A 72,089-nucleotide genomic window follows, 5' to 3' on the forward strand; every position below is an offset into this window, starting at 1 on the left:
GACATGAATGAGCATGAACCCGCAAGCAGGTCAGTTTAGGTAACGGGTCAGAACGGGTCGCTTAAAAACATATTCAATATGGTTTGGGTGAAAATGGGGTTTTAATCAAAACAGGCTCGGTCAAAACGGGTTCTAGTCAAAATAATTTCAAGTCAAAACATGTTTATTTGGAGAGAAAAATAAATAAATGATTGAAATCATAAAATATCAAAGATAAAAACAGCGATGTTTCAAAAACCTGATGATGAGCTCATTCAATGTTTCTCCGGGCAGGCATGTCTAATTTTTCTTTATTAGAATAAATAGCTAGTTCATGAATGGAAAATATTTAACAAACAATATTAAGAACCAACCAACATAAGTTGCACTATAATATAATATAATATAATATAATATAATATAATATAATATAATATAATATAATATAATATAATATAATATAATATAATATAATATAATATAATATAATATAATATAATATAATATAATATAATATAATATAATATAATATAATATAATATAATATAATATAATATAATATAATATAATATAATATAATATAATATAATATAATATAATATAATATAATATAATATAATATAATATAATATAATATAATATAATATAATATGGTTGTAGTATTATTGATTTCATTTTATTCATGGATGGAAAACTACAGATGCAAACATAATCTCAACCTATCATTAAATAGAACTAAAACCTAAAACACAACTACTTATCAGCAAACAAACTACACGAACCAGAATTTGTTAACTGACATGAGATTTGGTCGGTAACTTCCTTTGCCTCGATCAATAGGTAGCTTACATACATGTACAGCAACCAGAAAAAAATAAGAAATTATTGAAAATAACATGAGAAAGAGAATCATGATAATATAAGAAAAGAAATTATGGCAGTACCACTGTGAGAAGCTCCTATGCCCATCTGATGGCTTCTTTATAATAATCACCAAATGACCAGATATCAAGCATCTCAAAGAAGGTGTGATGATAGGTGTCTTCGCCAACATCACCTAGATCATTATTCTTACGGCCAGCTCGGATGCATATTGTGTATCATGCCTCAACATCGACCGCCTGCGCTTGGCGCCAGCTTAATCGCCTATCGCCGCCTTGATTACTGACTATCACCCCTAACGGTTTGCGATTTCGCCCTAAATCACCGCCGGTAGAGCCCATCGTACATTGATCATCATCTAGAAACATATTTGATCTCAAATTAGTTTTGCATGTTGAATTAAAGCACGAAGAGCATCAAAATAAAGACACATCATAATAATTTCAACAAACCTATCGAATATGCGTATTGGTATCATAATCCACAACATATTGCTTGAAAATCGCATAACACGAACTTTCTGAAATAAAATTCGTAATTAATACATGAAAATTAGGCAGACTTACGGTACTACTTTGAACCTTTTACCTGCCCAAATTTCTACGTTATATTTCACAACGCAGTGACTAAGTTATGTTAATTAATCATCATCTATAAACAAATCTGATCTCAACCAACATAAAAAAAACACATCACCAAAATTCCAACAATCACCTACCAAAAACAAAAACACATAACCAAAATAGCCCTAATTTTGTAACTAAAAGAAAAAGATTGTCAATATCTAATATGATTGTCAGCTAATCAAGAAAAGTGAATCCTAGCAAAATAAGAAATTACCATTATTTCTAATATGACTGGCCAACAAACTCCATTTTACTACTCAAAGTGGCTAACCAATATATTTTGACTGGCCAACAAACTCCATTTTACTACTCAAAGTGGCTAACCATTAGCCACACCACAAACGTACAGTACACCAAATGGAGAAAAAAATAAAAAGATATGAGTCTACACAGTAGCCCACATCCAGATTACAAAATCAAACCATTTACTTCATTTTTCCTCCACTGTCCCAAGACACTAGTGGTGAGACAACTGAAAAGGAGTAGAATTATGTCAACAAAAACCGAGAAGACCAAACCAACACAAAACATACATTTAGAACACACAAATAACACAATCAAATGAAAAAATATAATACCTGAGCTTCATACAGTTTCAAACAATGAAAATAAGGATGACATGAGTTTGGTTGTCTAATACAGTTTCAAGCCAAGCTTGAATCTTCTTGGACAAACTCAAGCCCGCATCATAAAGGTTCAGTTGATATTTCTAGTCGGTTCAATTTTATCGTAAAGTTCCCAGCTGAGCAAGCTCGGCTCAGCTGTCATCTTTTGCAACCCGACTTACAAGGCCCGGTTCTGGATCTAGCATTAGCGAAATCATAATTACATATGTACAATTATTCTAAGTTTGAAAAGAAAACTATGAAAAGCAACCAACTGATTAATAATTATTCGTTCATTATGTAACTATGTATGAAAGGATATGAAATGAAATAACCTTTTTTTGGAACGGCCAAATTCATCAAAATGTAATCCTTCACAAGATTAACCGAATTAATAGTGACCTTCGTTTCATCCAAAATGTAATCATTCGCAAGATTAACTGAAATACCCGAGCCCAAAGATAACTGAGAAGACGTTAATCCTTCACAAGATTAACCGAATTAATAGTGACCTTCGTTTCATCCAAAACAAACAATCAAGAAGCCTCACGACAGTTCTATATCTAATCAAATCCCGAATTCCCTATAACCATTCACTTGACAAATTCTAATTCAAAACTTACACTAACAACACACTAATAACACATACTCACAATCTAACAAAACATTCAATATTCTGCCAACGAAAATCAAACCGTCACATGTGTAATAAGAATTCAATAACATCATATGACACCAATTGATATGTATCAAATCGTACCGTAGGTAAACAACAAACATTACAATATACGATTATATGAACCCTAGATCGAATTCAATGAAATGAAAGGTACCTCTTATCAGAGGAGCCTCCTTTCTGGCTAAGAAAGGAACGGAACAACGGAGAGTTGACGCGTAGATCATTGTCGCCTACAACGATGAAAATTGGTAGCAGCCTCTTGATAAACGAGTAGAAGGGGAATGGTGGCTAGGGTTTTGATTGAGCAAATGATAGTAAGGCAGTGTTGGTAGAATGGGTTTAAGTTTGTTTTTTTCAAAGATAATTGTTAGAATGAGTATATAAGACGGTGTTCAAAAACACCATCTAAAGGGTGTATATATAAGCATAAGACAGTGTTTAAAGGGAACACCGTCTAGACGGTTTTGGCGAAGTTCCTTGAGCTAATGGACCAAGGCCTGTATCGAGATATCGACTCGGTGTCATCAAAGTGACGAAAAATGAACGGGTTCGTCAATAAGTTTTGCGAAGAATATATAATAAAATATATACAAGTGGGCGACGTAGCGGCATGAGCGACGAGGATGTGTTTAAAAAGGCGTTGGAGAAGTACAAGAAGAACAATGGTAATACCTCGTCCGCACACGTTCGCGCTTGAGAAGTTTTGCGAACGCACCAAAAGTGGGCGCCGATTCCCAACGAGGTGGAGATGGCGAAGCGGTAAAGGACATTGGAATCGGGTAGTTTTAGCGCCGGTGGATCGGACGCGAGGTGTAACATAAACTTAAACGATGACGTCGAGTTCGACGAAGAAGAATACGCCGTACATGAAGCGGAGCGTCCACCGGGCCGGGACAAATCAAAGAAGGAGCGGGCGAAGGGGAAAGAAAAGGAAAAGGTGGACCCAAAGATGGACGAGTTTATGGAACACTTTAAAACATACACGGACGTCTTGGCCCAAAAGGCGAAGGCGAAGGAGCGGGCCATCGAAGAAAAGACTCGTGTGGCGGAAGAAAAGTTACGCGAAAAGGTCCGATTGTCCAATGAAAAAAATCCGAATATCCGATGAAAAGATTCGGCTCTAGGAATGGGAAATAATAACGATGGATGTCGATGACTATCCCAAGCCTAAACGTTCGATGTTGAAAAAACTACAAACCGACATCATGAAGAAGCATCAAATTATTTAAGTCTATGTTTTTTTAAGTTTATGTTTTTTTAAGTCTATCTTTTTTTTTTAATTTTTAAGTTTATGTTTTCTTTTTTAAGTTTATGTAATGTGTTTTTAATATTAATGAAAATATTTAGTTAATTTATTTGTTAAATGTTAAAAAAGTAGAAGATTAAAAAAAATATAAAAGTGGTGGGGTAGGATCATCTGGGACAATCCTCCCATACCCTCTAGTTTTGTGGGATGAACCATCCTTGGGAGGACTACAATGTGGCGCCTATGTGGCGGATATGGGCACCATACCCACTAGCCTTAGAGCATTCACATCCATTCCACTATATTTTCACCCTAAATTACACTAAAAAACACTACATTTTCTCTCTCTTTTTCAACTAAATAATATTTTTTATACCTTTATCATTACCTTTTCTCTCTCCTTTACTCACAACCACTTTCAAAATATATTAAAAAATTATAGGGGGTGAACAGTGTCCCCCAAATATACAGATGAACAGTAACATTTTCTCTCTCCTTCACTCACAACCACTTTTTATACTGTTTACATTATAAAAACTTCACACTCATAATTTGATAGAATGGATGTGAATGCTCTTAGATGTCTAGCAAAGGAGCAGTGCATCATAGTATGGTCCGTTTTGCTCTCAACTCTAAAATTGTGACATATTCCCATTAGGGATGGCGTGTCGATCGGTTTATGATTCGTTGTTTGTCCTAATCATCCAAGTAATATATTATCAAATATGGATAGAGACAAATCCAATACTAGGCTAGAATCATGGCATCCCTTGCAACCTTATTTAGTGCACTTTGCTTTAACGTTGCAAAAAGGCTTTTGGACCATGGTCCTTCATCGTATATAGATACTGACAACCGACATTCATTTTGGACTTTCTAACAGGTAGAGTCATATTTTATAACTTCTTCAAGGGTAAGGTTATTGTAAAAAAGGTTAAAAGTGTGAGAAAGGTGAGAAATATTGTGGAGATGACATGTGTCCTAAATTTAAATTAATTCAAAAGGGTAAACAAGTAATTTTATCATTAATTCAATTAATTAAAAACTTCCCATAACCGCCACCTTAATTATAGGAACTGGAATTTTTTTAAAAGATCTTTATAAACACCATTCAGCAAGTATATAACACCATTCAACAAGTATATAACACCATTCAGCAAGTATATAACACCATTCAGTAAGTATATAACACCATTCAGCAAGTATATAACACCATTCAGTAAGTATATAACACCATTCAACAAGTATATAACACCATTCAGTAAGTATATAACACCATTTATCAAGTATATAACATCAATCAGTAAGTATATAACACCATTCAGCAAGTATATAACATCATTCAGTAAGTATATAACACCATTCAGTAAGTATATAACACTATTCAGTAAGTATATAACACTATTCAGTATCACTATTCAACAAGTATATAACACCATTCAGTAAGTATATAACACTATTCAGTAAGTATATAACACTATTGATGGACTAAACATCTGATCCAAAACATATTTTTTTCTCTATATAAGTATAGCAATATGGTACTCATATTAAAGATAAAAAAACGCTCGTTGTTATAGAACATGTTAGAAGCGATGTTATGCTAATATATCTATAAGTAATGATCATGCATGGCGTGTACACAAGCGTAAAACTGAAATTGTCAAAATTCCAGAGAAACAGTTATCATGCAACATCAATTGGAAGGGATTGTTGGTCTTAAAAGGATAGTATTAGTCGACTTAAAAAGATTTCTATCCATCTAGCATTAGTTTTAACTTTTTTTTTTCTTTCAATTAAAGTCGAAAACATATTATTACAATAAATGAAGAATTATAATTATATTACAAATATAATAAAAGAATTGAAGAAGTAGTAGAGGTTCCTGTAAAAAAAAAGGTTTTTTATGAGAAAGGTAAGAAAGAATCTACACCAATTTTTATACTCTTTACATTATGAGTGTAAAGTTTTTATAATGTAAAGAGTATAAAAAGTGTTGTAGATTCTTTCTTATCTTTCTCATAAAGAACTTTTTTTTACAGGAACCTCTACCACTTCTTCAATTCTTTTATTATATTTGTAATATAATTTTAATTCTTCATTTATTGTAATAATATGTTTTCGACTTTTATTGAAAGACAAAAAAAGTTAAAACTAATGCTAGCTGGATAGAAATCTTTTTAAGTCGACTAATACTATCCTTTTAAGACCAACAATCCCTTCCAATTGATGTTGCATGATAACTGTTTCTTTGGAATTTTGACAATTTCAGTTTTACGCTTGTGTACACGCCATGCATGATCATTACTTATAGATATATTAGCATAACATCGCTTCTGACATGTTCTATAATAACAAGCGTTTTTTTATCTTTAATATGAGTACCAAATTGCTATACTTATATAGAGAAAAAAATATGTTTCGATCAGATGTTCAGTCCATCAATGGTGTTATATACTTACTGAATAGTGTTATATACTTACTGAATGGTGTTATATACTTACTGAATGGTGATACTGAAAAGTGTTATATACTTACTGAATGATGTTATATACTTACTGAATGATGTTATATACTTGCTGAATGGTGTTACATACTTACTGAATGATGGTATATACTTGCTGAATGGTGTTATATACTTACTGAATGGTGTTATATACTTGCTGAATGATGTTATATACTTACTGAATGGTGTTATATACTTGCTGAATGATGTTATATACTTACTGAATGGTGTTATATACTTGCTGAATGGTGTTATATACTTACTGAATGGTGTTATATACTTGCTGAATGGTGTTATATACTTGCTGAATAGTGTTTATAAAGATCTTTTAAAAAAATCCAGTTCCTTAAGGTGGCGGTTATGAGAAGCTTTTAATTAATTGAATTAGTGATAAAATTACTTGTTTACCCTTTTGAATTAATTTAAATTTAGGACACATGTCATCTCTACAATATTTCTCACCTTTCTCACACTTTTAACCTTTTTTACAATAACCTTACCCTTGAAGAAGTTATAAAATATGACTCTACCTATTAGAAAGTCCAAAATGAATGTCGGCTGTCTGTATCTATATACGATGAAGGACCATGGTCCAAAAGCCTTTTTGCAACGTTAAAGCAAAGTGCACTAAATGAGGTTGCAAGGGATGCCATGATTCTAACCTAGTATTGGGTTTGTCTCTATCCATATTTGATAATATATTACTTGGATGATTAGGACAAACAACGAATCATAAACCGATCGACACGCCATCCCTAATAGGAGTATGTCACAATTTTAGCGTTGAGAGCAAAACGGACCATACTATGATGCACTGCTTCTTTGCTAGACATCTAAGAGCATTCACATCCATTCTATCAAATTATGAGTGTGAAGTTTTTATAATGTAAAGAGTATAAAAAGTGGTTGTGAGTGAAGGAGAGAGAAAATGTTACTGTTCATCTGTATATTTGGGGGGACACTGTTCACCCCCTATAATTTTTTAATATATTTTGAAAGTGGTTGTGAGTAAAGGAGAGAGAAAAGGTAATGATAAAGGTATAAAAAATATTATTTAATTGAAAAGGAGAGAGAAAATGTAGTGTTTTTAGTGTAATTTAGGGTGAAAATATAGTGGAATGGATGTGGATGCTCTAAGGATAGAGGGTATGGTGCCCATCCTCCCTTGGAGGATGATCCGCCACATAGGCGCCACATCATAGTCCTCCCAAGGATGGTTCATCCCACAAAATTAGAGGGTATGGGAGGATTGTCCTAGATGATCCTACCCCACCATTTTTATATTTTTCTTAATCTTCTACTTTTTTTAACATTTAACAAATAAATTAACTAAATATTTTCATTAATATTAAAAACACATTACATAAACTTAAAAAAGAAAACATAAACTTAAAAAAAAAAGATAGACTTAAAAAAAACATAAACTTAATAAAAAAAACATAAACTTAAAAAAACATAGACTTAAATAATTTGATGCTTCTTCATGATGTCGGTTTGTAGTTTTTTCAACATCGAACGTTTAGGCTCGGGATAATCATCGACATCCATCGTTATTATTTCCCATTCCTAGAGCCGAATCTTTTCATCGGATATTCGGATTTTTTCATTGTACAATCGGACCTTTTCGCGTAACTTTTCTTCCGCCACACGAGTCTTTTCTTCGATGGCCCGCTCCTTCGCCTTCGCCTTTTGGGCCAAGACGTCCGTGTATGTTTTAAAGTGTTCCATAAACTCGTCCATCTTCGGGTCCACCTTTTCCTTTTCTTTCCCCTTCGTCCGCTCCTTCTTTGATTTGTCCCGGCCCGGTGGACGCTCCGCTTCATGTACGGCGTATTCTTCTTCGTCGAACTCGGCGTCATCGTTTAAGTTTATGTTACACCTCGCGTCCGATCCATCGGCGCTAAAACTACCTGATTCCAATGTCCTTTGCCGCTTCGCCATCTCCACCTCGTTGGGAATCGGCACCCATTTTTGGTGCGTTCGCAAAACTTCTCAGGCGCGAACGTGTGCGAACGAGGTATTACCGTTGGTATTCTTGTACTTCTCCAACGCCTTTTTAAACACATCCTCGTCGCTCATGCCGCTACGTCATCCACTTGTATATATTTTATTATATTCTTCGCAAAACTTATTGACGAACCCGTTCATTTTTCGCCACTTTGATGACACTGAGTAGATATTTCGATACGGGCCTTGGTCCATTAGCTCAAGGAACTTCGCCAAAACCTTGGTCCAAAACCCGTCACCCGTTTGATTATTACCTATAAAATATGTTACAAAAAATAAAAAAACTAATTCTAAAAAATATAAACTTAAAAAAAAAGCTTCTTCTTCGATTGGCGTCCACGGTTTCGCCTTTGGTTTGGACGGTTGCTCACCCACCACTTGCTTGGCTTTTCTTCGTTTTCCTTTTTTTTGCGGTTGGGTTTCGGGAACAACTTCCACATCGTCTTCGGGTTCGGAATGTTGAACGGGTTGCGTTGGGATCGGTTGGGGTTGAACGGGTGGCGTCGGGTTCGGTTGGAGATTAAAAGCACCCCGCCTCATCATTTGTTGAAGGGCTTGATTTTAAGAGAATTGAGCGAATTGGTTCGGTGAGTGTTGGAATGCGGCAAAGGCGTTTGACGAATACTGAGAGAATTGGTTCGGTTCGATCGTCGGATAATATCCCAGAACCGAATAAACATTCGGTTGCGTCCGGTTGTTGGGATTGTTCGGGTTGTTTGGGACGTTCGGGTTGTTGAAGGAATCCATGGTAGAATATAACTTTATAAAAGTGGATGATGATTTATAAAAAATAAAGGGAGAAAGATGAAAAAAAAGAGGTTAAAATGGTGCATGGAGGTGAAAATGGGTTTGAAATTTATATAAAATGGTGAATGGACCGTTGGTTTTTAAATTGAAATTGCTGATTTTTTTTTATTTAACGGTAACTTTTTAGAGGGGCCCACATGTTTTTGGATCGTCGCCAACGTCTTGAGCAAGCCGGTGAGGAGGGGGGCGGGGCGGGATGGTGTTGTGCCGTCGTCGATCCAAGACTTAGATGGGGACGGACCCCAAGCGCAAACGTTTTCCACTTTGAATAATTGAATCTGACTAGAAGTATCACTGATGATTGGGTTAATAAATGACCCAGAGTATGTTACGTTTGAGCAAGTTTTGACCGCTAAACAGTTAAAAGACAGTAATAAAAGGCTAGTATTGATTTAGTAAAAGGCTTTGATTTCAAATTTCTTTCCAGTTTCCAGTATACGGATCACGAATTTTTCATTCAAATTCATATCATATTGATTAATAACAAATATACAACAGTCAAATTCAATTCATTTGTGTCATACTAATGCTTTTTAAGTTCCTAATATAATATCTAAAAGCATAAAGATCATTATGTGGTTCTCCAACGTGCAAGAAAAAAATATGAAAAGATACTGAAAATCTATACAGATAATGTATTGTTTACTCCTTGATTCGCCTATATTTCACACAACTGAAATGACAACAAAATTGAAACCACAGGGACCCAGATTCAAAAGGTTTGAGTTTTTGATTAATGTGATAAAAGTGACCAAATCCTTAATTGCGACGCGTTTGTGACAAATGTTGATTATCAGATAGTGTTATTTTTAACTATTGTGACCAGTAAATATGATGGATGCGTAGCATATACTTGTAAAAAATCGTTGTTAATATATATATTGTGGTTATTGATGATCATTTCTTTTTGAACGACAAATTTGAATCACTGACGGAACACTGGAGGATCATCGTGCCACCAGTGAAACCATCCAATCATATCCATCTCCACTAGGCATAATGTCTCTATATACCAATTTAGGGGAAAACCCAATAAATATGGGAAAAGCCCCTTGTGGGAATAGAACCCAGAACCTATTGGTCCCAAAGTCTTATCCCACCCCTTGGATTATTTGGGTTTGTTTACGAGTCACTAGTCGGTGTGTTATCAGGTCGCGGTTTAACGGGTCATTGAACGGATCATTATTTAGTTGTTCAAGGGATTGAATATGGTTGAAGAAGTGGTCTTGGTTGACCGGAAAAGTAGGAACTGAACCTGGATAACATGTGTGTGTGGATGGTTGTTATACATAAATCCGGATGCTACTTTTATTAATTTGCATGTGTTTTTTTCTATTAGTATATATATATATATATATATATATATATATATATATATATATATATATATATATATATATATATATATATATATATATATATATCTTATCAACGTCCATGAATGATAAACATAGATCGAAACGCCGAATCGGAAAAATTGGGTGCTATCATATATATAGGGATCGCTAAAATGAAAACCACATCTACTTGTAAGAACCATGGGAACCACTTTCTGGCCCTTAGATCAACTAGATGGATGGATGTGATTAAAAGTAGTAAATATTAATATTAAAAGCTTTTTGTCTTATTATGTCTTTAATATTATAATCCAAAAGGGTATTTAAGTAAGAGTGGGGATCCTACGGAAAGTGTGTTTTTCCTAGAAAGTCTAGGAAGCGATCTGGGCCATCCAATGGTTGTGTTTAATGGTTGAGATCATCTTGGTGGAATTTTGGAAATATGTGTTTCTTAAAAATAGGATTATTTAATTAATCAGGGGTAGATATGTCATTTACCTTGTTTTAAATATGGAAATAATTGTCATTCCATAACCACCCGACATTTCTTGCGATTTTTTTTTCTCTCTCTCTCTCTCTCGCTTTCTCTCTCTCTCTCTCTTCCTTCTATCCTTCATGAAGAAACACACTAAGAAAACACATCGTATTAATCTGCTTGCTAATCTGCTTGCTGTTAAAACACAGCGTCAAGAAATCCTCCAGCGTTACCAGCATGGATGGTAAAACACAGCGTATGAATCTGCTTGCTGTTAAAACACAACTGTATGAATCTGAATGCTAAAACACAACTGTATGAATCTGCTTGCTGTTAAAACACAACTGTATGAATCTGAATGCTAAAACACAACTGTATGAATCTGAATGCTAAAACACAACTGTATGAATCTGCTTGCTGTTAAAACACAACTGTATGAATCTGCTTGCTGTTAAAACACAACTGTATGAATCTGAATGCTAAAACACAACTGTATGAATCTGCTTGCTATTAAAACACAAATGTATGAATCTGCTGGCTGTTAAAACACAACTATATGAATCTGAATGCTAAAACACAACTGTATGAATCTGCTTGCTATTAAAACACAACTGTATGAATCTGAATAATAAAACACAACTGTATGAATCTTCTTGCTGTTAAAACACATCACCAAGAACAAACTGTTAAAACACAGTACCAAGAGCATGTTGATAGATTCCAAATGTCATGATTTTTCTCTCTGTATAAAAATATGATCAACGATGAATCTTGTGAGCAAGAAAACGAAGGAATGATTAATCTTAAGTTAGATCAGAAATCGAAAACAAAAAATTCTGAAATTTATGGAGCAAATCGGTTTCATTATGGATAGTTAGTTATTGAAGATAATTTCCTAAAATAAAAATAGATTGTGAAAGTACATAATTGCCCTTCTAATTAAAATTCTTCAATGACACGTGTCGCATTCTGATTGCTTCCTAGACTTTCTAGGAAAAATCCACTTTCTACCCAACTCCTCCTCTTTAAGTAAAATCACTCTATTTTGTATTTTTATATATATTAATTTTAAATTACCTTTTTGTCCTATTCATTAATTAGTTTTTTGACTTAATTATTTTTTATTTATAAACAGTTTTTTTTGTAAAACAATTTTTTGAAATCAAAATTTTATTATAATTTTTTTTTAATTTTTAAGATTTTTACGCCCGGCCTTTTCACGCCTCGTTTTTTGACGCGCCGTTTTTTCGCCCGGCTTTTTCACGCGTCGTTTCTTCAACGCGCCGTTTTTACGTTTTATGCCCCGGTTTTTTACTTTAACGTTATTTGCGTTTTACGCGCCGGTTTTTTGCGTTTTACGTCCCGGTTTTTTACGTAACGTTATTTACGTTTTACGCGCCGGTTTTTTGCGTTTTACGTCCCGGTTTTTTACGTCAACGTTTTTTTGCGTTTTACGCGACGGTTTTTTACGTTAACGTTTTTTTACGTTTTACGCGCCGGTTTTTTACGTTAACATTATTTCCGTTTTACGCGCCGGTTTTTTGCGTTTTACGTCTCGGTTTTTTACGTCAACATTTTTTTACGTTTTACGCGCCGGTTTTTTACGTTAACGTTCTTTTACGTTTTACGCGCCGGTTTTTTACGTTAACGTTATTTACGTTTTACGCGCCGGTTTTTTGCGTTTAACGCCCCGGTTTTTTACGTTTTACGTAAAAGTTTACGTTACATTTTTACGTTAAACTTTTTACGTTTTTACGCTAAAAAATTTACGTTTTACGTTAAAAAGTTTACGGTTTACGTTAAAAAGCACCCAGAAATCGCAACTCTCGGGAGGTGTCTCAGATATATTGTTATCATCATCGACTAGGGGAGAAAAAATAAAAAAAAACCAACATCAAAACAAAGTGTATCTAAAAAAACAGGGTTTGGCTCAGATTATCCGATAACCAAAAGGCTGCAAAAGTGGGGTTGCAGGTTCCAAAAACCTACCCTCCGCCGTCCTTCCCGCGCCATCGTCATCAAAATCTACGTTTTTTTTCATCATCGCCAACCCAATAGATCACCAACAGATCAATACCAACAGATCTAAAACAACAGATCAATACCAACAGATCTAAAACAACAGATCAATACCAACAGATCTAAACCAACAGATCAATACCAACATATTAAACCCACAATCCACTGATAAAAATCACTAGAAAATCAAGAAACATAGTTCACTGATCAAACAAAAATCACCAGAAAATCAAAAATCGTTGATAAAAAATCAACAAGAACAAACCCATAGAGTTCATTAGACAAAAATCTAGAAACCCCATCAAACAAAAATGAAACCCCGTCAAACAAAATAAAGAAACCCCATCAAAAATCATGAAACCCCCAACTCAAACCTGGATACGGCTTCACCGGCTCAGCCACCGCCGCCGACCCTCTCCACCTACCCACCATCCCCAACGCCACCCGCCGCCGCCTCCAACCCCCCAAAACCCCCACTGGTCTCCCCACAAAAACCACCACCGGTGGCCGCCGGTGACGAACAGTTGCAGGTGGTGTTCGTCGTCGATGTGTTGTGGAAAAGATGAAGATGGAGTGGAGTTGCAGGTTGGTCGGAGACGGTGCCGGAGAAGATATCAGCAGAGGAAAGGAGGTTGTTAGAAGGTGGAGTTGCAGGTAGGGGTAATATGCGATGAAGGTGGAGTTGCAGGTTGTTCGTCCTCCATGAGGGTGACACAATTTCTCATTTTTTTCAAAGTAAATTGATTTTTGAATTGGGTTTTCTATGTGCAGTGAGATTTTAAAACAAAAAAGAGGAGAGAGGAGATGTATATTAAATGAAGAGAGAGGGAAGATATGACACTTGGGGTAAAAGACCAAAATACCCTTTATGTTGGCATAATTTGATTGGCTTAGAGTGGTTCTCGCGGTTCTTACAACTGGAGGTGGTTCTTATTTTAGCGGCTCCCTATATTATATATATAGGATAAGGATCATGTGAGAAGTGATAGGCTAGTTGAGAAACTTGAGAAGCATTCTGGACCACACATTTTTCTAAGCCTTTCGTAATATACACATATGTATAGTTTAAAATTGACTATATACATATATGTATATTGAGTTATACACATATGTATATAGTCAATTTTAAACTATACATATGTGTATATTACGAAAGGCTTAGAAAAATGTGTGGTCCAGAATGCTTCTCAAGTTTCTCATATAGGGTGGACTTCTCTTAGGATCCCTACCCCCTAGGGTAGGGATCCTAAGATAAGTCCATCCTATTTGAGAAATTTGAGAAGTGTTCTGGACCACAAATTTTCCTAAGCTTTTCGTAATATACACATATGTATAGTTTAAAATCAACTATATACATATATGTATATTGTCAAATCTTGAATTATACACATGTGTATATAGTCAATTTTGAACTATACATATGTGTATATTACGAAAAGCTTAAGAAAAATGTGTGGTCCAGAATGCTTCTCAAGTTTCTCAATTAGCCTAGTACTTGGATAAGGATCATGTGAGAAGTGATAGGCTAGTTGAGAAACTTGAGAAGCATTCTGGACCACACATTTTTCTAAGCCTTTCGTAATATACACATATGTATAGTTTAAAATTGACTATATATATATGTATATTGAGTTATACACATATGTATATAGTCAATTTTAAACTATACATATGTGTATATTACGAAAGGCTTAGAAAAATGTGTGGTCCAGAATGCTTCTCAAGTTTCTCATATAGGGTAGACTTCTCTTAGGATCCCTACCCTATATATATATATATATATATATATATATATAGCCATGTTTTGTTCAATATAATGTACACCCTTTTTTGATAACAATCGATACTACAGTTTGCATTCTCTTACATATTTACACATACAAACAAATAGAGAGTGTTGAGTGTGGAGTGGGGACTATAACCAACATTAAATGTCACTAGGCTATAAAGCCACAGGCGTTGATTATCATATTATTTTGTTATTTCTATATGTTTAGTTGTTGTTATTTTTAGGGTTATTGGATTTTATCACCCTTAACTACTGGCCATTGGCCGTTGTCACCCCCCAACTATCACTTTGACATCCACCACCCCCAACTTAACACTTAGTGTGTTCTGTCACCAGATTACTAACTTTTAATCATGTTACTATACTTTTGGGGGTGTCCTAAGATCCCTAAAACCTTCTCAAGATCCATATGACACCCTAAAAAGTGTAGTAACATGATCAAAAGTTAGTGATCAGTTAACGGCGTGGTGACATAACACACTAAGTGTTAAGTTGGGGGTGACGGACGTCAAAGTGATAGTTGGAAGTGACAGCAGCCAATAGCCAATAGTTGGGGGTGATAAAATCTAATAATCCTTATTTTTAACTATTGCGACCAATAAATATGATGGACGCGTAGCATATACTCATAAAAAACCTTGCTATTATATATTGGTATTTATTTTTATAACCTAATTATTGCGAATAACAAACTAAAAAAATTAACTGATTAATTTTTATGGATAAAATTAATAATGATGTATATGTACAATAACAATAACAAATAATAATAATAATAATAATAATAATAATAATACGTAACATAAATAATTAAATAATAGTAATAGTAAGAGTAATGCGTATGATAGTAAAGTTCATGTACGTGCGTGTATGTGATTCCTATATGTGTTAACGTGTGTATGTGTTAGTAAGTACGTGTATTTGTGTGTATGTGTGTTTATGTGTTTGTGTAGATGGGTTGTAAAATCACATGAATATATATCATCTGAGCTTTTTTTTTACCGTGACATGTCATTAGTTTTCCATCGAGCTAGGATTGTAAAAGAGCCCAGCTCAGGTTTGCTCATTTATCTTAACAATCTATAGTTTTAAACTTGAGCTTGGCTAATAAAAACCTGATACCTGGTTTTTCGTATATATAATAGTAAAAATGGGCAAGCCACGCTTCTTTTTTTATTTTTTTAAATGAGTTCATTAGCGAAGCTTTTAAGAGGCGGGAGGGGGCGGCCGACCCCCCGAACATTTTGCTCAGTAGTAGAGAGTATGTAGTTTTTGTATAGAAATTTTTTGGTATATACGTTTTCAACCCCCAGTTTTATAGAAATTTTTAGGTCCGGTGACTTCCGCACCCCCGGTTGAAAATCTCAAGCTTCGCCACTGAATGAGTTTAATCCTAATATACTCCTATATATTAACCATTTAAACTCGTACCTTGCAGTATTTAAATCATTTACCTGCGATAGTTAAAAGGGGAAACACCATACCACTAAAAACACCCTTCGAATCACATTTCCTTTAAATAGAGTATATCATATGTGCAAATGAGTGACATACGACCTACAACATCTTATAGTTCCCAACGCCCATAATGCTCTCCACCGTTGCTTCCTATCCTAGCCCACTCACTAAAGAAGATGAAGAAAAGGCTCGTAAAATAAAAATGGCGTCCATTATTGAGAAGTATAAAGATAGAGTCTCAACACTCCCAAAGCACACAAGTTGGATAAAACATCCTCTATATAAATACGAGGGTTTTTGGTTCCACCAAGGTTTTTGGTTTCATTCTGAGGCGAGCTTCTCAGTTGAAGTAGTTATGGCCTTGCAAGAAGAATTTGTAGCACAACCCACAAATGTTTTCTTAGCAACTTATCCGAAATCTGGCACGACATGGCTTAAGGCCCTCGCCTTTGCCATTGCGAACCGAACCATGTGTAAAGGTTCAAACCCAACACACCCATTGCTCACCACTAATCCACATTATTGTGTCCCTTTCATTGAAACCGAGCCTTTTTTAACCAACCCTTGCTACAACAACGACCTCCTCGCCACTCATCTTCCTTACACGTTGTTGCCTAAATCTGTCATTAGTTCTAATTGTCGGATTGTTTACGTATGTAGAAACCCTAAAGATGTATTCATTTCTTTTTGGCATTTCGTTAACAAGTTATTGAGCGACGATATGTCCCCTGAAATGAAGTTGGAAGATGCATTTGAGTTGTTTAGCAAAGGTGTCAGTCCAAATGGATCTTGTTGGGATCATGTTATAGGGTACCGCAAAGCGAGTATTGAACGGCCAGACAAGGTTTTGTTCTTATCCTATGAGGAAATGAAGAAGGATCCAAAGAGTGAGGTTAAGAAATTAGCCACCTTCTTAGGTTACCCTTTTGAAGAAGGTGATGGAGAAATAGAAGAGATAATAAAGTTATGCAGTTTCAAGAAATTAAGAGAGGTGAGCAAAGCAAATAAGGATGGACATAAGGCTATACCTAATGATGCCTTCTTTCGAAAAGGCGAGGTTGGTGATTCAGTCAATTATCTAACACCGGAAATGATTGAGGTTTTGGACAAGATCACCTTAGAAAAGTTTAATGGTTTGGATATCTCGTTTTAAGTATCGACGAACTACTTCTGGTCGTCTTGGAACGAACAGATTTATCGAATTTGTTTCGTTTCGTTTGTTATGATAAAAAATTTCCATGAATTGTCATTTGAATTGATATTTATAATTTAATCTCTTTCTCCATGATTTTTAAGTTTTGATTATAAGCTATTACAAATGTGATGCTGTAGCTAGGGCAACTTAATCAATATCTATTAGTTTGTAGCATATCAAAATCAATATTTTAAATCTTCTGAGCTTGAAGTAATCGTCCGTGTTTTAATTGTGAAAACTTTTGGTTGTTCTTTATAGGGGAGGGGTGGGGGGGGGGGGCAACCCCCTGAACTTTTCGCTCAGTAGTGTTATATATGTAGTTTTCGTATAGAAATTTTTAAGTATATACGTTTTCGACCCCCTCGATTCTATAGAAATTTTTGGGTATATACGTTTTCAACCCCACGTCATTCGGGTCAAGGTTCGCCACTGGATGGATCTGAAACTTAACTGGAAAAAATATAAATTTGGCATTCTGGAAGTGATCTCAAAGTCAAGAGTCTGTGTTATTTGTTCTTTAGTGGAGGGTTTCTATCTGCTCTTTATTTCGCACTCATTTGTTATGTTTGTTTTCTTAAAATCTACCGATTGCACTTAAAAGCTGAAAAGAATTATTTGTATAAAATAGTCTTTTACAATTTAATTCCCAAAAATGAATTTTGGTATGTATGCTAGCTATGTTGCATACGGATCTTAACAAAATAATACGGATCTTAAAAAATGTGTGATTTTGATTTTCATCGTCTATAAAAACGATGCTTGATGCTCCTTTACTAATCACACCAATAGAAACAAAAACTCCATATGTATTTTTATTAGTCACAATTAGTTTAATTAAAATGGATTTATTATTCAAACCAAAACTTTCAAATTCAATTCTTAACGAGTTGAAACAACAGTGTGAAGATTCCGCTGATGATGTAATCACTGGAAATAGAGTAGAGGAAACTGGAAACTGTGAAGATTCCATTGATGCATCATTAGTAGAAACCTCACTCAACCCTTGTAAACCCGCAACCGCACCCATCAGCAGAAGTTGAACGAGTTGAGCAAATCTTAAAAACATATAAAGGCAGCTTGTGGCCATACGAAATGCCAAGTACGCACATCGCTCACTCCACACACGCACTTACACGAGTTACGATGCTTTGCACTCTTAGGGTCCTCTCTAGTGTTTGCTTTAGAGGAAATAAAAGAAGTGCCTCTCCTTATAAACCACTTCAGCTTCAAGTTTTGTTCTCTCACTTATGTGGAACAGTTCTTTCAATTTCTTCCAAATTTTCACAGCTTTGATAGTTCTAACCATCCGATTATGACTATCGATATCTTATTCATCTTAGCTCTGTTTTGGACACAATTTTTTTTCTTTACGAAGATATTTATTTTATATCCATTCAGATTCCTTTTTGTGTTCTATTTTTCATTTGTTATCACACACGAGATCAAAGATTGATTATGGAATCCATTTCCATTCCCTGCAAATCTGCTACTAATATCCCCAATCTTCCAACAAGTGGTATCAGAGCCACGGTTAAGAAAGATGGTATTATGCAATCAACTTATCAACATCAACGATAATGCCTTGTGAACACTACACCGATGAGAAGATAGATAAGCAAAGGAAGGAGTCAATCTATAAGCGTTGTTACTACTGTCATGAACCCGTTTCGTGCAAAGTGAAGGAAAATGATGAAGCAACGGAATTAATCCGACAAACCATCAACATCGGAATTCAGCAACACAAGGCAGAAGATGATTTCCCACTGGAATTGATTGTCACCGGTACTGAAGGCGGATTATGGGCTGATATATGGTATGTAAGTACAGTGTTTAAACATCATTATGCCGGAAATCTGATCGTTTTCAAACGAATTAAACACATGGTTGGGGTAGAAACTAAAACAGGGGAAGATAACTTTCTATTCATCAAGGGTGTAGGGGCCGTAGAAGTTAAGTCTGGGAATGAGTCATTACGTATCCAAAGTGTATTTTATACTCCTGAATTGGATCGTAATGTTTTAAGTATGGATCGGTTAGTGTTCCAAGGATACACGATTAAGATGAATGGGGAAAAGTGTAAGATATATCCTATGTTTAGTGCCCCTGTTTCTAACACTAAGAATGAAATCACCGGATTAACAAAGGAAGAAGAATTAGGAATGAAAGAAAAACAAAAGGTGATTAGTCATAGTTCCATAAATGAAGAATACAAAGCAGATTATTTAAACTCATATCGAAAACCTACACTTATCATCACTAGAACCGGATTGGAATGTCATGATCATCCAAGCAATGGAATTTCATGATTTCCCAAACTGCAATTCACTGTTAGATATGTTAGAAGATGTGGAATTCGTTTTTAAGTATAAACATGAGTTAGAGATAAGTTCAAAGAGATGTTAGAATGATTTATAAGGATCAAACTGGGAATCTCTACTAGACCAATTCCACCCTACTTGACGGATAACAGGAAGATCGATTTAATTTGCTTGATTTATACATGGTTGTCAAATATGATGGTGGGTATAAGAATGTGACGTCCAACAATCTCTGGGCGGTGTTAGCTAAGGATATGGGTTATGACTACAGTGATGGTGAGTTAATGAGAATCATGTTTGCTATGTATCTGGATGTTTTGGTGTATTACTACAAATTCAAATCAACACAAGAGAAGGTTATGGAAAAGGAAGTGATAAGAAGTGATGAAGGTCCATCAACTAACCGGCGAGAAAGAAGTAGAAGCGATGGCAATGCTCTAGAAGAAGAAGAGACAATCCACCATTATGCTTTGTTTGTAGGAAACGAATGGCATGGAATGAAGAAACTGCAGAAAAGGCGACGTTTTGATTTCAAACAAGTAGCGAAAGCAGTGGACGATGCTAATAAAAGTGTTCTTATGCACTCTCAAACATAATCAAGTTTAGGGGAGTGTATTGGTTTATTAAACTTAATTATGTATGTTTATTATGTAATTAGAATAATTATACTTATTATATGTGTATATATTGTTACCGGCAAAAGAATAACCACCAAAATCAACCGTCACCTTCATATGTATAAATGGATAGTTACCGGCAACTATTCTGGTACCAAGATGTTTATTTTATATCCATTCAGATTCCTTTTTGTGTTCTATTTTTCATTTGTTATCACACACGAGATCAAAGATTGATTATGGAATCCACTTCCATTCCCTGCAAATCTCCTGCTACTACTGATATCCCCAATCTTCCAACACATATAAATACAATTATCTATGTACAAAGTTAATGAAAAATCATTTTCGCTAAAAATTTTCCAAGACTGACACTCAAAATGTAATTATCTTGGTTTTACAGGTTCAAAATGCAATATTGACATATAATATCTGATTTTGCAGAATCGATGAATACGCACGTTATCTGAAGATAGATCGAGCTGTTGCAGTCAAGTTGTCTCCTCAAGAATAGTCTATTGTTGGAAACTGGGAGCGACCGATAAAATACAAAGGGTATGCATATCTTTTCTTTTATTGCTCTTCGGTATGTATTTGAAGGTAGAAGTTAGACGCGTTCATTTATAAATGGATGGTTCGAAATATTTTTTAATCTCTAACAAAACAAACAGATATAGAAAAATAAGTTTCGCTTGAATGGAAACTGGTTGAATAGGTCGGAAGACTCCAAAAAAATTAGATTGTTACAGACAATAATTTTTTTTTTGTAATAATATGTATGGGTTGAGATGTTTTGATAAAAAATGTGTTGGGTCAACTAAACCCGATCCATCCGAACCATACAAAATTTTACCCAACCACCCAGTTGCCACCTCTATGCGTCTTCTATTTTTTAAACATGTTTCTAGCTAAGCATTGGCAGATGACCTTAATTGGGACAATGTGCTTGTACAAAGGTAAAGACATAATGAGCAAAATACTTGGTACTAAGGGAAAAACATAATGAGCTCTTATGAAATTATATAGCGAGGATGGTGCAAAAGTTTTAAGCGAGGTTAAATCCTTGGCAGATATCAATAAGTTTGAATTTTTATTAGGAATAGTTATTTGGTATGAAATTATGTGTGCTATTAATTGTGTTAGCAAGAGCTTACAAGAAAAAGATATGTGTATTGATTGTGCTATAAAAAAATAGATGGGCGTTTGTGTTATTTTGAAAATTATAGAGAAAATGGATTTGAAAATGCTATTATTGATGCAAAAGAAATCGCTTTAGAGATGAATGTAGAACCTACGTTTAGTGGAAAGCGTTTCATTCATAGAAATAGACGATTTGATGAAAATGTTGCTAATCAAAACTACTAAAACTCCTATTGAATCTGATTACTTTTTATATATTGTAGATCAAGCTATTTTTTCAATCAAGACTAGATTTGATCAAATTAAAATGTTTGAAAGTATTTTTGGTTTTCTATTTTTTTGGTATTTTTTTAGAAAACTAGAAAAACACTAAACGCACTAATTCCCTGGCAACAGCGCCATTTTGTTGTAGCTTTCGTGGGCTTAATGGTTTAAAGGGTGGGCCAAGTCATCGACTTTGTGATTGGGTGGTCAAAATTTAAATGGAGGTGGGCAAATGAACCAACGTTGGATGCGTTAAATTATGACGCAATACAGGAGGCAAATAGAGACAACGCTAGCTAGCGGCTTGACAACGCAACCTGGCAACTAAATACTTTTTTAAACGATAAAAACAAAAACATCATAGAACTAGTTATAATTACGTGGCCTCTATTGAAAGCTAGATGTAAAGTGGGGCATGTATGTTTTCTTGAGAGCTATGGGCAAACCTCTAGTATCTCCATCATCGTGTCTAATTACATATGCATAATAGATAAGTTTAGTATGTGAATTAAATCTTCATGGCCTTGTTCTATAAATTATTATACATGGTTTATTTTTAAATATGTAACATGGATGCATATATAATATTTAGACGTCAAATTTGTCAGACTAAAGCTTAACGGGTAAGGCCTATAATGTATGTGTAAGGCCTATAATGTATGTGCACAGAAAGTCCAAGTCCCATAAAGCAAGATGTCTAACATGTGAACCCCCATAAAAGATAAGGGTTAGAGCCTAAGAGGTATATAAGCCTTGAGTCCAAAAAAAACATAAGGCCTATATCCTCAAGCTAGAAGCATAATACATAAGGGATAACACGTGAGGCCCATAAAGACTCCCCTTACATCATAATACATGAGGGGCAGCACGAGGCCCATAAAGCATGAGGCCTGGATCCTAAGAGACCTAAAAACACAAGAGGACTTGAGGCCTAGAAAATCTATGGCCTGCAACATAAAGCTATAAAGCCTAAAGGTAACTACAATGTAAACCCTAAAGCATAAAGCCTAAAGAAGAAACGCTATAACCTTAATAGTGAGGCCTAAAGCATGAGACCCGTAAAGCATGAGAACTTTAAAGCATGGGTCCAATAAAGTCTCAGGCTAATAATCCTAAGGCCCATAAATCCTAAAGCTTATTATTCGTGAGGCATAAAGCCTATAAAGTCTAAGGCCTAAGACACAAAATCCATGTTGAATGAGGATACAACCTAAAGCCTAAATTTGAAAGCCTAACCCGTGAGTTTGAACACCTGAGGCTCATTAAGCGTGAAGCCCATGAAGAAGGAGGACTTGTTTCTAAAAGGGCTAAAAGTCTGCCAGCAACATAAAGCCAAAGTCCTAATGTGTGATGTGTTGGATTATTCGGGTTTGTTTTACGGGTCACATGGGTAGGCACGTTATCGGGTCACGGTTAAAATGGCTAATTGGTTCAGTTCACGGGTTACTCAGGTCGCGGGCTTCAGTTCGTGTTCAAGACAAAATGAGTGCATGGGAATAAAAGTGTCACGTGAATCAGATGTTGCATGCAACCTTAAACTACGTGTTTGAAGTTGTATATTTTGTTTTATTTAATTAGCTAATTGGTAAAAGGGTTTGACCGAAATTGATGGAAGTGTACGTTCACTACAAGAACAGGGCACCTTTAGCGGCGACAGGTGTCGCCGGTATTGACCACTTTTGTCGCCGCTATTGACTATTAGCGGTGACATGTCGCCGGTAAAGCATCGCCGGTATTGCTGGGCCGCTATTGACCGGCTGTCGCCGGTATTGCTTCTGGAATCCCCAACCGTTAGATCAGAATACTGATCAATGGCTGGGGAATAGGTTTGACGCGGATCGACCAATAGCGGCGACAGCTGGCCTGTCGCCGCTAAAGGTGTCGCCGCTAAATGTGGGATGTTCTTGTAGTGGTTTAGGAGTGGTGCAAGTTGGGTGAAGAAGTGGTCATGCCGTGTACCGGATCCTTTGGAGGAATTAGTATTTTATTGAGTATATTCTGCATTTTCACATGTTTTTGTAAGGCTATTTAAAGCCTCATGTTTGTTCAATAAAAACCAAGCTTTCTTCTTCGTATATTCTCAGCAAATTATCTTTCACTACATACATACGTGAGTGTTAGTGTGTGTGGAGAGGGGCCTGTAACCAACATGATGCTCATAAAGCATCGGGCTTATAAAGCTTGAGGCTTATAAAGCATAAAGCCTAAAGCTTAAGAAGGCTAAAAGCCTAACTATCTTTAAAGTCTAAAGTTTAAAGCCTAAGGTGCAAAAGCTCACAAAGACTAAAGAGTCTATAATTTGAAGTCTAACTCCTGAAGCTTAGTGTATGAGGTATATAAAGCTTTAGGTTGATGATGTTTGAGGATCATAAAGCATAAGGCCCCTAAAGCACGAAGTCTTAAGTATGAAGCCTAAAAAACGAAGGTTGTAGCATGCAGCATAACATGTGAAGCACATAAATCCTAAGAGGCATAAAATTATGAAGGATGCAACAACCTACAGCCTTAAGCGTGAGGCCAGCAAAGCATGAGGTCTTTAAGCGCAAGGCCCATAAAGCTTGAGGCGCATAAAGCATGAGCCCCATGAAGTTTGAAGCCCTGAGTATCCAACCTCGAACCTAGATCCATGAAATGACTATATGTTTTTACATTTAGCAATTATATATTATATTTCATACAAAGTTTTTGCTTTTTGGCATCTTCAAGGTCAACAACGAGCACCCTAGCACCCTTGTAAATCTTTATGTGACCACCATTCACCACCTCCCGCTCACCACCTCCAAACTACAGTTGCTAGGTTACCTCAACAACTTCATTCACTAACTCTTAAACATAAGCACATACAACACTCAAAAGTAGATCGAATCCCAAATAAAAACAAATTAAACCCAAGATTAAGATGGACAAACGGTGGAACTAAACATAGTCTTACACAAAATCATCACTATTTCAATCTTTTGAAACCTTGGGACAAATTTCAAAGTGTGTATTGCAAAAAAGATGGGCATCAAGAAAGAATGATGCTATAGACAAAGGGTTCAGAATGCAATGATAAATGGAGTATAAGGACAATGTGTTCCATTACGTTGGTTTAAACACACAATATTTGATGTAGATCAAAATTAGATATAAATAAAGAGAATGTTAAATTATCTTCCTAAATAAATGTGCAAATTGTTCAAATAAAAGGTTACCAAAATAGGGGTAAATCATTGACTTCAAATTAGAGCTCCAGATGATTGAATTTGGGTCGAGGGTTGGGGCAAACTGTTTATGGATGGTTGTCAAATACATTTCTATCTTTTAAGTTTTAACTATGGAACCATAACTCTAGATGTAATGCAAGTTATATGTTGGGACATTTTATAGCTCATTTGTAACTGACTAGCAAGTTATAAGAGTCTGTTAACACATGGAGCAATTGCGTATCAATATATATATTTGCGCCATGCGTCACATGAGGCAGCTCATGTGATTTATTAAGAACCCAATAGGTGTTTTAGAGGTTATGGATGGCAAGGGAAATAGGGAGCAAGATATGGATCTTCTCCTTTGTAGAAGAAACCCGCTAATTAGGATACTGGAAACAACCGTTGGTCAATTTAAAAGCCCGGTGCTGACTAAGATGATATTGTTTGGCTGGTGATGATTGTTGTAGTGAGGCTTCCTTGGTTTTGTGGTAAAGCTAACCCTTTGTGAGCGAGGGTAAAAACATATAACACAAACTAGTTAATCTTGTTAAACTACTCCTATGGTACATAGAGAAATGATTTGCATTTTTCTTGATGGTTCAATACAAATGATCACTTATTTATACCAAGTAGAACATTAGCTACTACTAACAAAACCAGCTGATTAACCAATAACCAAATACAAGTAACTCAATATGATTGAGTTTAACAAAAATAAACTTACTCATCACCTATTAGTTTAGTAGTATGGTGTCCCCCTTTACAAATGTGAGGTTGTGAGTTCAAATCCTTATAAGTGTAAGGTAAAGATGGAATAAGGTGTTTAAAAAATTCCGGTTCAAAAAAAAACAAAATGTAATACTTTACATGTGAATACTAACAACTATAAATGCCACATATACATATCTACTCCATACAAAAATCCAAGAAACTGATACAAACATATGTATATGATGAAACCTTAACTAGTAAACCTGGTAACCATGATCAGAACTATCAATATCCGAGTTACTAGACGAAGACGGATGACTACTCCTAACAAAACGCATCTCTCCAACGCGACTATTAAGACTACTATTAGGCGTACCATCCTTCTTTGTCTTTTTCTCTTTCCTTGACCGCCATTCTTTCTTTCTCGACCATTGTTTCATCAACAAAACACCCAATCCTAAAAGAACAATGAGGGTGCATCCTACCCCAACAACCATTAGTTCAATCACCAACCATCTTGAGCCAGACCCTTGTGGCAAAATGGTCCAAGTCGCAGCGATATAGGCTGCTGCCATAAACATAGTAGACACCCACATAATTTTATGAGTTGCCACTAACAATTTCATCATTGATTTTCGCCTAAATGGGATGACACTCACTAACACATTAACAATTCCTAGGGATAAAAACAATGCCATAATGTTGCACACCACAAACACCTTAAACTGAAGCTTCTTTCCCATTATAGCCTTTCCGGTTTCTTGACTAAAACCACCAGGAGGGTTTATTCCTGCCGAAAACGTAACAGTTGCTATCAAAACCGCAACAACTGTTATGGTGTTTCTAGCATTTCGTAAACCCTCGTTTTGAAGCTCGATTTGTTTTGATCTACGGTGAGTTTTCTTTCTGGAGTGACGATGTTGAACCCGGGACTCCACTCTTCTTCCAGTTCCTGGAGAATGTGTGATTATATTGTGACGAACGACTTCTTGGATGTCTCTAGGAGGTAACTGATCACATGTTTTTGCACCAGCTTCTAAAAGGGCTGGCACAATTTTGAGAATACTTGAGTTGCTTCCATCGGCTTCAACTACATCTAGAGCTGTATAACCTTTATGATTGATAGCGTTTACATCCACTCCGTGTTTAAGTAGATATGTCACCATCTGTTTCCAGATATTAAATATTAAATAGTTAATAGAAAAGCAACTTGTCGAATGAATTATGGATTAATTAGACCGGTTCAAATTGTAGTTTTATCCAATGTTTTAAAAACCGGTAAATACCGGCCGGTTATACTGGTATTACCGTTTCCAGATGTCATGGGCGGCCGCACCCCTTGAAAAACAAAATTAGTGGTATTTTTCGTGAAAAATCACGACCGCACCCCTTGGAAATTTTCGTCCGCACCCCTTAGAAAAAAATGTTAGGAATTTATATAAAAATATTGTGAACACAGATTGAAACCCGATCAAATTATGTAAACAAGTTAGCCCACTAACCCATTTAATAAAACTTAAATTCAATCCATCAAGCCCAATAACTTAATACCCATTCAAGCCCCATTCCAACCACTAATTTTGTTAAACAAAATCAGTCCACGTAATAAAAACAAAAACCCAAATCGTTGGTGGTTTTGTTGATTATATGATTGTTGGTTGGTAAATAACAATATTAGGGCTTGAAATTCAAAATTTTAAATTGAAAATTAAGGAACATGTGCTATGGTTGAACACTTGAAGATCCTTGTTTATTTTGTATGTGATAGGATTAGGAAAGATCAATGAGTAGGGAAATTATGTCGCGATTTCTCAAGAGGAAAGAGGTTGAACCACTTTTTTTCGTCGGATTCTTCTAATTAAAGACCAATGTATGTTTTAGTTAAGTTTTTTTGTTCTTTTATTTAATGATTAAGAGAAATAGAAGTATGAATGATTTGAGTGTTGATGCTTTTTTGTTTGTTAATGTGATAGGAAGTTAGGAACTAGGGTTTGATTGTTAAAAAATTAAAATGAACCCGACCCGATCTGATTCGACCCGCTATGAAACTTTGTTTGTTTGTGTTTACTTGTTTTACATGACCCGACCGGACCCGACCCGATCCGACCCGCTATGAACCGATTTTTTTTATATAGATAGGGGTCTAAAATCTTTAAAAAATTTCTGCACCCCCAAGAAAAAAATCCTGGGTCCGCCACTGCCAGATGTAAATCCGGTACGAAACACCCCGGTAAATAAGTGAAACGGCATAAGGTTTGTACCGGCGGTAAAATCCGGTATACCGGTTTGAAACGTAATACCGGTACCGGCCCAGGGTTATTTTAGTTTGGGTTGTTACTTATTTTTATTATACATATTACTTATCTTACGTAACTTTTATATATTATGATTATTTGAAACTAAAAGTTCTTATTTAACATTGTATAAAACGAAAATAGTTATCCTCTAGTTGATGAGGATAGTGATAATAGTGAATTTCATCTTTTATGCGATCGTGAACTTGATGTATTCAACTCTCAAATGGCTTAAACATATCGTACACTTTCATTTAAAAGAGCTTGTTGAAAAATTGAATGATTTTCGATTATCTTTTGGAAAATTTTTATTGTAGATTTACTTTTAGATCATCTTTTAATATGTAATCATGCATTTTTTGATTAACTTTTGACGGTCTTATGAAAAAACCTCTTGATTTTCGTTAGTTTATTTAAACTCATTAACTATGATGTTATAATTTATGAAATTATAGAGTTAGGTAGTCAACCCGGTTGAACCGCTCGATACAACCTTGTTTAACCATTTGAACCATTTTTTAGACTAATCCGGTTTGATTTAAAAACCGGTTTTTAAAACATTGGTTTTATCGGTATAAGTCCTCTTCAAGTTTTTGTATTCGGGGCAAAAAATATAGTTTCTCTAATAAGACGAACAAATGAAATCAGGGTTTTTTTTTTTTTTCTAACCATTTCATAAATAGATCATGTTCGGGTTGGCCTATGTATCTTGTTTACTTGAACCGGTTCAGTTTGGGTGATATGTTCAACTCAGTTAATTAATTTTACTTGTCGACCAATTTAGAAATAGAATAAAAGATATTTTATAAGATCAGTCGGTTTACGACATGTTTAGCCTATTTTTTACAAGGCGTTAACAATCCGCCAACCTGTTTATGAACTAATTAACATGTTTACAACTTGATCATGACTCGATAACTCATTTAACTTGTTTGGATAAATATGATTGACTTGTTTAAATAAATATAGGCTCATGTATGGAGTGTTCAAATGAGAAGAATTTTTTTGTAAGAAGAAAAAACAAGAAGTTTCAACCAATAAGAATGTTTCATTTTACTTCATTTAATATTTGCATTTAATTTTAATATAAGGGTATATTGGTAAACTTACATAAATCATTAATTTGTATTTTTCCCCTTTAATAACTAACTAAATTAAATTTGTAACTCTTTTTCAAAATATATACTTTTTCCAAATTAAAAAAACAACTTAATTTAAAGTGTAGAATAAATTACTAGTTGTGTAGGATAAATTACGATTTGTGTAGGATATATTTCGAGGTGTGTAGGATAAATTTCAACTGTGTAGGATAAAATTCTATAATGTGTAGGGTATATGTAAGAAAATTTTGATATGTGTAGGTTTGTAGATTATATGTAGGATAATTAATGATTAGTTGACTAATTAATTAAAGAGAAAAAAATTAATGATATGAGTTATAAATGAAATAGTATTTTACTAATATACCCTTTCTTCTTTTTCTTCTCACATTAAATTTCTTCTTAAATGAACTTTCCCCTGTCAAAACCATAAATAAAGAGTCTCGAGGATGCCGCCCTTCCTAATGGCGTCAACCCCATTTGTGGTAAAGTTTCAAAATGGTATCCCCATGTAATTACACTCTTTCATGAGTACCTATTTCTAAAATAGGCTCATGTCAAAACCATGAATAAATATATAGGTCGTGTTCGGATTCATTAATTTTGAGACTCAAGCCAAAGTGGCAACTCTAAGTGGTTATAAAGAGATTAGAAAAAATACCGTAGTGAGTTTTCCAGCTGTCGCTATGTGTAACACGGTGTTGCCATCGTTGTCTTGTATGTTCACGAGTTCTAAGATGTTGAGTGTTTCCACTAGGTATCTAAGACCATCAAACTGGTTATACTTAACCGCAAGATGAAGAATAGTTTCACCATGGTCGGTAACCATATCAACGGATTCAATGCTTATCGAGATTATTTCACCAAGAACTCCCACTCGCCCTTTCATTGATGCACAATGTAAGGGTGTCCAACCTTTGTGATCTCGAAGGTACAAGAGATCCGGCTCAAACCATAGAAGCTCCCGTATTGTGTCTATGTGGCCTTTACTGCAAGCTAGATGTAATGGAGTGTATCCTTCTGAATTATACTTTCTTGCAAACTCCGGGCGCACCTTGATTATCTCTTTCACTATTTCTATATACAAGAACATGATAGAGTAGTTTAGTGTGTGAATTAAATTTTCATCACATGATATTCAATTTGTTATGCATATTTAAATTTGTAAATATGAATGTAACTATTATAAATACATAATAGTGTTGTAAAATCTCGACTAGGCAGCGACTAGTCGGCCACTAACTGAGTATTTTTTGTTAGTCAGTCCATTAATCGCTAGTCGTGGCTAGTCGGACCTAGTCGACCAGCCAAAAATTGGCGATTCCGGCCAGATTCCGGCAAAAAACTTGTATATTCTGGCAAAACCTCTATATTTTGGCCAGTTTCCAACCAAACCATGTAAATTCCAACAATTAATCTTGTATACATAAAAAATGAGTTTAGTAAGAGTTAAAATCTAACTATTTAAAATATTTACCTATAAAAATATGTATATGTATACATAAAACTGAAAATTACATATAAAAACCCGATTCGATTAATCCCGAGTAGTCGCTAGTCCCCACCTTACCGACCGACTAGCGACTAGTGAGTTCTCCTACCTTGATATATAGATACATTTGAATCACAAAACATTTCCTATAATAAAAGTTTAACAACCACAAGACATCATCAATGTTTTTGTTTGGTACTATCTCACAAGGATTGAAATTACATCACTTATTATTTTACTTATTTTATTGCCTGTGTTGGTTTTCGTTGTGTTTTAGGCATTCAACCTTGGCAAGGAGGAAAGTGGATCCTATCTTCGATTTAAATAAAAATATAATAAATAGAAAAGAAATAGTTTATACATTTAAAGGTAATTTATTATATTAAGTGTCACATAATTTAAAAAAAAAAAAAAAAAACTCTATTAACATAAATAATACAAATATATTATATATATAAATGTAAAAATGAGATTGAAAACTAATATAGGTAATTTTAAGAATTACCGAGCCAAGTTGCCCAGACGTTGCGGCGGGATTGCGCTACGGCGCGTTTGCGAACTTCGTTACACTCGTTGTGACACTGACATTAACATGTTTAAGTACACATAAGAAAACATATTAAAACCATATTATGCCTCACACGTTATGACTTTATAAAATTAAGAAAGTATTTTAAATGAAAAACCCCAATATACCTCCGGCTAATTACCACCCATGCGTTGCGACGGGGCCTTACGATGCCATTAACATGTTAAAGTGCATGTTTTCAAACTTCAAAACCAACGTCAAAAGGTTGCTAAGAACCCGGTTACCGTCGTGAAATCAACGTGGCTAGGCAATAAAAGAGAAACCTATGAACTTGACTTGAGTAGGTTTTTTTATAGAAACCGAAGTGTAAAATAAAGAAATTGGAAGTGACAAGAAAAAAATTGAGTTGTAAAATGATTGTTATGAAACACGAATTCGAATTAATGATTGTTATGAAACACGAATTCAATTTTTTTTACATACGTGTTGCGAACTAATAATTTAAATTAAGTAATTTATCCTAAAAAGTATAAGAAAATTTAAAAGAAAAAAAAAACAATAAAAAGAATACTTAGTTACTTGCAAGCAAAATGGATGGACTTTGGTCATAAACGCACACAACATATTGCTCTAAGACTATATGTAGTGGTTTAGGAGTTTCAAGCCCTTCCCTTGGGTATTATTTAACATGTGACTTCTAGTCAGCAAAGAGTCTTGAAGTTAAAAAGGGGTATAATGAGGCTTGAACTTCAAGCCACCTTGCAATGATTAGATATTTAATTGAATTAAATAAAAGATAAAACATCACAAAAATTCTATTGGCCATCCACTTAACACCCCAACCCAAAAATCACTAAAAAAGCCAATGTGGACTGTGTGCTCCAGTCAATGGGGCTTTTTTTCCCCACTTCACGCCCAATTCCCAAACCACTACAGGTGCTCTAAGAACTCTTTTGAATTGTGGCATAATGTAAAACATATAAATTTAGTGGTGGTTGGTGGCTTTTGCCACTACATTTGCAAGTTTGTGTGAAAGCACCGGATCGATGACGAACATCAAACATTGCACTTGATTCAAGACATGAAAAACAAAATATGAAGAACAAGATAGAAATATGTAGAAGATGAATCTCTTTATTGATGAATCAGTCATCACATATTACACAAACCAAAGGAGTATACATCATCTACAAGCTGGTTTAGATCACAAAGATCTAAACCCTAGCTTTCTCTCACTAACACATAGTCTCTCTCTCTAGAATTCACACCAGGAGGCTGAACGAGTGGGAGAGGTGCACCAAGCTACAAGAGTTGCCCTAATCTACACAATACACACACATATATAGGCTAGGGACTAAACCTCGGACAAACCAATTCTACATCAAAAACTCTGACTTTTGCCCTAAACCTAAAACTCAGACAAAATACCATCCTAAAACTTGGACAAGTTGTCCAAGGATAAACCTTGGACTAACTTTCAAGACATGTACAATAAAGACCCTAACAATTGGAAGGCATGCACTTTTCACCCAAAGTGCATTAACAACTCCCCCTTGATCAATGCATGGTCTTCATGTGGTCTTGAATATTCTTCGTTATGGTTGACTTTAACTTGGACTTCTGCTTTGGTTGACCAGAACTGATAAGCGACAGTTACCCGGCAGGAACTGCACTTACAGTCTCCCCCTTAACTGTTGCATCAGTTCTGTGTGGCGTCGATAATCTTCAATCACCGGATACTTCACTTAGAGACTCCCCTTTAACTGAAGATATCATGTCAGCTTTTAACTTTGGCTGAGACTTGATCTTTTAGGTAGAGCACATCGATCTTCAACCCTTCTAATTAAAGACTTGCTGACGATCACTTAAGGCCGCTTTGAGAAACCCGAAGAATCCTACATCAAACACTGTAGATCCTCCCCCTCAAACTACTCCCGAATCAAGTTAACGCGAACCGACCAACAACCATATGTAGGAATATCGCTCGATACATTAATCTTCAAACCTAACCGGTAGCAGAAAGAAACATTGGATTTCCAATGCCCAACCTTGAAGACTTCAAACTTCACAAAGACATTAAGCTCAGTTCGATAAGTTAATAACAAACTGAACTTTGTAAAAGTACATCCACCATCTTGATCAGAGTCTTCAACCGAGTGTCTGAAATCATTTCATCTCGAATTTTCAAGATCCAATCTCGTATCTTCACAAATCCACCAATTACCCGATGACTTTCGCCTCTGATCTCCCCGTCAATGTAAGAACCCCTATTTCGAGAATCCGATCAGTCACCAACTTGGAAGAGGCACCAAGAAGACTAATCTTCTCTACTCTAACCGGCATACGATAAAGGCATGACCTTCAACTACTTGCCAAACGAACAATTTGCTTCATCACATCAACACCTGATTAAACCTTGAACAAACTTGACAAAACTCAATCATACACTGGCTCTAACTTGCTTCATGTTTTAAACACTTTGCCACCGGTAAGATTAACACTAAGTTAATCTCAAAGATAGTACACATGAACTTGTTTCGATGTAGCATCACGAGCTTTTGGTTTACAAAGAAAACAGGGATTTAAAAATTTTTACTCCCCCTTTTTCTTTGTAAACAATACAAAAATCCAAGCACGTCTTATTCTCTTCACCTCCTCACTTGATCCGAACAGCATAAGTGCCATAAAACTTTTCGATAATCCGAAACCGACTTCAAGTTTCCAAACTACACATAATTCTGACTCTTAGTTAGTTATCCGGTACCCCAGGTAACCCGGAATAACTAGAAAAACTCGGAACATGCACAACTCGAAACTTCCGAACTACACAAGCTTCTAAACTTAGTTAAAAATCCGGTACCCCAGGTAACCCGGAATTCTAGAAAAAAATTCGGAACTCGTAAAACCCGAAAGCTCTTGAAACCTTGAATCAGATCATCGGAATAGTACTTAGAGTACAAAGAAATTCAGAATAAGCAAAGAAATCCGAAAAGCCCATAACTGAACAAAGTCACTCAAAATCCATAAAGTCACCGAATCTGGAAAGCCCACATTTCCATTACTAATACCATTCTTGGACTGAGTAATGCAACTATTTCCAACTCTTGAGTCGTCGACGGAAACCTAGTTGTCGGAACTACCAAATATCACGGTCATCGTCTCCTCCGTTCACCATATCAGAACCACTTTTAACTATCATCAACGACCACCAGAAATGAACCAACACCCCACCGACAGGAGTCTATGTCGTTGACATAAATGACACTTGAAAAACTTTTCAAGATATTCAAAACCCGGACATCAGTTGAATTGCTGAAGCTCGGAGAAACAGCTAAACGCGGAACGATTTATTGATTTGAAAACTTTAGGAACCCCAGAACATGTCTTTTACTTCCCTCAAATACAATTCGTGTATTACAATTGATAAGAAATTAGGGGCCGGTTGGAAGTTAATCCGAAGTGGGCTTAATCCCATAGAATTGAAAGTTCATTTGTGAGTCACGTGAAGTCTCATAAATAGAAGAATAGTGAACGGCCCAATCATATTCAAAAGAAGTCAGCCCACTAATAATTTTTCATTGTTTTCATTGTCATTGTCAGTGATTCTTTAATTGTTTTCAAAAGAAGTGAACGGCCCATGTGATTCAAAAGAAGTCAGCCCCAGTCTCCCTTCGTCTTCAACCTTGCCTCCACCATAACTTCTTAACCACCACCGTGCAACCCATGTACACCACCAATATCTCCTGCGACTGGAATCAATGCTGTTAACCAATCTGACATCCCAGAGTCGTCATCCGATAAACTCCACCGTTTAACAAAAAGAATCTGCATATCACGTAAAAACCGATTGCCACCTCCCATTGAACTACCGATAACACCATGAACTGCCATCATTGACGGGAAAAACATCGGCCGGAAGACATAACATAATAAAGCTTAGCCGTTTCTTTCTTTATACTCGTAGAACAAAATCGTTGGTTACATTAAAGTCGTTGCTGAACAGACTTCCATTGGAAACATCAAAACATATGGATTCAAAATACATCATAAACAAAACGAACAATTTTAACCACACCAGCTTCTCCATCTATTTCACTACTTTCTTACTCAAAAAACTCGGAACAAACGCAATTTTTGTTAAACACCGGAACAAGATAAAACTCGGAATATGAGGAAACTGTGCAAACTCGCAGACTGATTCACATCTGTGCAAAACTCGGACACTAACATCTGTTCAAAAAAGTCGGACCATTTCATAACACGGAACCTCTGAACCTCTGAACCATTTCATAAAAGTCGGACCATTTCATAAAAGTCGGAACCTCTGAACCTCTGAACCATTTCATAAAAGTCGGACCATTTCATAAAAGTCGGAACCTCTGAACCTCTGAAACTCGGAGTACGTAAAAACTCGGAAATATTAAAAGTTTGGAACAGTTTTTGTTAAAACTCGGAGACTGTTAAACAGATAACAATAAAACTCGGACAATATTCATATTGAAACTCAGAGACAACCAGTTACAACATCTGAATAATAATAAAAAAAAACTCGGTACACTTAAAAGCCTGGAACAGTTTTTGTTATGAAAACCCGGAGAATTTTAAAAAACTTCCCAAAACTCGGAGAGTACCCTTGTGTAAAACTCGGAGTAATACAAAGAGACCAACTCAACTTCGGAACAAATAGACCAACTCGGAGTAATAAAACTCGGAAACTGTAACTTTTGCATTTCAACTCAAACATCGGAACAAACAGACCAACTCAAACTTCGGAACAAACAGAACAGTTTTTACAAAACTCGCAGTCGAGTAAAACTCGGAACCTCAATAACACGGACCACTGACTGTTCCACTGTTTTGACTGTTTGAGAAGTCAAAACTCGGACAATATGAAAACTCGGAACATTCTGAAGCTATTTGATGCTCTCAAAGAACCTCGGACCAGATGACTGTTTTAAAACATCGGAATAACTTAAATACTCAGAGCTTTTATCTTGTTTAAACTGAAACTTAAAACTAGGACTAACCGTGACATTTGAAACCTCGGAACATTGATTTGACTGATCAAAAAGTCGGACCTCAGTACAACTAAATAAAACGTTCGGAACTGACTTTTGAGATCAAAACTCGGACATTGTGAGATCAGAAACAAGTCTCCGGACTTTCTCCCTAGTGTGACTTCACACTAGTTCACCAAAACCCCGGAAACAACAAACACAGAGTTTTAAAACTCAGACAAGTTTAACACTAAGAAAAACTTGGACAGAGCAATTTTTGGATCAAACCTCATATCTGCAACAACTTGGAGAACAAAACAACCACGAACAGCTTCATTTTCTTCAACTTTTCTGCAAAATCTTCAAGTCTTCAAGATGTTTGGCGGAAACAAACATCAAATCAAGAGCAATGGTGATTCAGAAGGCGGTTAGACCATTCTGAATCGGTAACCATGCTCTGATACCACTGTGAAAGCACCGGATCGATGACGAACATCAAACATTGCACTTGATTCAAGACATGAAAAACAAAATATGAAGAACAAGATAGAAATATGTAGAAGATGAATCTCTTTATTGATGAATCAGTCATCACAGATTACACAAACCAAAGGAGTATACATCATCTACAAGCTGGTTTAGATCACAAAGATCTAAACCCTAGCTTTCTCTCACTAACACATAGTCTCTCTCTCTAGAATTCACACCAGAAGGCTGAACGAGTGGGAGAGGTGCACCAAGCTACAAGAGTTGCCCTAATCTACACAATACACACATATATATAGGCTAGGGACTAAACCTCGGACAAACCAATTCTACATCAAAAACTCTGACTTTTGCCCTAAACCTAAAACTCAGACAAAATAGCATCCTAAAACTTGGACAAGTTGTCCAAGGATAAACCTTGGACTAACTTTCAAGACATGTACAATAAAGACCCTAACAATTGGAAGGCATGCACTTTTCACCCAAAGTGCATTAACAACTCCCCCTTGATCAATGCATGGTCTTCATGTGGTCTTGAATTCTTCGTTATGGTTGACTTTAACTTGGACTTCTGCTTTGGTTGACCAGAACTGATAAGCGACAGTTACCCGGCAGTAACTGCACTTACAGTTTGACGGTTTGACCAGGTTTCAAAAACTATTCTGCCGATGAAGGAGGGAGACAAGCTTCACTAGTTTCCCACAAGTTTAACTTATAAATTTAACTTCGGTTTTCTTGTTAACTTAGAAACGAATAATTTATTTGTGTGTAGCTAGTTCATTCGCCTGTAATCGAACTTGTGGCACATGTTTAACCGGTAGGATCAACCATCACGTACAATCAAGTCATAGATGACGACAGAATGATCAATGTAAACGCGTAAGTCAAGTAAACGCATATGGTCGACTTTGCTTTTAATGTGACGACAAAATATTTAAAAAAAAAACAAGTATGGACTTTAAGGTGTGCATTTATCATGGGCCAATAATTTGTATAAAAATTATCGATTTTTTTTATTCTATCACATAAAAAATATAAATATAAGTTGATATTGTAAAATACTTTCTAATTGGCCTTTATATTATTGAAGTTGTACCAATGTTTAAATTTATAAATATAAAGCTGAGATATGTTTTAGTAATACGGAAAATAAACATATATATATAATGAAGGGTTCAAATAAAATAAGAGAAAACACCTTTACCCTAAACAAAATAACAAAAATAAGGTATACTGTGAAGCTTTACATATATATGTAATATAGAGTATTAGAATACAACTACGAGAACTCATATCTACCATCTACCACACAAAATGAGTTCCTAGCTTAAATATATGGTTTTTAGTAGAATTTTTTGAAATTAATAATATGCATGATTACATAAATAACAAAATGAGGTATTCCCTTCTAGGATCAAGTTATTCTACAAAGGCTTCTAATTATAAGAAGTGTAAGAAGGATTTATAGAGTGACAAGTGTCCAATAAGCTAAAACTAAACCCATTACATCACCACCAAAAACCTAAACACCCACCCCCACCCCACCACCACTCAAAAACCTAACCCCCCCCCCCCCCCACCCACCCAAAAACCTAACCCCCCCCCCCCCCAACCCAAAAACCTAAACCCCACCCCCCCCTCCCCCCCCCCCCCCCGCGGCAAAAAAAAACAAAAAAAAACTATACCTCACCAAAAAAAACCACAAAAAAACCTAAGTGAGGAAGATACGCACCCAAATTCTTATCTAGTATCTTAGTCATCAATTTCTTGCTTAGGTAACGCTTCGGGTTACCATTAAATTAATTACTATACTTATCCACCCTAATTAGAGTTACCATTTGTTTTAAAGAACATCAGTCATCAGTTTATCATATATCCTGTGGTCCAACACCGAACTAACAAAACTTACCTATGTTTAGAAAATAATATTACAACATCATGAAACATAATAGACAGCAAATCTGAAAATTATTTGTCATATTATAAATTATTACTTAGAAGTTAGAATACAATGTTTCTCAGACGGATTATAAAGATCTGTTTCTAGCAGGAACGTTTATAGTGCTTAGGAATGTTTATAGTGCTTAGTTTTCCATGGAACATTTTTTAAAGCTTTAGTTGATAATTTTTATATTCGTCAATACACTTAAAAATATGTTTGGTAATCAAGACTTAAAAAATTCATTCTAAAACATATCTTTAAGTACCAACAGCGACGTCTTTATATACGCAGTGGCGGCTATGATGGTGTGCAGAGAGGACCTCCGCACAAGGCCCGAGATTTCGAGGGGCACGTGATTTAAAAAAAATCAATATATATATTTTATTTTTTTAAATAGTAAACACATACCAATTCCAATAGAGGCTCATTTACAAATAATTTTTATGGTTTAGAATTTACCCCACTTGGCATTAGGTTTACCGAGCCCAATACTTATTTGATTTTTTTTAAAATAATAATAAAACATTATGAAATGGCACATTTTTCGAGCTTGAACAGGATACGTGAATTCTAAGAGACGCCTTGATGTGGGCCCAAGTGTGGAGGAACGGGCTATTTTGTACTTGGAGGCCCAAGACCGCGTAAGAAAAGGGCCTTCACTAAAATGGCCCTAACTTGGGCTACGGGGGTCCGTTTGGGACGTGCGACCAGGCGATTCGAAGGCGAGAACGAGCTCCATCTTGCTGCAAACGCCTACGGCGGTTTGAGTCATCGTCCGGGCCAAAAAAACGCTTATTTCTATTACTTATTTGCATTTTTATGTTTTTTGAACTATTTTGGGCTTTTTGTTTTAGGCCGTGTGTTTGGCCCGTTATCTTTTTTAGGCCCGTTTCGAATTTCAGTCTTTATTTATATGTTGCTAAAGCTAATGAGAAGATCAGAATTGAATTTTGAGAAAACTGTTTTTTTCACTTCAAATTTCGTGGCCTTTGGGGTTACAATTTGGGGGTTGGGGAAGAGCTACACGGGTTGAGAAAACTGTATATACGTTTATAAATCATAAAATCATGTGTGAAAAGTATTAGTTACTAGCATATACCAGTATGTCCAGCAGCAGCAGCAACATGTATAGAACACATAAACGCATCAAGTTCATGCACAAGCAGCCATTGAAACCTTAACAAATGCTTCACCACTTCCACCATCCCTCTTTCACTAGCCACAAACAACACACTCTCACCTTTGCAATTCACTTTCCCGACAGACCCTTCATCCGCCGCCATCAACACCTTCATCACTTCAATCTCCCCTTCTCGGCACGCCTCATACAACGCGGTCTCCAGGTCCCCATTCTCCGCCGCCACCATTTCAGGCCACCGTTTCAATATCTCTCTCACAAGTTCCAGGTGGCCGAACCTCGCGGCTAAGTGTAAGACTGTGTTTGATGATCCGGACACAGTCTGTGTGATTAGGGTTTCATCTTCTTCAACGAGCTTGATGAAGTTGATGGTGTCACCGTTTAGAACAGCCTGATAAAGGCGTCGATCCATGATGTTTTGGAGTAACAATTCAAAAGTGGCAATGGGGATTTTGAATATTAATGTGATATGGTATTATATATGGCTATTTTTCCACAAGTGTAGTTACTAGGAAAATTCCCTCTTGAAATTTCTGAGAAAATAAATATAGTTGTGTTGATGTGTGGTTTATCCTTGAAGTTTTAAGTCGTGCATGAAGTCGTCTTGAAGTTTTAACAATAACTAGTAAGACTAGCTGTGATACGTTGCGGGGTTTCGATCGATATCTATTTTGGTTTAATATACCAACCGAAAGAAATATGTTCAAAAGAATATCGACACACGTTTTACATAGACCGAAAACCATAAAAATATATTTAAATTGAACAGTAGGACGGGATGATTTTAAATTAATTGTAAATGGAAATGTAAACGCTATCTTAAATATAACTTTAATGAAAGGAAACCTAAAACTAAAATTTTAAACATAAAGAAAAGTCAAAAAAGTTCACGAAAAAAATAATAATAAAGTTCAGAAAAGTAAAGACTTGAGTGTGTCAAAAAGTAGATTAACCGAAACGTACATAGTAATAAGTATAAGAACATATTATATTTGATCTAACTCATTTCTGGTAAAATTTACGTCACAACGTAACGTAACTTAACTTGAATTTATACCGAAACGTACATGGAAATAAACACGTAAAACTCGATTATAAAGTCTTTGGAAAGTTAAGGAGTTGTAAGTGTCAATGCTGAAACTAAGAGGTAAAAGTATAAAAACAAAAACACAAAAAAAAGGTCAAAGGAAGCACTATTCACCCAAGTCGCTAAATGTAATATAGTTAATATATAGTGTTGAGCCACCATTATCCCACGTGTAAACCACTCTTGAGAAGGCTAAGATTGGAGTTACGGGGTTCATTGGTTCGATTATCGGTTAATATCATTATTTCGGTTCTGAGTTTTACCATGTTGTAACCGAAAACTGAAGAGAATTGGCTAACTGAATAAGAATTCGAACATGGTTCAGTTAAAATCAAATTAACAGACTTAAACGGCTTTCTACCGAATTGCCTTTTTAGCTATTTTTTTTTCTTTTTTTTTTAACGACAAATTTTGGAGGATCACTGATGGAACACTGGAGTATTATTGTGTCATCAGCGGAACCATCCGATCATATCTATCTCCACTAGTCTATAATATCTATACACCAATTTAAGAGAAAACCTAATAAATCTGCGAAACCTCTCCCTTGTAGGATTTCTTATTCAGGACCTAATGGTCTCTAAGCGTTATCTCGCCCAAAAATATCAATAGGCTATAATGCAATGGGCAAATTTGGTATAACTTATTTCTTTTATTATAATCTCCTACTGCAATTTAAAGATAGTCAATTTGGTATATAATAGAATATGTGAATATTAGGAAACGATTGTATATCATTATTGTAAATATTGCCTCAAGTTTAGGCGATTCTGTTTTTGTAACTATTTATACTTGATTGGTGATAATGAGAAGGCAAGGGAATATTTCATTCTATCATGGTATCATCCTAATTTTCTAAACGATCCTGCCCTAATTCTCCTTCTCTGCCGCCGTGCTCATTGCCGCAGCCCCCCTCCTTCTCTGCCATCATCCTTCTCACCAATCTTCTGTTATGGATTCCAAAATCCATCCTGCCCTCACTGTTTCAAACATCAAGGCTCATGTCCCTGTCACTCTTGACAAAGACTCCACTCATTACACAACTTGGAAAACCTTATTTAAGGTTCACTGCCAGATTTACGATGTCTTGGATCACCTATCACCGAAACCCGCTGCTGCCTCCTCCTCTTCGGACGCCTCAGCCACTGACAAGGCTGAAGCTACAGCCGCTGATGCCTTATGGTCTCGCCTCGATGCTCTCGTGCTTCAGTGGATTTATGCCACAATCTCTCCCGATCTTCTTCACACAATCCTCAAACCGGGTCAGTCCGCTCATGCCGCTTGGACGCTCGTTGAAAGTGAATTTAACGATAACAAGAACACCCGTGCAGTGTTTCTAGGCCAGGAGTTTGCAAACCTGTGTCTTGAAAATTTTTCATCCATGTCAGATTACTGTCAGCAGGCTAAACACCTGGCTGAACAACTGGATAGCGTCGGATCACCGGTTGACGATCGGACGCTCGTGCTCAAAGTTTTGACCGGGCTTACCGAGCAATATGACGGGATCTCTACAGTGCTCCAGAATCGTGACCCGTTACCGGATTTCAATGATGTTCGCTCTCGGTTGACCATGGAAGAAACTAAGAAAAAACGACAGGCCACCCGGGCCGCTCAGTCATCTGCAACCGCACTCGCTGCCACTGTTCATACTTCAACCCAAAACCCCACTCAACCAGCCCCTACCTATGCCTCATCCGATCGCGGTCGTGGTCGGTCTCGAGGACGTGGTCGCGGTCGGGGTCGTGGTCCTTCCAACCGCAGCCGCGGGTATACTCAGCAGCCTTCTAATCAGTCTCATCCATACATTGTCTTCCCCAGCAGTTGGGCCGCATCTCAGTGGGCCGGCCTGCTACAAAACAATCATGTAGCACACTCCTCGGCCCAACCACCTTGCCCTTACCCCTCACGGCCCAGTCAACTGAACTCGCAAGGCATTCTTGGCCCACGTCCCGATCAGGTTTACCAGACCGGTTATAGCCCGACAGACATTGAGCAGGCCCTCTACACAATGGCTCTAAACCCACCAGATCACGGGGTCATGGACACGGGCGCTACGGCACACTCCGCCAACGAGCAAGGTATATATTCCCCGTCTACTTTTAATAAATGCACTAATAAACATATCACTGTTGGTAATGGCATGACCATCCCCGTAATGGCACAAGGCAACCAAGTTTTACCACCACCGTTTCCACCTTTAAAGCTCAACAATGTCTTGTTTGCCCCAAATATTATCAAAAACCTAATCTCAGTTCGTCGCCTTACCACTGATAATTTAGTTTCTGTTGAATTTGACCCGTTTGGTTTTCTTGTGAAGGATCTCAAAACTCGGGCACCTATCCTACGATGCAATAGTACCGGCGATCTTTACCCGCTCACTCAACCTCTCCCGCTCAACCTCAATCAACCTTCTACCTTCGTTGCTGTTTCTCAAGATCGCTGGCACCAACGCTTGGGACATCCCGGCAACACTTTATTGCATTCGTTAAAACGTTCATCTTTTATTGATTGTGGGAAACTTAATAAAAATCATTGTGAACCTTGCATTTTTGGGAAAAGTATTAAATTACCTTTTTATGATTCTCCAAATTGTACTCACTTACCATTTGACATTATTCACAGTGACCTTTGGACCTCACCGGTCCTCAGCACCGCGGGTCACCGTTACTACATCCTGTTTTTGGATGATTTTTCCAATTTCTTATGGACCTTCCCCATTTCTAATAAATCGCAGGTCTTTGACATATTTACTAAATTTCACAACCTTATCCACACTCAGTTTGAACGTAAAATTAAACAATTTCAGTGTGATAACGGTAAAGAGTACGCCAACCAACAATTTCACAATTTTTGCAACCTCAATGGCATGCAATTTCGCTTTTCTTGCCCCTACACCTCCTCCCAAAATGGCAAAGCCGAACGAAAGATTCGCACCATAAATAACATGATTCGTACCCTCTTGGCCCAAGCATCCCTTCCCCCAAATTTCTGGCACCACGTGCTCGACACTGTCACCTACCTTCTAAATATCTTGCCTAGCAAAAATCACAATTTTCGCTCCCCTACTTCTTTACTATATCGATGTACACCCGAGTACGATCATCTACGCGTACTTGGTTGTCTTTGCTACCCCCTAACGCCATCGACCACCATAGATCGACTCACCTTCCGCTCCAAACCGTGTGTCTTTCTCGGTTATCCTCCTAACCACCGAGGTTACAAGTGCCTTGATCTAACCACACATCAAATCATAATTTCCCGCCATGTTCACTTTGAAGAATCAATCTTCCCCTACAAAATTCAATCCCCAACAACCCCACCATCCTACGACTTCTTAGACTCATCCCTTCACCCACTGTTTTGGGACCACGCAACCACTCCACACCCACCCATCGGGTCCACCTCAACATCGCCCAACCCCACCACCCCTACCAACATTCCCACACCCTCACCCAATATCCCCTCTACTTCTGGCCCACTTCATAGTTCGGCCCAATACCCCTGCCCACCCACCTGCTCCTCCACTTCCAGCCGACCCCACACCTCCGCCCATCAGCCCAACCAGCAGCCCAATCTCACTACTTCCACTATCTCTCTCCCAAACCAGCCCAATCCCTCTCCTCTCGCAAACAGCCCCAATCCACAACCAACTTCCTCGTCTCCTGTTACCTCTCCTCCGTCCCCACCTCCTCCGCTCCCGACTCGTAACATTCACACGAGATCTATGAGTGGAATCTCTAAACCTAAACAAGTCTTTAACTTGCACACCGCAACTGTTGTCCCCATCCCCAAAAACCCACGGGTTGCCTTGGCCACTCCGGAGTGGTATAATGCCATGACTAACGAATTTAGTGCACTTATTAAAAACAAGACCTGGGAACTTGTACCCAGACAACCTAACATGAACATAATTCGTAGTATGTGGCTCTTCAAGCATAAATACAGGTCTGACGGCAGTTTGGAGCGGTATAAAGCAAGGTTGGTTTGTGATGGTCGAAACCAACAGACTGGTATCGATTGTGGTGAGACTTTTAGCCCGGTGGTCAAACCGGCCACCATTCGGGTGGTTCTTTCTCTTGCGTTAGCCAAATCCTGGCAAATAAATCAGCTTGATGTAACCAATGCGTTTCTACACGGTAACTTGGAAGAAACTGTCTACATGTATCAACCCATGGGGTTCCACCATAAAGATTATCCGGATCATGTTTGTCGCCTAAAGAAATCCCTATACGGTCTCAAACAAGCACCCCGGGCTTGGTACCAGCGGTTCACTGATTTTGTCACTCTTCAGGGATTTCGGCAAAGTAAGTCAGACAACTCTTTGTTCATCTACAAGCATGGTCATGATGTGGCGTATCTCCTCATTTACGTTGATGATATTATCCTCACCACTTCTTCGGACGCACTTCGACATCGGCTTATGTGTGCTCTGTCTGGGGAATTTGCCATGAAGGATTTGGGAACTTTGTCTTATTTTTTGGGTATCCAGGTTAAGCGGGAAGGAAATCACATGTTTCTCTCTCAAGAGGCTTATGTTCGTGACATTGTTCATCGTGCGTCTATGGACACCTGTAAACCGGTTGCCACGCCAGTCGACACTCAGACTAAGCTATCCTCGGACACCGGCCCATTACACGATGATCCTACTACCTATCGGAGCTTGGCCGGGGCACTACAGTATCTGACATTCACTCGACCAGATATATCATACGCAGTTCAGCAGGTATGCATGCACATGCATGCTCCTCGTGTTGCCCATTGGAACGCTTTAAAACGCATCATTCGGTACATCCAAGGGACGTCTGATTTTGGTCTTCATCTCGGCCCGGCTCCGAATGTCTCTTTGGTCGCTTATACAGATGCGGATTGGGCTGGATGCCCGGACACTCGTCGCTCTACGTCAGGATACTGTGTGTATTTAGGTGACAATCTCATCTCCTGGTCCTCTAAACGTCAGTCCACGATCTCCCGCTCCAGTGCTGAAGCCGAGTATCGGGGCGTTGCTAATGTTGTTGCTGACATTTGTTGGCTTCGGAACCTTCTACTCGAACTGCATCACCCATTGTCTCGCGCGACTCTTGTTTACTGCGACAATGTCAGTGCTATCTACCTCTCAGGTAATCCGGTACAGCATCAACGGACTAAACATATCGAGCTGGATATCCACTTCGTTCGTGAACAGGTTCAACGTGGCCATATTCGAGTCCTTCATGTGCCCTCTCGCCATCAGATCGCTGACATTTTCACCAAAGGCCTCCCTCGCGTTCTCTTCGATGATTTCCGGTCCAGTCTAAGCATTCGGCCACCCAACGCTTCGACTGCGGGGGTGTAATAGAATATGTGAATATTAGGAAACGATTGTATATCATTATTGTAAATATTGCCTCAAGTTTAGGCGATTCTGTTTTTGTAACTATTTATACTTGATTGGTGATAATGAGAAGGCAAGGGAATATTTCATTCTATCAGTATAACTAGTTTAAATAATTATTATACAGAGATTTAATCATGTTAGTACAAAAAGGGCCCTATAAAGTATTTGAAGTTTGGATTCAGAAACCATTTATATCTTCTTGCTAGTGTTCGAGATCTAGATGTTAATAAATGCACAAGTTAGAACTTCTTCTTCAGCTACGAACCATTTATTTGTTGTGACATTGGGCTTAGAAGGTGACATGACTACTTATTTTCTCTTTTTCTTCCAGCTGATGGAACAGCATCCTGGGATAGTGGGATGTGGTTGAGGTGGAAATTAGAAAAAAAAAAAAAAAAAAAAACAAAACAAAAACAAAAACAAAACAAAACGGGTTGAATTTGTTGAAACGAAAGTTGTTGAAAATGTTGAGTTTTTGTTAAAAAAGCTCAAACTATTAGCATACACAAGGTGCTTATTTGCACATTTTTGGGGTTCACGTACAGGTCTGTACTTAACGTATACGGTTTCCTAATAATCAGTGTCTGACTTTACGCCACGTACAGAGCTGTACGTGGCGTACATAATGCAACTGAATTTACATAATGCCCTAAGGGGGTGTTTGGCCTAGCTTTTTTAACAAAGCTTATAGCTTTTTTTAGCTTTTTTTACAAAATAAGCTTTGTTTGGTGTTTGGTTTAGCTTTTTAGACTTATGCTTATTAGCTTATATAAGCTAATTTGAAGAAGCTTATGGAACCATGGTTATTTAGCTTATTTGTATAAGCTTATTTGTAGAATATGGTTTTTTACTCATTTGCCCTCAAATTCACACAAAGTATCTTAATTCTAAAACATCACATAAATGCATACAAACACAAACTCACCGAGTGTCTTAAAACACCAACCGCCTATTAATAATAATGCATTAATATAAAGCATTTAACTATTGGTTATATCATATCATATGTACGAGCCTTTATTTGTTGGTATTATTAGATACATAAATTTAAATGGCTTGAGTTTTGTACAGGGAGATAAGGACCTTTCCAAGCTAAGAGGGAAAAATTTAGAAATGTATAAGATGTATTACGAGCCTTTATTTCGAGATTGTGTTGCAGTTGGAGATAACACTAAGACTCCTTCTGATTTTGCGATCGATAAAGATGAAGAGTTGATTGAAGGGAGAGGTGATAGTGACGAGATAAATGTGTCCAGAGCGATGACCAAGAACCTATTTTCTCCGAAAATAGTTTAACCAAAAGGAAGAAGTCTAAGAATGTTTCCTCTTCTCATTCAACTAAGAGAAAGACTTCAATAACTTCTGCATTTGAGGACAAACTTGATAATGTTATGCATGCACTATCATCGAGAAGCTCACAATTGTTTCCACCGCAAAACCCGTCACCTTCCACAAAAGAGTGCATGGATATTGTGTTAACCTTTCCTGGTTTTGAAGAAGCTTCAAGGAATTATTGTCACGCGCTAGACATTTTCTTGAAAAAGCAAGCTCGTGAAAATTTCATGGTTCCAACAAGTGATGTGGCAAAGATGGAGTTTTTAAAATATCTAATGGAAAAATGATTATGTGTGTTTCCTTAGTGGTTAAAATTTCTATTCGAAAAATGACTTCTCATTTATGTGTGTTTTTAGGCTTATGTAGTTTTTAAAACATCTAATGGATAAATGATTATGTTTTAATCTTAGTTGTGTTTATCTATATGTGTGTTTCTAATAGGATGGATACAAATATGACGAAACCGATTGTGATAGAGATGAAGAAAACGAGGAGGAGGAAGAGAAAAGTTGGCTCATATTATGTGGTTTAGCCAATGAAGGGATAATAATTAGTCATAAATTGAATAATCCACGTATGCTTTGTCACAACGTAGAATAGATGATTTATACATGAGTGCAGTTAGAGATATGATTGCAGGAGATCTAACCAAACCAAGATGAATGTTTATTGAATATTAATTTATTTTTGTAGAAGTTTTACGTTATCCTCGACATAAATTTATCCAAAAATGATGGTATAACTCATAAAAACAAAATAGATACATATAAAATATAAGTTATGTGATAATATGTAACCATGCCCTTTTTGGTCATTTTACTAATATAAGGTAAATAAAAAAAGCTAACACAAACACTTAAAAAGAGCTTATCAACTTGTAAAATATAAGCTAATCCAAACACTTAAGAATAGCTTATCAAATGAAAGAAAATAAGCATAAGCTAATGTGAAATATAAGCATAAGCCAAAAAAATAAAAGCTAGGCCAAACACCCCCTTAAATGGGTGAATTTGGTATTTTAGTGTCATAAACTCTCGTCCGGTTCGAACAATATATCGTTTAAAATATAAACCGATAATAAGTTTGATAAACTACGGTACAGTTCGGATATTATATGGTTTCAATACTATATCGTTTAAAATACTATATAATTTAAAATATTATAATGTTTTTTTAACTCTTATCCGATTCGAACATTATACCGTTTCCACATTATATTGTTTAAAATATTATGCCGATAATTTGTTTGATAAACTCCAATAATGTTCGAATAATTTACTGTTACAATACTATATCTTTTAAAATATTATATCGTTTTTTTTAACTCTCGTCCGTGATGACGAGAAGGTATAATCACAGAGGATTATACCCTATATTATTATGCCTCACGTAGTCGGGTTCAATTGGGTTTTAAGGTTGACCAAACGGGTCAGAATCGGAAGTCAAAGCAGAAGTCGAACTGTTTGACTTTCGACTTGGAATTGAATGCTAAACTAAATATGACGAGTTGGACATGGTATAATAAGTCTTATAATATTATATAAATTGCTATAGTCTCAAAACTTATGGTTTTAATACATAAAAATCCATATATTGTAAAATACAAAATATACGTTTTTTGACTTTTATTTTTTACATGTTTGACTCGTCATTTCGTCTACTAAACATGATGGCCAGAAGGTATAATCGCATGGGATTAATACCTTCATTATTATGATCATGTGGGAAAGTTCAATTTGAACTTTAACTTGACAGAAAAGATAAGAACCGAAAGTCAAAACAAAAGTCAAACTGCTTGACTTTCAGCTAATAACTAGGTAATAAAATGAAAAGGAATAAAAGAAACACTTATTAGTGTTAGAAGGAAAGCTTAGAACTCAGGAAAGGAGGCTTCAAGTCTAGAAGCAAGCTCCAAAGTAGATGAGAAGAGAATTGATATTGGTGTGAAGAAATGTTTCAACATGCATGCATTTTATCGTTGATCAAGATGCATAGAATTACGCCAAGTGTTCTCAAAGGTTCCCATGTTTTGATTAGTGTCAAAACAGGTGGAAGAAGGAGGAAGAAGATAACACAATTCGTGCAAATGGCACAAGGATGAGAATGCGGTTGCCAGCTGCATTTTGCTATCAGCTGCACCAATTACGGACCGTAAAAGGTGATGTCTTACGGTCCATAAGAACCTCGGGCGCTCAGGGTTTTCAAACCCCTTGCGGTCCGTAAGGGACCTCCAGAAAATGCAAATTTTGCATTTTTGCACTTTTAGTCCCTCAACTTTATTTAACCCCCATATTTATAAATTGTCCCTCTCCTCCAACAATTCTGGATTATTTGAAGAGTTTCCAGACACGTGTCGCTTTAAGATTCGATATTTTTAATAAAAGATTAAATGACATGAAATAATAATTAAATGGAGTGATTCAATTTAAAATTTAACTGTGTTAAAAGAATACTAAAAGGACTAAGTACATTTGGAATCCCTTATCATAAAGATATATATCAATTAATTTTTACCCTAAAAAATATCAAACTTTCTAATATTATAAAATAATTGTTATTACAAAGACGATATATATTCATACACATAATATTATGATTTTAATTTATAATATACCACTTTCGCACAAATCTTATAAACAAAAAAAAAAAACATTAAATTTATCACAAGAAAATTTTGAAAAATATTAAAATTTATGAAACAATTGATATACCCATAACAATACACATATTCAACCGTGACATAAGATTATAACATTATTACATTTATCAACGGTATTACACATTTTTATAAGATTATAGTTTATATTTCCCCAACCCGTGTAATAAAATTTATGAATTATGAATGTATAAGATTATAATATTTTCACATTTGTTAACTGTGTGATATGGATTATATAAAAGTCATGATTTAGATTTTTTCGATATTCAACCCGTAAAACACGGGTGTGTAAGCTAGTATTATATAAAAGTACTTCGATTTTAGGATAGCAAACTTTTTAGGTAACCAGTTATGGATGGGCCCAGGGTTCTATATATGAATAGGCCTAAGGTCTGAAGGTAAAAATAGGCCTGGTTATGAACTAATCACTTGGACAGGGTGATAGGCCCACTTCGGATTTTATATAGTTCCATTCAACTTGACTCCTTCAACAACTATTTTCCAATTTTGTTTGTTTACTTAAACTTATTAATAGGTTAGAATGAGTCTCCTCTTTACAAAAATCTAAATAAAATATGTAGTTATGGTAAGATATATCATATTCACAAAAAAACATATAAAAACTATAAAATCAAATTTAATCATTATGTTGTTATTGAACAAAATGATGAAATTAAGAAGCATGAAAAAATAGTGACATAAAACACAATACCGAATTGCAAAGAATATGGTTATGAGATTGTAAACTTGGTGATCCATAAATTGTTCAATCCTCTACACATGCATAACTTATATTAATTCTCCCATTAACCAAGATTACGACTTATGTAAGACACACCATCGTCTGATCCTTAACTAAACTAATCAAGACGTACCAGGCACTATCACAAGTTAATGCTCACAACTATTCAAACATTTAAAACATAATATCATTTTATAAAGTTGAATTCTCACTTTTTAACATATTTAATGGCAAAAGATCAAATACAAATAATCTTAACATACTAAACATACAAATTGAAGGAAAACCCAAAAAGACAAGGTGGCATTTTTGTAATTACCACCAACTATCAAAGTTACAACCAAAAATACCTAAAAAAACACAATTTTTTTTAACATTTTTTATTAAAAAATCGCTACATTTCGTTAGCAAAAAAAAAAAAAAAAGTTTTTTTTTTTTGCTGTTACTAAAAGTAGCGATTTTTTAATAAAAAATGTTAAAAAAATAAAATAAAATAATTTGTGTGTTTTTTTTTTTTAGATTTTTTTAGGTTTTTTGGGGGGTTTAGTTTTTAGCATTTTAGCTTGGAGGGGGGGGGGGGGGAGGTTAGGTTTTTGGGGGGTGGGGGGGGGGGTTTAGGTTTTTTTTGGGGGTGGGGGGAGTGGTTAGGTTTTTTTAGGTATATTTGTAGAGTAACTTTGATAGTTATTGATAATTACAAAAATGCCACCTTGTCTTTTTGAGTTTTCCTTCAATTTGTATGTTTAGTATGTTAAGATTATTTGTACAAGAACTTTACCCATATTTAATTTGTTGCATAGACATAACATAAAAACACAAGCATAAATAATTAAATATGAACCCACATGCGACAATTCAATACAAATCCATCATCGATTAAAGTCAAACAATACAATCAAGCAAACAGTAATCACGAGGATTAACCGATATGAAGCATTAATATGAGGCAAGCATAGGTGTTCAAAACACCATCAGCAACTATAGACAAACCAATACAAGAATAAGAAATGGTCTCCTCAATACGCATTCGAATCTTAAACTCATTGCTTATGTATGCAAACTAGGTGATGCCACCCCCCCCCCCCCACCCCACCCACTCTCAAAATTTTTTTCGAGGGTAAAATTCTAATTTTTAGGTAGGAGAAAATCATATTTTTATTTTGCACTTGGAGCAAAAACGTAATTTTGAATTGAGGGTGATATCGTAATTTTGAACCGAGGGGAAATTCGTAAATTTTAGCTGTGGGCAAAAGCATAAATTTATTTTGAACTGTGGGCAAATACGTAATTTTAAACTGTGGGCAAAACCGTAATTTAAAGTAGGTATAAAATAATAAACTGGTGTAAAATCGTAATTTTGAGCCGAGGGAAAAAATTTTATTTTGAACTTGGGCGAAAACGTAATTTTGGCTGAGGGTAAAAGCGTAATTTTTTTACCGAGAGCGAAATCATATTTTTTAGCTTGGGGCAAAAGGGTAAACGTATTTTGAAATTGAGGCAAAACCGTATATTTTAACTGGGGGCAAAAACGTAATTTTAAAGTGGGTATAAAATAATAAACTGGTTGGTCCAATGGGTATTGCTCGCCGCCCATTTGAACCAATGGCAGAGAAACACTATTCCAGGGCAAAAACGTAATTTTAAAGTGTGTATAAAATAATAAACTGGTTGGTCCAGTATGAGAGGAACGGCCACCCATTTAAACTAATGGCAGGATGATACTATTTCGTGCCATGTGATTTGTATATGTTGAAAATCCGATATTATCTTTGATATTTCTATATAAAATTAGTAGAAAAGGTGGACAAGGAATCCCACGTGTCAATCTCTCAACTAGTTTAGTCAACTTTCATGTAATTGCTTCCTGACCCTTGTTTTTTTTTAACGGTTAACAGAATCAATTTCAAGCATTCTCAGGGCATTCATTGAATCAAACGGAGTACTCCGAGAGTAACTCGAGTCCACCACCAATTCTGGGGAAAACCCGATAACCCATCCGCCCGTAGACACGACAGTGAAATTACCGATAAAACACATTTGGCATAAGGATAAAACCCAGATTTTCCTGGGTCTCAAGAGAAATGCAAGCAAATGGGAGTTGAACCTTCATCTCTCAAGAGAAATGTAAGCAAATGGGAGTTGAACCTGCATCTCTCAAGAGAAATACAAGCATTTCACCTGTTGACCCTCTATTCTCATTTTCTATATAAGTCCTAATTTTTTACCCAACACATTAATTCAACCAGCTAATTAATTTTGCCTTTAAAAGAGATAAATATAAGTTGTACTTTAACCATGAAAAATCATCATAAAACAATAAGTTCTCCTGAACGTTTGTTTTCCCTTAATTGCCTTTATTAACTAGTTTAGACTTTAGAGTATGGGTGGTGTGTTTGGTAGAAGAGGCTATAAAGGGGCTTTAACATAAACTAAGTGTTGATAAGTGGCATTGCGTACACATATTTTTTTCATCTTTCACACAATTAAGGAGATGTTGTGATTAGATATGATTGGATAGGTATATTATTTAATATTAACAACTAAATAAACCATAAACCTTGCTCCTTTCCCTTAACTCCAGTCGAGCCCCTCGCCCTGAGCCCCACGCCCCTTCCGAGCCCACCTGTTGTAGTGTTCAAGCCCATGGCACAACCTATGTGGCTCCAGGCGCCACACCTTCCAAGCTCATAACACATATTTTAAGGGTGTAAAACATGTAAGGTTAACATGTTAAACCATTTAACATGAATACGATTCATATTTTATTTATGTCAAAAATATTAGACATAATTCTCACACTCTAAAAATCTTACGAATTTTCTCTTGAAATATAAAATTTATATGAATACCTTCGTTTGCAACCAGTAAAATTTGAAAAATAAAGGGAGATTGCTTTTAACAACACCCTTAATTTTATAACGACAATATCATCACAAAAAATCACGAAAAAATGCCTAAAATCATAAAAAATAATCACAAAAACCAATTAATTCTCCTTAAAAAAAACTAATAATGATCGTTTTTAGTCTCCACAATGTTTGTTTTTTTTTTCTTTGTTTATCTTTATTGCCTTCGTAATTGAACTTTGAATAAAATCATGAACTTTATTTTCTGATTTTAAAGTTTCGTAAACTTTCCATTTTGTCATGTTTTCATCACAAACCTAAAACATTAAAACTACAATGAATAACATATTTAAAGATTATACAAACCTTGCAAATTGTTCCTTTTTTTAACGTCCAATAAAAGTTCTTTTATTAATATCTAGCCAGCGGCTAACACCAAAATTTACATACACCGAGTCACCAAATAAACCAAATTCAAACCAAACAGATCTAATGAATCATAACTTCAAAAAACATCGAAACCCCTCCATTGCTCCCATGACATCGACTGTTCCTTCGATCGGTACTTCACCCATGCGTAACTTTTCGCCTTTATTTCTTCCACAATGGCAGTGATAGACTTTGCTTTCCCTACAAACATTAAATCATTTCTGTACGTCCAAATGGTCCATAATGTGACTAAGCACACCGCATGAAAGGCTTTCTTCTTTTTTACCAAACCACCAAAAATCTTGTGTGCATCTAGAATATCTCGTATGCTAAAAGCGATCACCGGCTGCGTTTTACACCACTGAAATACCACTTGCCAAACTGTTTGAGCGAAACCGCACGAGACTAACAGATGATTACAAGTTTCAGTATATTCTTGACACAAAATACACTTCAAGTTCTGAACCGTAATACCTCTCGCATGTAGAGCCTCTCTGGTCGGCAGTCGTTCTTTACAAGCTCTCCACGCTACCAACCCAACCTTTTTAGGCAACCAATTGTTCCACTCGACCACGTAATCAGGCTGAACTCGATTAAGGGAAGCCAATGATTTCCGAATACTACTAATGTTAAACTGACCAGTTGGATCCAAGCTCCAAGACCACGAATCCTGCCTAGCAGCAACCGAAAAATATTGGTCAGCTGAGCAAATTCGCTGACTTCGGATACTCTTGACAAATCTCGTTTCCAAGACCATACCCAGTTGACACGAGTAGGATCGATCCGGATTCTATCAGCAACATTTGACCATTTATCCTTTTCTAGCAAAAAGAGAGGCGGAAACATCACCTGTAATGTCTGCGGCGCTGCCCAAACGTCTAGCCAAAATGCAATCTCCTTCCCACCTCGAAGCGAACCTTTGATAGCACTCGTCAAATCAATCCCCAAAGGTGACATTCTAGATGAAACAGAAGCAATTTGTTTCCATGGACCCAAAATTGATAGTTTAGCAGGAATTGGATTCCATAATCTAGAATTAAAGTGGATGGCCCAAATTACTTTCCTCCATAAGCTGTCTTTTTCTGTCTTAAATTTCCACCACCACTTCGCTAGCATCGCCAAGTTTGTGTCCCTTAGAGACCCGAAACCCGACCCCCCGTATTCTATCGGAGCAATTACATTTTCCCACGCCATCCAAGACATCTTAGATACCTCCTCGGTCCCTCCCCAAAAAAAATACTCTACGAAGACTTTCAAGTTGCTTCAAAACCTGTGACGGAGCTCTATAAATGGAGAAAAAATAGATCGGTAAAGCGGACAACACCAACTTTATTAAAGCAATCCTCCCTATGACACCCCAGGAAAACCAGTAAACTACACCACACAACTAGCTTCCTCAATAACCGCATGCTAAATTTCGGGACGAAATTTCTTTCAACTTGGGGATAATGTGACAACTCGAGTTTCCAAGATTTCATCGTCGCATTAATTTCACGTTAACTGTTTAGTTGTTTGATTGTTGCCTTGTAATTGTACACGTGTCGGAATATGATGAGTTGTTTTGTGATTTATTGCGGTTATATGTTTGTTGATATAACATGAAATCATTTGATAAAACTTAAACTGTTTGAACCTGAATGAGCCCGACGAAACAAACAATTTTGCCGTGACCTATATGACGAAACAGGTGGATGTTTCGTCATCCTCGCCTCGACGAAACAGATGCTTCGCCGGCCCAGTTTCTCCGAAGCCTAGCTAGGGCCCAACGCGTTACAACAGCCTACTTAACGAGTTAGGGTTAAGTAAAAATCTTAGTAATCAGTTTTCAACCCTAGATGTAACGCCCCAAAATCCGAATGTTTATGTTTGCCGTGTGTTCCTATATGACACGTCATGAAATAAATAACTAGGCTATTTAACCTAGTTAAATGTATGGTAAAAATTATTAAAAGATGGAAGTAGTGCACATTATGTTAAGTGGCAAACATGAGGGGTTAAATGGAACAAGATGGAAGTTGAGTTATTAAAATGAAAGTTCAACACACACAAACACACACTTCGTGTGTGTTCACGAATGTTCAGGAGCTCCAAAGAGCTCTAACCCTAAACTCAACTAAATCACCAAATTGAAGGATGATTCATGGCTTAAATTCGTGAAGGAACATGGATTAATGATCACCATCACAAGGGAATCATAAGGTATGCCTTAAAAATTAGATTGGTGATCTTTCACGAAGTGGGTTTTGATGTAAATCGCGAATTTGTATGAAATTGAGTTTAGGCATGTGTTAGAATCATCATATAGAAGTTGTGTTATGTGCAATTTTGATTGTATCGATGAGTTGGGATAAAACCCACTTAGAAATTGTAAGAAGATGAAGTTTAGTGAAGATTTATGATAAACTATGTAATGTTGATGTTAGAATAGTGTTATAGAAAGTAGTTAGATGGATAATTTGATATAAAACATATGATGCTTGGTTATGATAATGATTTGTGAAAGATTATGTTAATGCATGGATGAACTAGGAAGAATGTGCTTTAATTAGTTGTACAATATGCACTAAATGGTGTACGCACACCAAGTGTATGATGAAATGTCTAAGTAAAGTTAATATGTGAGATCGTATGAAATAGCTTGACATATGATTGAGATTAGGTAATGATGTAATTAGTAGTATACTAACGTGAAGAAGGTGCTTTAGATGGAACTTATTCAAGAACTCGGGTTGAATGTATGTCTTGGTCAAGACTATGCATTAAGGACTTGTACGTTGTGTTTAATATCACTAGGTGATCATGTGGTTGTAAGCTTATTTGCATTGTAGGTAAGAAATGTATATAGTGTCATTGATATAGCACAAATGATGATACGGATACATGAGGATTAGCCGAAAGTTTGTATGATGAACTGTTGACTTTTGAAGGTCAACTACGCATAAGAAGCATAATTTGGTTTGTTGTCATAAAGGTAGGATTATAGGAGGTTGTATGGTACATGTTATGTTAATATGCGTTATTTGTGATTACATGATGAATTTCATGAGGTTGAAAGGATATGAATTGGATTATATGTCATATGCTTGTTAGACGTCACTAATGAAAGTAAAAAATGTGAAATATACAATCGATATGATCGTTAACATGTACAATTATGTATGCTAATAAGAATGTGATTTCGATGACATGGAAGTATAGGAATCATGTCGAGACGGAATCAAGCACGGAAGGCTAACGGGTCAAGAAGTAGCGAGGAAACGGATATGAACACGGATGCATGAGGTAAGTGATTTCCGAATCACTTCTTAGTTTGTTAAGTAAGGTTATGTTCTAGTTAACTAGGCATGATAATTGAAGTCAAATAAGAAGGGTTGTATGAAATTGATGATTTACGTTAAGTAGGCCGAATGGGTCAAAATTGTGATTTTATTACTATACTGGAAGGGTTGTATAAGTAATTGATTACGGTACTATAACCGGGTATGGGTAGAATTGTACATAAGTACGCTAACCAAGAATCAGAGACGCGGATTGATAGTCTAAAGACTCGGTTGTGAGTCATGGTTAATAGACAAACAATTTCGCATTTGAAATTGCATTAACAAAGTTTGCTTTCGTATAAATGAATGACATGAGTAGGTTTAACGCATACCGGGTATTGGGTGCATGAATCCCAAGTACGAACCCCGGATAATGTAAAAGTATTATAGTTATAACGTTTAAGTAAGTTTTGGGTTAAAACAAATGAGTAGTTTGACGAAAACATGAACGGGTCGAATAAGTGAAAGTGGATATATAAAGCCGAGAGCTTAAGTGAATATTTTCCTTAAACCGGATGTTGGATTTCAAGTTCATATGATAGAATGTGAATTTACAAGCAGGTAGGAAGAAACGGGAGGTTAAACGGGTAAACGGTTCAAAAGTTATGCGCGTTTTAGTGCATACGGACGACGAAACGTAGCTGCAGCAAGAAACACCTCTTAACTTAAGAGGAGTGCAAAAGAAACACATCTTAACTTGAGAGGAGTGCAAAAGAAACACGTCTTAACTTAAGAGGAGTGCAAAAGAAACACATCTTAACATAAGAGGAGTTCAACAGAACACCTTTTAACTTATGCGCCTCCCAAACATGATTTTGATCGTTCTTTGACGTTTATGGGCTATAAATCTAAGTCTAAGTACCATGTAATTAAATGTATGGATATATAAAAGGTATGTAAGATCTTGAACGTATACGTAAGAGTATATGTACATATGTAGACGTGTATTTAAGTATATATGAAGGCACGTATAAGTGTATGCAAGTAAGTAGAGACGTAGTAATGTATGTAAGTATGTAGACGTGTATGACGTAGTAATGTATGTAAGTATGTAGACGTGTATTTATGTATATGTGAAGATACGTATGTGTATATGAACGTATGTAGAGACGTAGTGATGTATGTGCGTATGTAGATGTGTATATGGTATATATGAGGGTACGTATGAGTGTATGCATGTATGTAGATACATAGGAAGGAATGTATGTATGTAGATTTGTATGTATGCATGTAAGAATGTATGTATGCATGATTTAGATACGTCGAGTAATACGTTATTAATAGTGTGCCTTGAGAATGAAAAGTAATGCAGGTACATTATTGAAGCCTCACCAGAACATGGATACGCAGATGAAATGCTTAAAGTTAGAAAGATAACGCATTGGGAAGTGTATGAGATTGAATCTTATTTATGTATTGTGTACTAATGTGATGAATGTATGTGGTGAGTGCAGGTTATACGAATCACGGGCGGTTATCATGAGGAGTAGAGATCGAAGACCGAGTCACAAGATAGATTGTACGGGAATAATTGAGTATGTACTTTAGTAAGCAGGACTTACACTTTGTTTTTGTAAAAGATACATATTAAAATGAACTTACAAGTAGGTCAAGATGTTTGTAATGAAAGAAATTTTATGGCACGAATTTCCGCTGCGACTTTTTGTCAAATACGTTTTAGGGTCTTACAAGTTGGTATCAGAGCCCCGGTTTGACAGAATCAAGTACGAGAGGATAGGTACTTGGACTCAAACCTGTGTGCTCTTGTGATAAGGAACCCGTACAATCCTTGACTCGATCAAGATCTAAAGGTAGAAATGGAATGAAAATGTGTATGACTGTATGTATGTATTCACATGAATAAAACTAACAATATGTTATGTGTAAGGTAAGCATAGTTGCTTGGAAAGGATGATCCGTGAATGCGGTCTAGGACCGGCATCAAGGCAAGTAATAAGACGAATTGACCCCAGGTACGTAAACTTAACGTGTGGGCATATGAAATGGTATAATTAAGCAAGTGAAAGCATATTTTAAATGAAATATAATAATGACATGGTAAAGAAGTTTTGAAAATATTACACGTGCCGAAACTTAATTCTACGGACATAAGGTGGCGATTACGCGAAGACACGAAACTAGTATGTGGATTGTGTACCTGGCCAGTACACAAGAAACGTATGACGTTCGTGAGACCGTGATAATTGTTACAGGTATGTCCGATAGACTTAGGTAGCAGGTAGACGTGTGGGTGAAATGGGTAGTAAGACTCTCGGGAGATTGAGAGTACTATGTAAGAGTGAAAAGTGTGAGTGATAAGAATGAGGAATGTTGAATATGTAAGAAAGTACGGATCAACAATATATGATTGATATGTTTGAATCTGCGAGACGGATTCAAGGAATGAAAGATATGAATGTAATGCTTGAATCTGCGAGACGGATTCAAGGAATGAAAGGCATGAATGAAATGTTTGAATCCGCGAGACGGATTCAATGAATGAAAGATATGAATGCAATGCTTGAATCCGCAAGACGGATTCAAGGAATGAAAGGCATGAATGAAATATTTGAATCCGCGAGACGGATTCAAAGAATGAAAGATATGAATGCAATGTTTGAATCTGCGAGACGGATTCAAAACATAGAAGGTATGAATAACGTATTCGAATCCACGAAACAAATTTAAGATATAAAAGACGAAACCAGTCTACATAAGAAGAAGTCGATAGCTTGACCATGCTTGCGTCAAACAAGTCACATAAGTAAATGTAAGGCAAATGAACGAAAGAATGACGAGAATGAAAATATTCGAATACGTAAGTAATTACGGACCAAACAAGTAAATATTCCTTAAGTGGTATGATCCAAATTACTTTTAAACTTTCATATATATATATATATATATATATATATATATATATATATATATATATATGAATATATTTATGCAAATGTGTTGCATACAAGAATGGTCGAAAGGATAAATGGGTCATACAGGTCAGATGGCGATCGCTATTTGAACTCGATAGTTAATGTGATGATTTGTTAAGTTTATACTCATAGGTGAGTTTGATGAATGGACACACAAAGTCACTAATCGGAAAGGAATGATCATCGTAAGGTATGGATAACGATCAATGGGATCTACTTCCGTCAGGTATGTATAAAAAGGGTTGTAGCTTTAGTAGGAGGTTATGACTCGACTAGAGATGGATATGCAAAACTGTAATGCAAAATGTGGAATGAATTTCAAAATGTACGTAATGATCGTCGGGTGGTACTGAACTTGAATGCTCGTAACTGTGGAAATTCTGATAGAATATACAAGACGGCAAGTATCGTTAAGAAATGATAACCTTGATGCTCGGCTTGTTGGCCATGTTCATTTGAACAAGACCTTGTATAAAAGATACGCATGGCATAAATAACAATAGTAACCATGGAAATAATGCTTAGTCTTCATGTTAAGTACGGATAAGTAAGTTTAAGAAGGGTGATTTTAGTTGTAATAATAAGTCTTTGAATGATTATAGTATGCGTATGATAATATATCGACCCCTCCTAAGAGCTTAAAGGTAATCAGAAGTAATGATAGTAATGGAATGTTTAGGATGGCTCATAGTGAACAAAATGAAAGATAGCATATGATGTATGAGTAGTATGAAATAAATCGAATTATTTCGATTAGTAAATATATGAATGTAATATGCTTAAATAGGAAGTTAGAAACAAGCCGTAGACTTAGGTTTGTACGATTATATTTATTCATGAATAAGACTTTTGGCAAAGATCCCGAATGTATTCGTGTTGTATCGAACATCATGAATGGATATATGAAAAAGTAAGAGTAGTATTGGTCTACTAAGAATGAGAAAGGTTTCGGGGACGAAACCTTCTTTAAGGGGGATAGACTTGTAACGCCCCAAAATCCGAATGTTTATATTTGTGGTGTGTTCCTATATGACACGTCATGAAATAAATAACTAGGCTATTTAACCTAGTTAAATGTATGGTAAAAATTATTAAAAGATGGAAGTAGTGCACATTATGTTAAGTGGCAAACATGAGGGGTTAAATGGAACAAGATGGAAGTTGAGTTATCTATATATATTCTAAAGTTTAGTTATATGTTCTATTTTAAAACCAAAATTTATGGTTGTTTTAAATGCACTAACCTATAAAAATCCTATTAATTGCATTTAATTTACTTAATAGTCTATATCTTCTTAACCTAATAAAAGGAGGACACGTGCATCCATCTAGGACTCCATTTTAGTGTTTTCCCGCTCAAATGCTATTTTTTCCCCTTTGGTGATGGGTTTTGCGGACCCGGTTAGATAATATGGGTTATAATCTGTTGACCGTATAAATTGAATCTTACGGGGCTTGCGCTTCACCTCTCCTTCACACAACTAGGGTTTCAGCGTCTTCATCACTTCGCATATCCTTCTCAAACGATGACTGACAGGAAGTAATCCTAGGTTCGTATTTTCATCCACCATCCTTCAAAAGGTTTGATTTTGTATATTTAGATCAATATTTATTTCTTCTTATTTTCATACTAATTCTTTTTTATCCCTCTTTCCTTTCATGAAACGATCAGAACCTTCTCCTTACATTTGTGCAGATTTGATTTCATCTTAGGTACGATTCCTTCATCCATATCTTCATTTGAACGTCGAATTAGGGTTTCTGTCTCTCGCTTTCTTCTCCGCCGACCCTGAAGATCTTCACATCACAAACCCTAAACCTTCCATTTTGAGATTACTCTGAACCACAATCCTCTGCCCTACAAGAACGATTGGATTTTTTTTTACGATTCTGGATTATCTGTAGGAAAGGGCAATTCTAATGGATTCACAAACCCTAATCTCAATCAGCCGTTTCTCTGGACGCCCTAATTCAGACGGTTCTCAGACATAAGCACATAAGCAGGGGATAATGAAGAATGAAGACGACGGACCTATGGCGTTGTCTGCTCAGCGCCGTCGATTGGTCTACGTCTCCCATTTTCTGAGACAAGTCCGGATGAAGAAGAAAGAAAGAGAATGTTCCTTATCGACGTCGTTGAGGTGAGTTTCTGAGACAGGTGGGTTTCACAATATCTGCTCTAGCGTTCTTCTATGCCGACCATCATTCCTCTTCAAATTAATTCTCAAATCAAGGTTAGATCACGGATACTTTCAATTATACATCGAGTTTTTGTCATTATTTAACATTGAATCTTCGTTTTAGTAGTTTATTGATTTGTTTTCAAGGTGCCGAGAGACAAAACAGAGGACATTCAACACAATAACTCAAAAGTCTGTTTTCTGTTTCTATTATGTGTGTATATACATATGATTGGTTGATGATTCTAGATGCGTGTAATTTAAAGTTGAACCTTGATTTTAGGGTTATAATAGTGTTACGGCAGTGTTGTTTTGTTAATTCAGGATTTTAGGGTTAAATAATGTTTAATTTAGGATTATAGTGTTAAAATATGTTTGATATACGATTTTAGGGTTACAGTGGTGTTTAATATCGGATTTTAAGGTTACAATAGTGTTTTGGTTGTGTTGTTTTGTTAATTTAGGATTTTAGGGTTAAAACATGTTTAATATACGAATTTAGGGTTAAAGTGGTGTTTAATTTAGGGATTTAGGGTTATAATTGTGTTTTGGTTGTGTTGTTTTGTTTATTTAGGATTTTAGGGTTTTAATAGTGTTTTGGTTGTGTTTTTTTTTGGTTAATTTAGGATTTTAGGGTTATACTAGCGTTTTGGTTGTGTTTTTTTTTTTTGTTAATTTAGGATTTTAGGGTTATAATGGTGTTTTGGCTGTGTTGTTTTGTTAAATTAGGATTTAGAGGATATGAAGAAGAGATTGAAGGAGATTGAAGAGGAGGCAGGAGTGCTTCGTGAAATGCAGGGGGAAGTTGAGAAGGAAATGGGCCCAGTTCAAGGTATTAGTTTTAATTTCGAGCCAATCAGCAAGCCCCATTACACCTCCATGTACATCTTACTTTTAATTTTTTTATTACGCTTCACCTCTCCTGGTGGGCTTGAAATGTGAAACACTCACTACTAGAAAACTAAGCAATTGACACCAAAATTTGCTACCAAAATAATACGGTAGCAAATTAGCTACCCATTTCCCACATAAATCTAAAGTTAGCATATTTTTATATATTTACTACGATATCGTAGCTAGATGGTCACAAATTTTGTGATTGTTTATTTTCGGTCTCAAATCCGTGAGAAATATAAAACTACGTGATAAAAATACTAAATTGCCACCGTACTTAGTGGTAGCAACAACAAATTTTAAGTTTTTATCCAAGGCGGACTAATTATATTCTTCCCCTGTACAGAAACTTTTATCTTTATTCTTTTAAAAAAGCAACCTCAAAGCTAAGGTTAAATTATATTCTTCCCCTGTACAGAAACTTTTAGGACAAGCTGGCGATAGATGTTTCAAGTCGGATCGTTATACTTACGCATGGAATACTCTGTTTACTAATATAATTAAATAACGCGCTGCTCGGGTTAGTAGTCATCTCGCAGGTTAGTTTGTCGAGCACTGTCAAACGTCTTATCACGAACAAACAATAGCTATTATGCATGTCGTGCATCGCACGGGCTTTCTCCCTAGTTAAAATGAAAGTTCAACACACACAAACACACACTTCGTGTGTGTTCACGAATGTTCAGGAGCTCCAAAGAGCTCTAACCCTAAACTCAACTAAATCACCAAATTGAAGGATGATTCATGGCTTAAATTCGTGAAGGAACATGGATTAATGATCACCATCACAAGGGAATCATAAGGTATGCCTTAAAAATTAGATTGGTGATCTTTCACGAAGTGGGTTTTGATGTAAATCGCGAATTTGTATGAAATTGAGTTTAGGCATGTATTAGAATCATCATATAGAAGTTGTGTTATGTGCAATTTTGATTGTATCGATGAGTTGGGATAAAACCCACTTAGAAATTGTAAGAAGATGAAGTTTAGTGAAGATTTATGATAAACTATGTAATGTTGATGTTAGAATAGTGTTATAGAAAGTAGTTAGATGGATAATTTGATATAAAACATATGATGCTTGGTTATGATAATGATTTGTGAAAGATTATGTTAATGCATGGATGAACTAGGAAGAATGTGCTTTAATTAGTTGTACAATATGCACTAAATGGTGTACGCACACCAAGTGTATGATGAAATGTCTAAGTAAAGTTAATATGTGAGATCGTATGAAATAGATTGATATATGATTGAGATTAGGTAATGATGTAATTAGTAGTATACTAACGTGAAGAAGGTGCTTTAGATGGAACTTATTCAAGAACTCGGGTTGAATGTATGTCTTGGTCAAGACTATGCATTAAGGACTTGTACGTTGTGTTTAATATCACTAGGTGATCATGTGGTTGTAAGCTTATTTGCATTGTAGGTAAGAAATGTATATAGTGTCATTGATATAGCACAAATGATGATATGGATACATGAGGATAAGCCGAAAGTTTGTATGATGAACTGTTGACTTTTGAAGGTCAACTACGCATAAGAAGCATGATTTGGTTTGTTGTCGTAAAGGTAGGATTATAGGAGGTTGTATGGTACATGTTATGTTAATATGCGTTATTTGTGATTACATGATGAATTTCATGAGGTTGAAAGGATATGAATTGGATTATATGTCATATGCTTGTTAGTCGTCACTAATGAAAGTAAAAAATGTGAAATATACAATCGATATGATCGTTAACATGTACAATTATGTATGCTAATAAGAATGTGATTTCGATGACATGGAAGTATAGGAATCATGTCGAGACGGAATCAAGCACGGAAGGCTAACGGGTCAAGAAGTAGCGAGGAAACGGATATGAACACGGATGCATGAGGTAAGTGATTTCCGAATCACTTCTTAGTTTGTTAAGTAAGGTTATGTTCTAGTTAACTAGGCATGATAATTGAAGTCAAATAAGAAGGGTTGTATGAAATTGATGATTTACGTTAAGTAGGCCGAATGGGTCAAAATTGTGATTTTATTACTATACTGGAAGGGTTGTATAAGTAATTGATTACGGTATGTAACACCCCGAAAAACGGGTGAATGATGGATGATAGTAGGCGCTTAACAAGCTAGGTGAAGCTTGGGGAGAAAGCGGGTTGATCGAAGCAAGTGAGAAAAGAAAAAGCGTAATTCGGATGCAAGGTAAGTGTAATTTACACACTTATGTAGAATACTCGTTTATTCAATACATTGTAAACGGATAACGATTGTTTTGAAAATATGGATTTTTGTTAAGATTACCTTGTAGTGTAATCTAATAATGGGGGAAAAAGGACAAAAACGGAAATTGGTCAAATGTCGACTAGTGTAAATAAAGGTTAAAGGATACTCATAGCGTAAGCCGAAATGGGTTGAATTTTGTAAGAAAAGAGTTTAAAGAAAAAGGGTATGTTAATAAAATCCGGGATGAATGGACGTATAAATTGGAAATCAAAAACGATGTTTTGATTAAATAGATGACGTTGGGTGTGTAGTCCAAACGGGTCGAATGGTGTTGATAACACCATTTGACAATATCGACTAATATGGTTGTCAAGTCTTATGCTAACAGGACCGATTAGCAAAATCGGATGATTTCGTCACTATTGATTGTGTGATAACGAAAACAAGGTATGAATCGGGTCTACTTGTTGATCCGGGACAGGTACGCATATTCATGTTGTAGTTAAAAATGCTATTTTGTTCGAATAAATGGGAAAGAGAATACTTAGTAGTAAAGAGAATAAAATCGACCGAAATGCCCTCGTTGGCTAATTGGAACAAACAACCTTTAAAAGTTGTTTGGAAACGAGTTTTATGATAGGGTAAATACTTAGAATAAGTATAGAAGCTGAAAGAGGTATTATTTTTAGTCAAACGGCACTATTTGAGTTTTGCCGTAAAATATTGATTCTAGAGGTAAAATTTGGGTTATATAAGATCACCACAATAGACTCACCTTAAATACAGTCGAGGTGGGGTATTATAGGGTAAGAAATGTGGTGATGGAATGCTAGAAGCAATTGAAAGCGATTTTAGGCTCGAAAGTGCTTAAATACCCTTAACGGGTCAAAATAAGCATACAAGCGAAAACGGGTTTAAATTGTGTAATAAACCTATGATTAGAACCTAATATGGTAGGTAACATTAATTTATAGAAGTGTATGTAACATAGGAATCAAACAAATACGTTTGTTTGATAAAATGCATAAACGGGTTAAAATTCGGTAAAAAGGTAACGAGTCAAAGGCTTAGAAGTCTCAAAATTTCTTATGTTGGATGTAAGATTTTAACTCCATAAGATGGAGGATTAAATTACGGACGCGTAGGAAAAAGAATCGGGTAAAACGGATCAATAACAAAGAAGTTATGGCCGTTTCCGTAAAAACTGGCATAGCTGATCTGAACTGCAACCTGCTGGAAACTGGTTTCCCAGGCGACACGCGAAGGAACAACCTGGTTCCTCCGCGACACGCGACAGAACCCTGATTTAGCGAAAAAATTTTATTTTAATCAGTTTCGCTTCCCGGACTCGTTTAAATACGTTCTAAGTTACATATGACTAATCCAACTCATGTTTTATGAGTTTCCGGTATGATTTTAGCACCGGAGGATGATCAAGCACAACGAAGAACCGAACATGATCAAGAAATAAGCTTCCGCACTATGTATCGTTGTTTTGTTAAATGACGAACTCAAACATGTTATCTTGTATAGTTTTAATTCTGTAAATAAAGTTTAATGAAACCCGTATTTTCAATGTATTGAAATTCTAATTACCCGTTTATTTTCATAAATTATACGAAAATTGTTAAATAATAATAAGGGTGTTACAAGTTGGTATCAGAGCCTTGGTTTAAGAGATTCAAGTATGGCGGGAAAGCTATGCTTGGACTTAAACCTCACGCTCTTGATAAAGATTAGTGTTCGGTTCGAGGCTTGATCGCAAATCCGGTAAGTACATGTATATCAATGGTTTAATATGATTAAAGTGTTGAGAACAACACATATGGTTATCGTGTAATACACGTTACACCAATAAAATCGATATAGAGTAGATATAGTCAACGAAATTACATGCGTTGATGTGTATAGTAGAAAAGCCTTGTATTATTATACGGGCATCCTTTAATGTTGAAATTATTAACTGTTGTATATGTTTTAGTTGAAGGACACACGCATATGAGGATAGCGAGAGCTTAACAAATTAATGATATGATAGAAGAACGGTCCGAAGTATGACAAGAGGAGCATGCTCACCAAGGACTAAATCGCGTAACGACCGCGAACAAATTTAAAGGCAAGAAACGCCCGTCGGGGCAAGCATTACCAGGTGCGTGCTTTTAAATATAATCGCACAAACGACAATATGCAACAAACATGTAGAAACTGATTGTTGCATATGTAAGCTAGAAACTTGGAAAACCTGAATAGAATACCTATCCAGGATATTACTTCCAAGAAAACTAAATAGAGGCGTTACTTACATAGGGCGTGATGTGAAAACTATAAAAAGGTTATGCGTGTCATGTGTTAATCGCTTACTCTGGCCAAGTAAGTAGTGGCATATGGTACCATGAACTTCTTGTAGCGGACACATTTACGTCTGACGTAGTAAGGGCGGGGTGAATAGGACTAACTTAAATAGTACCCAAATGAATCAAATAAATAAGATGTTTGATAGTAAACGTAAACGCAAGTCGGACGACGGGAGCGTATTACGTTAAAATGACGAGCCCGAGAGAAGGGACAAAGATCGGAGAAAATGAAAATACAAACTAACTAATGAGAATGCTAAGGCATGGGGATAAAATTTTTATCGACATAAGTGATGAAATTCACTTGGACAAGTCAAACGAATTGAATAATGAATAAAGGACTTAATTAAATAAAAGCGATGGATTTCGCTAAGACGACCAAATAAATTGAAATGATGTCTAAAACCATATAAGAATGGTTACTTGATAATGATTACGGTAAAAATACCCGATGAACGGGTAGGATTGTGGGTGAATGCGCAAACCGAGAGACGGGAGCGCGAAATAGAAAGTCAAAAGACTCGGAATACGAGTCATGACTAAAGGATGACAAGAATTTTCGCAAACATAAATTTTGGTAATTACGTTCAACCATTTCAAAGTTGGACGGGTCAAATAGAAAATGAAGTTTGACATTCATAAGTGATGAAAATTCACCCAAAATGAGTCAAACGAGTCAATTGAGGAATAACGCTTAATATAATAGGAAAACGCAAACCGGTGAAATCGGAAGGCTGAAAACAATAAGATAGAAGGACCCGGGTAATGGGTTGTAAAGGAGTATAAGTATAAACCGGGTAACGGTAAACGTAAGACAAACTGACGTGTAAATGACGTTAGAAGTCGTAAAGTCGGAAAGATAGCCCGAAAGTAAAGCCCGAAAGTAAACAAAAGAAACCTTAGACTACGGTCAAAGTCAACCAAAGTTCAAAAACAAAATTAAATGATTCCAAACATAACAAAGGATGCTTTAAAGATATATAAGTATAAATAGACATATGAATGTAGACATGAATAAAAGACGATCTATGGGATCATCATAACCTACAGGATAAAATGTAGTGATAAGGTCTACGAGACCAAGGAGACCGTTGGGTCATAAATAGGAAGAGACGAACTGTTGGGTCTCACCTTAAAAGGTGAAACATATAAAGAAATAGCCCATGAAGCTAAGTGAAGAAACCTACGGGCCAATATTGTAAAGCAAGGGAAACTGGTTACAATTCTCCGTGTAAATTAATAACGGTCAGGAATAAAACTTAAAACGGAAATTCCTAGACATGAGAAAAAGATATAAGATAAGGAGAAAATGTAAACTAAAAATTTAGTTTTTAGTCAAAAGCAATGTTTTAACAAACATAAGTAGTATGAGATGGTTTAGAGAATCTTAGACACACATAAGGCCGGAGATGGCAAATTAGTATACCCGTGTGACGGGGTATGAAGTGACGGTGTCAAATTAGGCTAGCCGGCAAAACTATTCAAAGTTAAGAAAATGTCATGACGAATACAAAACGCTTGTTAATATAAGACAAGCGCGTGATAAACCTGTTAAAAGACTAACGAGACTGAGTGGTCAAGTTACAACTCAGTCAATAAAGATTAAGGGTTATAAGCAGTAAGTAACGGCCCGCGAGGCCTTACACATGAAAGACGTACGCGTCAGTATACATGAAAACTTTTAACTAAAAGATAACGAGTTTTTTTAAAATGGTTACCTTATAAGGTAAACCATAGCAAATAATAAGGGTAGAAAGTAACTGGACCAATAAGTCTAGTTAGTGAGACCGGTTAAGGTCATTTAAATAAATTTGGTTTGCTTGTAAGCGGTGGATTCGGTATAACTGAACCGAATAAATAAATTTGAAAATAAAAGAATTTGTTGCTAAAAGTGAAAGATTTCACCAAAGACCTTTAAACGGGTCAAGGTAACGGACTCACAAAGGGTTCAATAATATGGATATCGCTAAGTTAATTAAACTAGTAGAAATAACGAAATTACGTTATTTCAAGTTGCTTTATGTCGAATGAGGCACGTAGATGTTTTGTAACCAAAAAGGTATTACCATAATTTTTCTGGTAATATTAATAATCGATTAAAATATGAGCAAAGCTCAATTGATTATCGAGAGCATATGCATAGAGTTAAACTCGATAAATTACGAAAGAAAAGGTTTCGAGGACGAAACCTCTTTAAGGGGGGTAGACTTGTAACACCCCGAAAAACGGGTTTGGTAATCAAATCTCGTTAATAGTAAAAACGGGTAAAATACCGTTAGTGGTAAAATTAACCCGGTGAATATTAAGATTTAAAGAAATAAGTCTAATATTTATTAAAAGGATGGGAAATACCTTGAGAAAGCAAAATATATAAAAAGGCCCGAGATTTAACGGGACTTAAACTAAAACGGGTTTTTGAACAAGATGAATAACTAGGAAAATTATAACCTAGTTAACTACAAGTCTAAAAATAACTTAAATAGGGTTAAAACTCCTCAATCATAAAGAAAACACAAGTTGAGGGACTAGAATGATTAAACTTGAAACTTGGGATATTAAAACAAAAGATATTACACCAAACACACACAAGAAGTGTGTGTCTGGTCGTTCTCTGCACAGGGGCGACATAGGGGTTTTCCCACAACCCTAATTCAATCGATTTCCATCAAATTGAAGCTCCTAATCAGTCCTAAATCAAGTTTCAAGCACGAATTAGTGATCACCTAACTGAAGGGATCACAAGGTATGTCAAATTCTAGTGTTTTGATTCATCTCAAGTTCTAAGTTAATTATGAAAAATCGAAATTTGGCTTGGTTGTGTCATGCATGAATGTAATTAGAAGAGATATGGTATCTAGGGATGAACCCTAGGTGAAATCATGTTAAAAGATTTCATGAATATTTATAGAATTTATAACCACCATGGTAGGTAATTAATGAACTTGGAGAAAACTTGATAAACCCTAGAATTGATGATCTTGTTCTAGCATAATCTGAATTTAAGAGTAAAATTCAGAAATATGGATGTTAAGACTTGTGTAAAATTGTTTAATTGAAGTTAATTTAGATGATAATTACAAGTCATAAACTTGGTTTTGATGATATAAAAATCTGACCCGCTAGGTGTTTGATGAAACGCCTAAGTGAGGATTAAAATGCTAAAAGTTGGGTAAAAACGCAGATTTGATTATTATAAAGAATTATGCGTTAAAGCTTATGAAAAAGGGGTTTAGGATGATTTAATGAAATTTATGTTGTATTGGTGTTTATAAACACCATACTAACTTGTATGAAAGAACTACTTGAACAAAAAAGGGAAATTGTTAAGAATTCATACTTGATTTGAAGTGGGTCTTGACATGAGAATTAAACTCATGATTTATGATTTAGTTCAATAAGAAAGTAGTCAAAGATTCATAAGGTGTGAAAGTCATGATTTAGAATGACTAATCTAACAACCTTGTGAATGATGGATGATAGTAGGCGCTTAACAAGCTAGGTGAAGCTTGGGGAGAAAGCGGGTTGATCGAAGCAAGTGAGAAAAGAAAAAGCGTAATTCGGATGCAAGGTAAGTGTAATTTACACACTTATGTAGAATACTCGTTTATTCAATACATTGTAAACGGATAACGATTGTTTTGAAAATATGGATTTTTGTTAAGATTACCTTGTAGTGTAATCTAATAATGGGGGAAAAAGGACAAAAACGGAAATTGGTCAAATGTCGACTAGTGTAAATAAAGGTTAAAAGGATACTCATAGCGTAAGCCGAAATGGGTTGAATTTTGTAAGAAAAGAGTTTAAAGAAAAAGGGTATGTTAATAAAATCCGGGATGAATGGACGTATAAATTGGAAATCAAAAACGATGTTTTGATTAAATAGATA

The 72,089-nt window shown here is 35.9% G+C and overlaps 2 protein-coding genes and 2 long non-coding RNA genes across 4 annotated transcripts in view; 2 read left to right on the plus strand and 2 right to left on the minus strand.

The window, feature by feature from the left end:
- Positions 1-3,143, minus strand: part of LOC118484316 — a 4,025-nt gene extending 882 nt beyond the window's left edge. The window contains exons 1-3 of the long non-coding RNA XR_004873306.1: positions 2,926-3,143; positions 924-1,219; positions 762-823 (exon numbers count right to left, since the gene is read on the minus strand). This is a non-coding gene — a long non-coding RNA (uncharacterized LOC118484316). The remainder of the gene's footprint in view (positions 1-761; positions 824-923; positions 1,220-2,925) is intronic.
- Positions 3,144-16,545: 13,402 nt separating this feature from the next.
- On the plus strand, positions 16,546-17,568 carry LOC110888963 (flavonol sulfotransferase-like). Its single transcript, XM_022136455.1, has one exon. The coding sequence runs from the start codon at positions 16,546-16,548 to the stop codon at positions 17,566-17,568; it is 1,023 nt and encodes a 340-aa protein (XP_021992147.1).
- An 8,449-nt stretch (positions 17,569-26,017) lies between these two features.
- On the minus strand, positions 26,018-40,307 carry LOC110891405 (ankyrin repeat-containing protein At5g02620). Its single transcript, XM_022139097.2, has 3 exons — positions 39,791-40,307; positions 29,907-30,322; positions 26,018-27,017 (listed from the first exon to the last, which is right to left on the minus strand). Exons 1-3 carry the CDS (start codon positions 40,239-40,241, stop codon positions 26,106-26,108), a joined length of 1,779 nt encoding a protein of 592 aa, XP_021994789.1. The 5' UTR covers positions 40,242-40,307; the 3' UTR covers positions 26,018-26,105.
- A 16,066-nt stretch (positions 40,308-56,373) lies between these two features.
- Positions 56,374-59,247, plus strand: LOC118484317. Its single transcript, XR_004873307.1, has 3 exons — positions 56,374-56,500; positions 57,500-57,583; positions 59,076-59,247. It is a non-coding gene; the product is annotated as an uncharacterized LOC118484317 (long non-coding RNA).
- The last annotated feature ends 12,842 nt before the right edge of the window (positions 59,248-72,089 follow it).

Source organism: Helianthus annuus, chromosome 11 (genome assembly GCF_002127325.2).
Source record: "Helianthus annuus cultivar XRQ/B chromosome 11, HanXRQr2.0-SUNRISE, whole genome shotgun sequence".
Lineage (NCBI taxonomy): Eukaryota > Viridiplantae > Streptophyta > Magnoliopsida > Asterales > Asteraceae > Helianthus > Helianthus annuus.

Bases quoted from the DNA above. Each gene is read 5' to 3' on its own strand.
- LOC110888963 (XM_022136455.1), top strand. From the start codon at position 16,546: ATGCTCTCCACCGTTGCTTCCTATCCTAGCCCACTCACTAAAGAAGAT.
- LOC110891405 (XM_022139097.2), bottom strand. From the start codon at position 40,241: ATGGATCGACGCCTTTATCAGGCTGTTCTAAACGGTGACACCATCAAC. The intron at 30,323-39,790 runs GTATATGCTAGT...TCTTGTATATAG, and splicing joins TGCTGCTGCTGGACATACTG to AAATAGTGAAAGAGATAATC. The intron at 27,018-29,906 runs GTATTTTTTCTA...ATCTGGAAACAG, and splicing joins CAGCTGGAAAACTCACTACG to ATGGTGACATATCTACTTAA.